Here is a 60,077-nt window from a genome sequence, read left to right on the forward strand (position 1 = left end):
TCGCCACGCTGCCGTGCGCCCCTCCTCTCTACCTCCAAGAGCCCTCCTCTTCCCACACTCGGTTACCTCTTGCAGCTCGGCAGCCTCTGACTTGACCTCGCTGATTTCACCAAATGGACTGGCACGCTTGTGCGTTAAACCCACTGATCCAGGTGGGAGGCATCTGCGTTCAGTCGCAGTGCTTTAATTGCACATATGCTAGCGGTCTCAAAATTAAGCGCAAATGGCGGAGCGCGTGTCCGCTGTTATTTGCAAGCGAGAAAGCAAAGGTCATAGGAAAGGGAACCTACAATGTTGCACTATAGGGCGAGTGTCATCGCGCAGTGCGGTGCAATTGGGGTATGCAAGTGCAAAGGTGGTGGCTGGCCGACGCCGCGCACTATACCCACAGGTATGCTTCGAACGGGCTGTCCAATGTCCGCATCTCATTTGGCGGCCATAGCACAATATTTTAGCGCATAATTGCAAGGGAGAAAATGAGACATGGAATGAAAGGCATCGAGATGTGTAAGTAGGCTTTGTTAAGTTTCCACGCTACACTCGGAGATTATGTAAGCCTGTTCAATAGAGTAGTTATGTGAAGAAACGAAAACTTTTCTTTGGCTATGCGAATCATTGTTTCTATTTAGAATCATTGATAAACAAGAAAACGATACCGTGTACCGTTCGCGCATAACTTCACGGTTACAGTACATTTTTCTGTAGAACGCGTGCTTACCATGTCCGCGATTCTGTGATGGTCACCAACTGCAAAGCGAAACGAAAATTTATATGCATATGCCAAAGGGCATACTGCACTATATCCTGGAACATGCAAGAGCACCAGCAGGGCTCCGAATGGTTTCTGGACTGGCAGACAATTTTGTATCAGTGTATCAGTGTAATGCAGTGGATCCTAACCGAGGGGATTTCATAACTGACCCTGTAAAGATTCACCCAACGAGTAATATGAATACGGAATGGTACAAAGTACGGGAATACGACTCGGTGAATTGGTGGGAGTGTGAGTTCGGGAATTGCGACGATGTAAGACCATCCTTATGTGTTTGAGGAATCTTTATGGGGTCTAAATTAAAAGGCCGTACCAGACAACATAAGTTTTCTCAAGCGCATAACCTCATGACGCCTGTGCGGAAGAACGGTGTGGGTGGGAGACTCTAAACTAAGTTTGCCAACAAAAACATACAAGCTGTTTCTGGATTCCCAACAACGCGGCACCCACTTAATCTTGTAGTACTGCCTGTGATCGTGGAAGTGCACTTTTCTGAGCTAATCAATGCAGTCAAAAGTAACTAGAGCAATAACCAATGCTTGGCCATTGGGCCTAGCAGGATTGGTTATTAGAAATCGCCATAAAAATATAGTTTAAAGAACAAATCCGTAAAGTGAATCAAGTTCTAAGCTAGAAGGAAGCGTGTGCCCCCCGGCACGTGCTTTCCAGTTTTGCGCAATATGATAAAAAGGCTAGTAGCAGACCGTCACCTATTGCCGACAAACTAAAACAAAACAGGTATAAGCGTAGAAGGAATGAGCCCAAAGATGTGCAGCTTCGTTCGTCGGCGAATCATGTAAAGCGAGCGCAAATTGGAGCGTTGGTTGAGGATGTCTTGGAAAGCTGGAATTATCAAGAGCAGCGCCAATGGCCATGCAGTCGTCGCATGTCGACGCTATTCGACAACCAGAAAAAGTATTTCATTAATTTAGCGCCACGTTTTATTGTCCATTCCGCTGTGTGTACAGGACGCTGCTGTTTCTACACAGATGACGCCGCAACTGCTCACTTGTCAGCAGGTGTTTGGTGTCCCGTGACACCAGACTCCAGATCATGGGGATATGGCCCCTCGGTGCCTCATCATGCGCGGCTTAGTCGTGCACAGGAGAAAGTCGCTCAGGACAGTGGAGCCTATGATGAGTGCCAAGGCTCATAAGACCCGTCGGTGGAGGCATCACGTGTTTTTGTTTTGGGTCTCACGTATGCCCCGGACTGACCCATCGGTGAAAATCCAGCGGTTTCCTTTCCCAATCCTCCTCTTGGATTGCTGTTTCTTCTTTCGTCTTTCCTTTTTCTCCTCTCACCTCCTCTCTTACAAAATGTTCTGCATTTCTCAGGCGGTTTAGTTCACCATCTCTTAGTGTGTCCAGTCTTGGGTATAATTAATCGAGTTACAGCACCGATGTACGGCTCGCATATCCCTTGTTATATGAAAAGTCCTGCAGGGTCCCCTAGTTGGACACCGTGTTTGGAGGCTGCCGTTGCTATTTAAACAAAACACAAGGGTATTAGAACCACACCTTTTCCTTCTCTACTTGATCGTCGCTCTCTAAAAAAAGAAGATGGGCCAATGAATGCTTACCAACTCCTTCACTCGACCAAAGCTAATTTCACCGTTTCCATGTAGCACAGTGCGAGCAAGCGGATACCAAGCTAGAACGCTTTCTCCTTTTGTTGATCGCAATTCTTTGACTGACACCATAGGCGTGGGCGATATCGTGATAAAAATGATCAGCGGAGACTTCTTCCTCGTGGCTCGTGACAAACAGCAGTACGGAAAGCCAACCAGTCTTGTTCAATTGGGAGCTATCCCAATCACCGCCATACTCCACTGATCCATGTATAGCGCGCTCAAAGCAATATCTGAGGCTAATCTCACCGATCTGACCAAAATTGTGCGCCTCGAGGGCTGGAAATAACAGAACATGACCATGCACAGCGAATCAACAACCGGCGTGACAAAAAATAAATGTCTACGAAGCTTTTCATGTTGGCATTTTGCATCTAGCCTTCTGTCATGCACCATAGAAGCGGGATGTATTGTATTCCAAACACGCGATCATGTTTCCAATATCATATCTATGACCATCAGGCACAGAGGTGCCCTCACTAGCTCACCGGTGCAGAACGCGCTGTCCTAGGCCACCCCTCCGACCTGTGTGCTGCCCAACTCCTTGAAAGACCTGAACCGTGATGGCGACTGCGCTGTTTATTCACGATCATCTGCAAACTGTAAAAAAAGGAAAAACAAGTCATTCCCGGAAGGTCAAAGACAATATCTCATTAAGAAAGCCTGTATAAGAAAGGTGATCAGTATTGTTCACTTGACCGCGGCAAAAAAGAAACAAAATATTATTTATCACGGTAAAGGAAAGTGAACACAAAGTGTAATTTCTCCCTGGTAATTGGAAGAATTCCCTTTTATTAGTAGTACTAGGGCGTTACATATAATGCATTCAAATCAGTAGAAATAATTCGCAACCTTGATGTACTTACCAAAACTATTATCTACATGTAAGCCTAATGTGTTTTGAATCCAGGAGAGGCATTTAAACTCGGAGCAATCAAACTTGCTCCGGTGATGTGCCATCTGAAAACACCGGGAAGATGGTGTTACCTCATTCGGTTGCGTGACACTCACTGCACAGACAAGTCTGTCACTCAAAATCTGCAAACCGAATGCCCCTCGATGTAGTGTCTATGCGAGTAATTCTAATTCATAGATTCGTTACAATTTCATCCCTTCACATTTATTCCACATTAATAAATATTCCATATTAAAAAAATCTGAAGCTGGCAAAGTTTACCTCTATAAGCTTATCAAGTGAGGCGAGTTTAGCAGTCCGAGTGGAAGAATTAGCGGCCAGTAAATGGGATATAATAGTTAAAAAGATATAATAGATATAACAGTGAGGTTAGGAGGACAAAAGAAGCACATACAGTGATAAAAAGCGGGCATGTCCTGCGCTACCGGGGCTTAGCGAGATACAAAAACTAGGAGTCGGATTTCTGATTAATCATGATATAGCCGGAAACATACAGAATAAAGATACCTCCTGGCGAATGCATGAAGTTAATACATCATAAACTGAGGAAAATATGGCAGTCAGCTTGGAACAATGACTGCAATAACAAACTGCACTTTTTAAAGCCCGTGTTAGGAGAATGGAAATCTTGCAGGTAACAGGAACGTTTCAAAGAAGTGATTCTATGCCATCTTCGCATACGACACAGACACCTCTCGCGCAACTACATTCTGACAAAGCAAGACAAACCCAATATGAATCACGTAGAGATGAACTAACAGTAAACCATATCTTATTTTCATGCGGAAAACGAACCACTGAGAAAAAAGTTCTCACCCTTTTTTTAGCCTGACGTGGTAAACGTTTCCGTCCTAGCGATGTCAGGACGATTGGGATCGTTTTTAGTTGTTATTGACCCGCGTACTTCTATACCGTTTCCAGTGAACACGTTTCACCAAATTTATTTATTTTATTTATTTATTTAGGATTCTTTCAAGACCCGAAGGCATTACAGAAAGGAGTGGGTGAACATAAAATATTTGTGCGATATACAACAAATGTATAACGAATAACAAATGTTAAGTTAGAGCTCAGGGCATGAGGCACCAGCACGTATCAGAATATTCTGCAATGTTCTCGTCCATTGTATATTTTTCTAACTTGTAGTCAAGCCCTCCGTAATCAAATTGCACGCGCAACGCGAATACAGCTGTGCATTCTGGAAGAGACGCGAGCGCCAATGAATATGCTGGAATCTTCTACGAAAAAAAGTGAGAATAGCCAATACTCGATAATGGCAAATCGTTTGTTCAATGATCGACTCACGTGCCCTGCACTATCTTCCTGCCCGAATGCAACTTGTTTTGTAGGTTCCGGTTCGCCCAATAAAGTATTTCATGACTCACGGTTCTTGTTTCTGTGTTCACCGTCGCTACAATGTGACATCTCGCAGAGGCGCTTCCTCGTGACCTCATAAACCAAGCCAGCCGTGAAAATAATGTGCCCTTCTTCATGGACCAGAGAGCAAGACGCAGGATACGATTCCTGCCAGTGTACGGCCGTCTTCTCTAGAAGGCTAGAAAGGTCATAGGCCAGACAGCAGCCACAATTACAGCCTTCTTTTCACCGAAAGCCACATATGCTACAAAAGCGAAGGGCGACGTAGCTTTGGCGGAGATAATATTTTGAAGATCTGGCAAGCTGGCTTGAAACGTACGCAAGAATCGACACGTTTAACAATTGAAAGTGTGACGACCTGCGGCATAACTAACCCTCATTAAAAGACACCACCTGGAAGTAGTTGGAGAAACTTGAGCCCAGCCTGACAACATAGGAACCGTTTCGCAGCGGCTTCCTGCAAACATTTCACTAGTGTCGTGCGCCGGGAGCTGGCCGAAGTTTCGCTGAAAACTCGTGAGCAGCCACCAAGTCAGAGCATCGCGATCTTCACAGCGGAAATGAACCCTATGTTCAGCCGTGTCGACGCCGACATGCCTGAGAAGAAAGTGGCCAAGATTAACATGGATTTACCAACGGAAGCCACAGACATTGATAAGGCGGTGCAAATGCGCAATCGACAATATAGGTGGCTAAGACTTTCACCGTGGTGAAAAATTAAAGCACCTGTCTCCGACGAGGTGCGAAAGACCACCGGAACCGTTGCACGTGGACAGCTGCGTAAAATGTTCTCTTCGACGCAGCCTCAAGTAGTCCTAATTGTGGACTTTGTGTGAAAGGAAATCCCGCAGTCATTTGGACTTCATAAACTGCCATAGCTCAAGTCACGAGTAATGGCCTACGTCACAGTCTTCGGCCGTCGGCGTTGGCCTTCGCGCCGGCACTCGACCACTGCCTGTTCTGCAACCACTGCGAAGTTGGACAGGTCCATTGCCGATGCACATACCGTGAGATGGATGGATGAATGGATGGATACATCGAAGAATACCTTTACTGAGGTAGGTTGGTGCGCGTGATTAGCGTGCAACGGGCCGTTCTCACGTCGGGACAGAAGACATGCCCCTCCACCGCGTCGCGGACTCGATCGACAACCCAGAGCTGTGCGTCAAGGTCCGAGCTGCGCATAGGTCGGTCCCACCCTTCCTAGTGGTACTGGCCACCGGTGCCAGGGGCAACCCCAGACCACGTGAGCAAGGCTAGCTAAACCCTGACAGTAGCGACACGCCTTGTGAAGGTGTGCATCCGCAAATATTTTGCGCAGGAAGGCCGGGCGTGGGTAGGTGCCCGTCTGAAGCCGCCTGTACGTGACTTATAGTGCTTTATTGAGTGCTTTGTGCAGTAGCGGCATGCTTCTCTTGACCAACTTATAGTGCTGGGTGAGATCGTTGTTAGTGACGAGGGAATCGCGCTCGCTCTCTCATCCTGCTGAGAGGGAGTCCCGGCTCGCAAGGTGAGTCGGGTCTCGAGCGGCCTCGTGTGCAGTCTCGTTGAGGTTAGGCAGCGGGCCCCCCAATGATCTCATTTGTGCCGGGAACCAATTGATGTAGTGTGGGGTGAAGTGTTGAGTACCAAGTATTCTGTCGACGGTCGGGGATATGGTCATTGTTCCGAAGGACGAAATTTCGCCATAGCCAAAGTGTAGGTAAAAAGGGGAGATTGCCGTAGCGCCCTGAGGCCGAGCTATTGCCCAGCCGCCAATGCCCCGAGCGGCTGGTCATGCCGCGATTTTTTTTCAGAGATTTAACACACGTGATTTAGGTCTGTTTTGGTTTAGCTTTTGATAGCTATACCTTTGATTCTGGCTTACCTTTGGCTGCTGGAATGTTCAAGCACGTAGTCTATAGTACAGCTCAAGTGCTTTATTATTTAATGCCAAAGCGTGCGTTACATATAGACGTATTAAGGCGCGGATCTCGACCTTCTTACTGGAAAAGCTGCCAAGCTTCTCAGAAAACCTTACCAAGGCTGCATTGGCTCATGCATATCGGAAAACTAAGTCGATCATAGCTCTCCTTATCACATTTCTTTTGTCGTTTTTAAGCCGCTTTACAGAACTTTATTTTTGTATCTATACTCCGTACAGATGACAGGGGCACAGAGAAAAGGCCGTAAAATCGGCTTGACTAGGTCTGTGTCCCTTATTGGTTTCTTTAGCATCACGTAGCAGAGCGTGCATAAATACAAGATGAACAGATGTATTGGAAAAACAATATAAATATAAACAATGTGGTGATAAATGGGACTATTTATACAAAGTAATTTCGCACTGCGGCGATAAATTGACATGAATGCAAAGTTTGTAATTGCCATACAAGTTACGAAAAACAGGAACAGGAAAACAACAAACTGTAGACAACATGAATCACTTTTCATTTACGGGTAACATTCATAGAAATAAAAAACTAAATGAATCACTGTGCAATTACAGCTTAGAATGCGAGTACATCAGAACAAAACATAGGAAAGCACTAAGCATTCACGTGAACGCCAATATGAGTGGCAAGTTTGGGCACCTAATTGAAATGATAATAAGTATGGCGATAAATGAAGAGCGTTAAGTAGAGATGGTAGTTCATGGCGCAGCCTTTGATTCCCGTAGTTGGTTCTCGAGTGTGGAATATGCCAAGTTTCTCTGTGACGCGTACTGAAACTTCTTGTATTTCTCGTTAGCCTTGACAAGTGCTCGAGAAAATTAGTTGCATTACTGAGTTGCGTACAATAGGAAGCAGCTGATTCATTCAGAAAAGTTAATTGTTTACATAGGAAACTCAACAGAAGAAATGCTGCTTTACACGCTTGATAAACACAGACACAGAAAGACGCAGATTGAAAGAAGAATATTTTAGCCAGGACAAGCAACGCGTCAAGTAAACGTGGCACTTGGCAAACGGGCCAGGCACATGCAGCGTGCATATAATATCAGTCAAACATCCTACGCAAAGCGATCTGAAATGCGCATTACACTGCTCGAGCCACTCCAAATGAAATGTTTGTGTAAAGGCACGGGTAAGCGACAGATAAAAAATTGTGTGCTTTAAACCGAAGATCTTGCCAGTGACTTTTGGAAAATAGCGCGTTGGAGGTAATGAATATGCTTTTGCAGAAAAGACTGGTTCAAAAACAAAAAGGCGGGTGGAAAGTAAAGGGCTTCCATGGCGCAGGCCCTTTGCTACACGTGCAGAGTACGCTCACCAAGCATAACAAATGTCTTTCTAAGAATGTTGTCAACCCCAAAACAGCAAAATTATATCTGCAAAGAAAAGACTTTCACATATGCGCGAGGGGACGCATGGAAAAGCGTGGTGGGGTTGGTGTCACCAAAGGCACATGACCTGCGTAGCATCAACGTCTCTCTTGAAACAGTATGTGTGGACGTAATCCCGTAGATGTATGATAAGCTGCCCACCCTTGAAGTCAACTAGAAGCGGACCTCGCTACGCCACCTAACGGGTGGTCAGATCCTTACTTGCTCGGCCAAGAAACGGCTTGAGTGTCAGCTATTACGTAGGTATCTTTTGGAGTGGCTTCGCCGCCAAATCTATGCGGGCACAGCAAAGTGAACGACCCGGCGAAATTGCTCACTGCTTGGCTGCAACTCAGTGGAGACTCCGAGCACTTTGCCGATCGCCGTCGCCGGGACACTGCCTCTGCCTGTAGTACCCACATCAACCTGGGCCGATGTGTGGACCTTGTCTGACCCCATATCCGGTAAAGTAGAAGCCACAACCGATGGCAGTGCGTGGTCGCAGTCCGCCGAAATGCCGAAAACCATCCACCGCCCATGCCAGATCAGTCTCCACGATGATCGACGACACCTTGCCATTCCGACAAAGCTCCGCGGAAAAACAGCGTTGCCTAAGGAATACCTGATGCCGCGATTACCCCGTGGGTTCTGCCTAAACCTGTCGTTACATTGTAGGTCCCTGGAATTGCTAGGAAGTCATTCATTGCATATATTGGCCTCAGGCAACTCACCCTGTAGCACATTTCTGCAGAGTATACAGATAGTGTACACGTGTATAGCGATGGCTCTGTCACACCATATGCCTCCACTGCAGTCTTCACCATTCCACATACGATCATCGCTCGGTGGTTTACCCTAGACCATAGCTCAACATCAACTGCCGCAGAACTTGTTGCTATCCGGAGGCACTTCGATTTCTCTTCGAGCAGCCTCCTTACGCGTGGACGATATTCTGCGATTGCAAGCCAGCTCTTCAAACGATTGAGTGTGTCCTCAGATGGGGCCCGTAATATTATACGGCTATAGAAATTACAGAGAGTCTTGACCACACAACTAGAAATGGCCACAATGTCACGTTTTAGTGGATACCCTCACACTGTGGCCTGATCGGGAACGAACAGGCAGACGCTAAAGCAACAACTGCTTTATATAATGCATGTGAAGTACGCACTCCGTTCTCATGAACAGACACAAACGCCCTACTTCGTCGCGTAAACCGCCACTCTACGTTGGAACACTGGACCTAACGAGATTGACGACGCAAGCGATTACAGAAATGGGACCAAGAAATGAAATTTCGTATGCCTCGCAAGTTCAAAAGAAGCCAAACGAGCATGGTGCACCAGATTTGCCTTAGTGTCGTATTCACCAAGCTTTATAGACATATGATAGGTACCAGTGATACGAGCCCAAACTGTGAATGCTGCTGAAACATTTGAACATATATTTTGCGTGTGTCGCACGTACGCGCAAGAACGACAGCAACTTGTCTCTGCCATTGTAAAGATACATGAGAGACCGCTATCGGACGAGTTCCTTTTAGGTCCTTGGCCTAATGCAACCAGCGCAGCCCTGGTAACAAGAGCCGCTATAGCCTTTCTCCAAGCCACTGGGCTGGTCGGATGGCGTTAGAGATGCCACAATGCTGTGAATTTGTATATACGCATCTCTTTCTTATACCATCATCATTCATCAGCCCTGTCCCTCGCCGTCCCTTTTTCTCAGTGTAGAGTAGCAGGCCAGAGCAAGTTATAGCTTAGGCCGACCTATCTGCCTTTCTGTAAATAAATTTCGCTCTGTCTCGTGACGCTACAGCGGGACAATACAGTACAGCCATGATCCGACGTCGCGAAAGAACTACGGCAATACCACTAACCACAAACTTCGAGGTTCTTTTTTATGGCCCCGCAGTAGCCGCTTTGTTGCGCACAGGAGCCGCCTGCTCCACCATGAGTGAACCCTTAACCGCGCAGAGGGGGGGGGGCGGAGTTATGACTACGCTTCAAGACCCCCAAATCCGAGAAGCTGGAGGTCCCCTGATGAGATGACTGGAATGTGCGTGTAGGTCGAAGGCAAGACCTACGGTGCGGCCCTTCCGTACGTAGCCTGCGCTTACAACACAGCAGTGAAAGAATCAACTGAGCTCACGGCGTTCAACCCAGTTCAGGGCAAAGACCTTAACTGGGGCTCTCATCGGCACGCCGTCACACTTTACCGCCGAAGAAATTATCAATGACGCCAACTTTCTGCAGCGTGCCGAAAAATCGCGACAACTCACCCGTCTATATAAGCATCAAGCACCAGCCGAGGACTGACAGCCCACGCTACAATCTTCGACGACGCTTTGCGGAACACCAGTGGTGCGACTGCGCCTTGGTCCCCTGTGCGCCGACATTGACCAAGTGAAAAGCTTCTTTGATGTTATTACGGACTCTAAACGAAAATTCACCAAACATCGGCACCTAACTTAGATGTAGTGCTGGGCGGCACGCAATCACGCAGTCAAGCATGCAGTCAAGTCAAGCCAAGCTCAGGCCTGTAGGCAACGAACTTTGTAATTTCGCTATTTTTCTTTATTACGTATTTTGTTTTTCGCTCTCGTGTGGTGCTCATAGCAATCGGACGATAAATTTAATATGGGCGCAATAACACATGTACTATGATTCTTCCTTCTGTGTACGTGTTTCGTCGGTTAACAAACTCTAAATTATCGCACAGCTCATGACAGGCTTGCCTTTATCAGAACGTTCATGTTCACCCACGCTGATTTTATCTGCTGTCTATGCTGTAGTGGAACCATGTGTAAACAGATTGCATGCGTGACGAGAATATAGATCCACATTCTGTAAGGTGCTTGAGCACATGCGATAACGCTGGAATTTTCGAGTAAGCATTGAAGAATAACCGACGTGCTTGAGTGGCAGATGAGTTTTCTGACAATCGACGTAAATGCTCGGTGCTATCATTCAGCCCAAGCGAAAGTTGTTTTGTGGGCACAGTTTCGCTGAGAAAAATAATTGGTTTCGTGGCGCCCTGTTCTTTCTACGGTGTTCCTCACCGTCAATGCAAGGTGAAAATACCGACGTTTTACTCGCATCTTAGCGGAACCTTATTCGATAGTAAAAGACAAACCACTTATCAAAGTGGAAGGTATCTATGTTGTCTCGCATTACTTCCGTTGCCGATATTCGCTCTCTGGCAAACGAAACGCGAACAGCGGAGCCCGTGTCGATCCGAATCATAGCTGAATGAAATGTGGGCGCCGTCACTTAGTCTTGCTGCACTGGGCGATGATGCCCGCCTTATAGTGCGATATTTTTGCAGCTGCTTTCTTGAATTTTCGTTTTCTACCTATGAAATAAAGCGAAATGAAATAGAAGAGAATGTGTCGCAGTGAAGGGCCAGCTTCATCAACCGGTGAGGTCAAACCGGACGTGTCCGCTTCCGTAAGCTGATGACTGGCAGACGGTGCACAATAAACTTTTGTGTTCCGCTTCCGAAACCCACGTGCTGTTTGCCTCTCTTTCGGTTCCGATAACAGAATTTGTCAGCATACTGTGACAAGGAAAAAAGTGGGAAAGGAATGAAAGGGAACTGTTGCTAGCAAACACACGCACACGCCCAGATTCTTTCCCAAAAACTTTTCCTCACTAATTGAATTAAAGAAATGATAAATTATTGAAATAGAAAGTGAATGATAAAGAACGACTTGCCGTAGGTGGGGAAGGATCCCACGTCTTTGCAATGCGCGTGCGATTCTCTATAACATACGAGAATTTTCGCTCACGGGGATGCCGGCGCAGGACGCCGACGCCGACACCGGATTCTGTCATATAATGCGGCGCCCTTGACGCTTTCGTGTTAAAATTTATCGTTCCACAAATGAAATAAAATAGACGCAAAATATCTGCGACCTGGGGGAATGAAGATTGCAGGAAGATGCGAAAAAAAACACAAAAAAGCACTGGGCTTACTTCGGCGATAGCGAAGCACGAAAAATTTGATGTAATGAAAAATGTAAATCACCCGGTACCCGACGCAGTGGCAGGCTGAAGAGCAAGCTGGGGATTGTTTGGAACGCGAAGGTTTATCAGATTTCATATTTTCATAGATACGGGCCGGTCATCATAACGGCGACTTTGGGTGCTGCGCGTTTTGCTTGATAACCAATAAGTTTTTACCTAGGTTTGCATAATCTGTGTTTAACACAATTAACAAGCATCAACATAGTGGCAAGCGTGGAGAAACACTGTTATCATTCATTTGCCAAAAGGATATTGCATAAATAAAAGTATATGGTAGAAAAACTCACGCGCTACGAAAACTTTTTCGTATATATAGTTAAAAATTTACTTACGAGAATTATGTTATTACGTGAACAATGTCCAGCTATGCTAGCACTTGATATCACTGTTTAGTGACAGATTTACTTAGAAAGCATTTAATATACCAAATACGGCAATAAATGCCCTTCCGTTTAGCATTTAGAGCACATATTCCTCTTCCAAGTCTACACACTGTCACGAGTGCCGTTTCAGAAAGCTATGAAAAACCAAAAAAGAATAACTGGTATGTGGTAGTAGCAAGAAAGAAATTACTTGAGGCAATGAGCAGAAGGTATGTAGGACAACAGAAGTTAGCAAAGACACAACGCTTCACTTCTGAAGTCAAGCAGTACCAACTAGCCCACCTGTCTGTGTTCATGAAGAAATAAGTTACTGCACTCCATTTTTATCACCTAATGAGCACCTGTGGGCTATAATTGTGACGTCAATGAATTGCGTATGTAGACTGCTGTCCTTCTGAGAAGCTGCGTCTGCTCTTCCCCTGCAATCAGCCTGTTTATTTATTTATTTATTTATTTATTTATTTATTTATTTAAAATACTTTCAGGGCCCAAAGGCACTACAGAAAGGAGTGGGAAAGAAATGGCAAGACGTGCAGCAAACAAAAAACAGAAGTATTACAAGGCGTCTTGTAAAGCGATCTTGAACTGGTGGTCATCGGCAATGCTGGCGATTGTGGAGGGAAGGTGGTTCCATGCGACACTTGTTCTAGGAACAAAAGAGTCATTACACAATTTTGTGCGACAAGAAGGTATCCCCACCTTGAAGCGATGATCGGTCCTTGAAGAAATGTAATGAGGTGGATGAAACAAAACGTCCTTCATCTCGTTGTTATAATAATATATTTTATGAAAAAGGCTGAGGCGAGATGACTTTCGACGCAACGAAAGGTCAGGCAAGTTTAGGGTTTTCTTCATGGATGTGACACTGGAATGACGTGAATAATTCGACAAGATAAAACGTGCGCCGCGATTCTGAATGGCTTCAAGAGTTTGAATGAGTGTAGTCTGAGTAGGATCCCATATGGCGCATGCGTACTCTAATTTAGAACGTACCAAGGTTTTGTAAAGTGTTAACTTCAGGGACGATGGGGCATCAAAAAAGTTTCGACGCAGATAACCAAGCATGCGATTAGCGTTGTTAGTTACATATTCTACATGCGTATTCCACGATAGATTAGAAGAAATGTGAACACCAAGGTATTTATAGCTGTCAACAGATGGTAATAGCATATTATTGAGGCGGTAAGTACGCGGACAATGATTAGTGCTGTGGCGAGAAACCTTCATACTTTTACATTTAGTTGTATTAAGTGTCATGAGCCATTGACTGCACCATTCAAATACCGTATCTAGATCACGTTGCAGATTGAGATAATCGTCATGGTTAGTAATTTTCTGGTAAACCACGCAGTCATCTGCAAACAGTCGGACAGTTGAGGAAGAAAGGCAAGTAGGAAGATCATTAATATAAATTAAGAAGAGCAGAGGGCCCAAAACGGACCCTTGCGGGACACCAGATGTTACGGCACAATTACGTGAAGAGAAGTCGTTAGCCGTCACATACTGACTACGGTTAGAGAGAAATTCCTTAATCCATGCAAGTACATTGGGGTCTATGTTAAGTTGGTTAAGCTTGAAGATAAGTAGATCATGTGAAACGGAGTCAAATGCCCTAGCAAAGTCTGAATATATGCAATCAGTATCAAAGTCAAGATCCGCGTTAATAAACAAGTCGTTAGTAAAACATAACAATTGCGTTTCACACGAAACTGCTTTACGGAATCCATGCTGATAAATGCTGAAGAAGGAATTGGACTCAAGGAATTCAATGAGGTGCGAGTATATTATATGCTCTAGGATTTTTACTGGAATGGATGTTAATGATATGGGGCGGTAATTATTGGGAGAATGTACATCACCAGATTTATGCACTGGGACCACCTTCCCTATCTTCCAATCAGAGGGTAGTGTAGACATCTGTAATGACTGTTGAAAAAGCTTTGACAATATCAGTGCAGAATAAACTTGAGTACACTTCAGCATTTTTTGATGAAATGCAATCTGGACCGGCCGATGAAGACATTTTAAGTTGACAATGAGCCTTTCGACACCAACTGCATCAATAGCGACATAATCCATTGGGAAGATGTTGGTTTTTGGTATGTGCGGTAATACTGTGGGAGTGCTCTTATGAAAATGAGTAGCAAACACATTGTTCAGAACATTGCAGCACTCGCTTTGAATTACTGGGACATCCGATTGGATTAACTGAATGTGTGTCCTTTTAGTACCGTTAATAATGCTCCAAAATTTACGGGGATTAGAACGAAGTAGCAAAGGAAGAGTTTTATTAAAGAATTCCTTCTTGGCTTTTGAGAGCGCAGTACAGAATTCTCTGTTAAATTTTTGATAGCAGGACCAGTGGTCTATTCTGGCTGTGAATTTTGCGCATGGAAATATCCGCTTCTTTTGGTTGCGCATGCGCTTTAACATGTTATTGAACCATGGTGAGCGAGTACATGATGAAACTTTTCTTTTAGGTACAAAACGATCAATAAGAGACAAGAGTTTGTTTTTATAAAGCAACCAGTTGTCCTCAACCGACCGCTGCTCAAAAGACTTTTCACTCTTGCTTACAATAAAAAGAGAGATAAGTTGCTACAATAAATTAACGCCGTCTGAAGCATTAGCCCATTGAAATCGCCTGGTGCTGCCCAGTATAATGTATTTCCAACTGGCAAAGCTACAGCAGGTACAAGTAGCACACTTAAGCGTCCACGATGCAGAACAAGCTTGAAATCAATAGACATCTTAACATTCCTCGATTTGTTATCATTATTCATTCACGTTTGCAGTGGCGGTAACGTCTGTACCGCAACCATTTTCATGAAGCAATGGAAGTTTGTATACCTCCGGCACTTCCACGAGCACTTATACGAGCAACAATTTCTTCCCAGCAAGATGTGTACTTCCCTGTGAGAGGAGCATGAAAGAACAGTAGTGATATCATCCGATAAATGTACTTGTTTTTGTAGTATGTAAGCTTCAGTTTAGTTAGATAATTTGGCGGATAGATAGCACGGGTAATCGGGGCGCCTCTGCGGGCGTTCACAAAATTTGTACATTAGTATCAAGCTAGTGGCGCACTCAAAGGTCCAGTTTCTTTTTTCGGATATGCGGTATCATTTTATACGAAACCGTGAGGTGACAAAAGGTTTATTTGTTAACGTTCTTCTTTTTTTTTGGCACTGAGGGCGCAAGCGCGGCGATTCAACTACACGCTGTCGACAATACACGTCAATTATATTACATTGAAACATCAGGCATGGCTGAAGAAAGCAGCAACGAATACACGCCTCTTGACTTAAGCATGAAGGGCAAAGCAACAAGTACAAGCCATGACAGCACCCAGGACGCTTCATCTACTTTGGGCGCCTACACCACGTAAGCTTTACCACTTGTCATTTTTTTTCTTTGAATAGTGTTACTCTTGGACAGGACCCATATATTAGCCTTTAACATCTGTACATTTGTTCCCACCCGGAACGGGTTTTTTTACAGGCAGCGAGAGCTTCGAAATTGTAGGCTTTCTTAAATCAATACGCGTCGACGCAAGGGCGGTGCGAATATATTGCCATGCTCAGAGCAAAGTTCGCTGCTTAGCGCTGAGTATAGGATTTTTCAGAACATGAAGCGAACGTATATTTACAGAAGAAAATATTTTTCATCGATGTATAATCCTTGCACTGAACACACGTGATGAGTGTGCTATAGCTCGAAGTCCGGGGTAAGATTCCGGATGGCACCACCCTATTTCGATGAAAGCGCACAGTAAAAAGGCTCTTGATTACTTGCATTTAGGTGCTTATTACAGAAACCCCAATGGTCAAAATTAGTGCGCAGTCCGCCTAAATTTGGTGGGCGTTTTGTCAGGTCAGGGCCATTGCACGATAAACCTCGGAATTAATTTTATCGGAACTGTACAATTGGTGAGCCGAACCATACGTGCTTTTTAGACAATTCGTCAAAGTGCAGAAGAATACTGCCATTTGCCAATTAACAAAAAAATGTGAGCAAGTTGGTACTGCCCGCCTAAAGGTTGCATTAATAAAAAGCAAGCCCCATGCAAGAAAAGCCACAACTTCGTTTAAGACGATTGTTCTCTCATTTGAATGTGTTGCTTAAGGAAAACAAGTGCGCAAGCGAACACAGTTTCCCGGCTTCGGGTGGTGTGGCCAATGAAGGTATTTGTTTGTTTCTTTTTTGACAGCTTAAATTTAGACTACTTAGTTCTGAACCGTTTATTTTTTTTCCAAATAGCAAATGGGGTGAGGTAATACTACAGTGATAAAGAAGTGGGAAGTCATGGTATACTACGGTAACATTTACCATTTGTGAACGAAAGCAGTTGCACGTCGCATTTCAGCTATTTTCTTCCTACGCATTGCATCAGTCCTAGGATATTTTTCATGCGTTCTCACAATCTTCATCATTCTGGCACGTGGCGACCACGTTTCGCCGCCGAACAAATGTTATCGCACAGCGCGGGACGCGCCTGCATGTATCCGAAGTTTCTGGAAAGTTATCGATTCTTCTATCCGCTGCTACTGCTACTGTGTTTTTTACCGTCACTACCACGTGACAATTCGAAGAATTCCTATACAGGCTCCAGCGAGTGACATAGAAGCAAACTTAACACATATTAAAACAAACATTTAAGAGCGACATTCTAGTTCATTATTTTATTCGAACTCGTCATTTTGTTCGTAAGTATTCAAATGATTACTTGGCCAAGAGGCAGAAATCTGCTAGTATCTGCCAGAGCAAGACATTTCAGCCCATAATTGCAAATATTACCTCATAGCTGACGGATCTGTGTGTCATGATTGTGATTGGCGTGAAAACGCCACATTCACCACGGCGTTGACGAAGTGCATCACGGGGCACCAATACTAGTTATTCTAATATCAGCACAGGTGTCCATCATAATCACAGAAACCATCTGCATAGTGTTGTTATTATACTTCAACCTGTTTTGTAGATGCAAAGATACATGTGCCATGCTTAAAAATACTTTAGTCCGAAATTATTCTTAGGATTCTTTCAGCGTAGCAAGTGGACCAAGAGTTTTTTATAGCAAACTACATAGTACACCTCGTAAGTACTTTAAGTGTGAAGATGACAGTATTCGCGCAAGTCAAGGCGCCGTTCCGTCAATGATGGATGAGTGATCTGCACCATGCATTGGCCCGACTGTGCTGTTCGTCCTATGCCAGCCAGCATAGTCGGTGTTTGATGAGAATGATAAACTTAACTTGCGAGTCGTGCATTTACAAAACAAGGGTTTGCTTTTTTCGAACATTGCTTCGTTAAACACAATTTCACCTTTTCTTTTGTCATAGCTAGTAACGGTCTGACCAATACTTTATTACTTGCAGTATTTCCGACGAGGCCGTGCGTTACCAGAGGAACACGCTGCACACGCCGACGACCGACGAGACTTACAACGTGGACGGTACGTAGGCGATTATCACTTGCCTTTACAACAAACATGGCAGATAGCCCCTACGGTTACCTTGGCAGCTGTACATTTATTGCGTAGAAAGACGCACATTTCTAGCGTGGCCAAGACGGTTCCCGCATTAACCAGTTTATAACTGTCCTTACTAAAAATTTGTGCTTACCTTAATATATGCAGTTTCATACATAACCTATTCAGTAGACGATTTTAAATGAATTCATTCTTGTATCGGTGGGCTGGTAAACCACAAAATGTTGAGGGCAGAAGCCCCCGAGACTGTACATTGCATGGAATGAATATTTCACTCCTAATAGGAATCATCGCATGAGCACGTCAAACCATGACTGTGGGTTTTACCTGCTAACACCGTGATGTTTTCCTTAAACCGATCACGCTCGTTGGCAAAGCAAGTGCTATGATTCCGATACCGCGTGTGATATGTAATTTGTCCGGCGCTTCAGATGACTTTACGGGAAGGTCGTAACGGTACTGTGACGTTTTAGGCAGAGGTTCGGAATTGCTCACCAAGAGCATGTCCCAAGAAGCAGACATCTCCCGATGCGGCCGAATGCAGAGGTTACAGCGCACAATTTGCGGCACCCCAATGCAGTTTATATTGGAGCTCTTGGTTCTTTCATGCCACGCGTGCCAAGCCATATGCGCAGCATAATCAGCCTTAAATAGTTGTGTGAAAATGCAACACAAGGAGAAACAAAATAATTGGGTAGTTGTTTGCGCTCTGTTGCCATAAATTCTTACCAAATATCCCAACTATGCGCTTCTCAAACGTAAACATTATTCGTATTGAGAGAGTAACAATGAGAGTACCCAATGATTTCCAGTGAGTGTGCCACTGCTTTGAAATTCTAATGCTTTGTTAACTCGAAAATCTACCTCGGCAGAAAAGCCGGCCTTCTAAACTGAACATTCTTTTTTATAACGGCATTAGCTTTCCTTGGATACGTCAAGCATTATTTGTTCTGCCAGTACCTATGCAACCTCTTCCGCAGGCCTGACCAACGTTGGGACTTGTCAACGAGCGTGATTGGTTTAAGGAAAACATCATCACGGTGTTAGCAGGTCAAAGCCACGGTCATGGTTTGACCTGCTCATGCGATGATTTCATTTAGGTGCGAATTATCAATTGCATGGAATGTACAGTTTCACTCGGTGCGACTAATAAAGTAGAGAATACCAGATAATAAAAAATAGGTTCCTTAAAGTACGCCTATGCTATGACACTGTAGTTCATACGAATTCCAAGATGAAATTGAGGTCTTTAGTTCCGCTGGCTTGTAATCCGCGTTGAGTGTTTTCTCCAGCGTACGAAGGCATTGACCCTAAGGCATGTGGCTGTAGTCATGCCATACACATTCTTAGCGAACTCCGCCGCACCCGTCCCTTCAGAGCGTAAATAAAGGTGCATTCAAAAATGCGGCGTGTCCCTGCAGTTTTAATGCTATATGCAGTGGCGTCGATGGTCCTCCTGAGAAGGATTCTGCCGTAATTTTCGCCTTTGAGATCTCTCGCGTTTTCCGTTCAGTTTCGCGCAATTTCTGCGCTGTTATAGGGAAGATGTGGACCTAGCTACAATACTCGCAGCGCTATTCCTACAGCCCACACTTTTAGCGGGCTTTGAGGCTTGCCGTTGCATAGCTTAGTGATAGTGCCTCGTGAATTACCCCATCATTTCTTTTCGAAGCTTATCTGCTGCCTGCAATACGACTCTAACATATGCGCATTGAGGAATCTTTTTTTAAAGTTGTCCTATAGTCCGTTGATGGCCTACACAGGATCATTAGCGAGGACAGCCGTTTTAGTTGTCGTAGTGAGCTGGTGAACCTGCAGTGCTACTGCTGGTGCTTATGAATTTCACCTACACGAGTCAGCAAATGGGGTTCGGATAACCAGTTTCTGAATGGCGAGTAGGTATTTCGATGACGCACGTGTGTCACTTAAGGTCAATAAATTTAGCGTATACGTCAAACAACAGTTTTAAATCCCTCGGTGGAAATGCTCCTCTCACTTTTCTTTATTGTCGTCGTGTGTGTCGAGATATGGCTTCTGCTCGTAATAGATGGACAATGAGCAAGAACTTCATGAAGCATCTAACACGCTTATTAGTGGATAACACAGCAAATATATAGGGTCAAGGGTTTCGCGCACAAGAGAAAGACATGTCGTTTTTCACTTCGAGCACTGTCGTGTTCTGCAAGTGGTTTGAGGTAAAACATAAGCTTCAGAGGAATGCAACACTGGACAATGTTATCGTGCTCGGCTTCCCCATCGCCACATTATTGTTGCATGCAATAAAGACAAAGTTGCAGTAAGACAAAGTACCGCGTACGGATGCACAACAGTGATGTTCCTATGCGACTAAAAGCTTCTTGCCTTGCACCATAAGCATGAAATATCTATTTCTCACGAATCGACCTTGCACTACGGCGAATGAGCACCTTTATCATACTTTTGTGTCATACAGGTGTCATTGACAATGGCAGCGTAAGGTACCAGCCCCTGGGGCCCATCAAGAGCATCAATACCACAAGGCCCAGCACGAGCCGCGCTGGCATGGAGGAAGCATCAGCCGATTCTAAAGACGGCGCCACGTAGGTTCACATTCAGAAAAGTTTCACTAAAAGGCAATTCAGAGATGACAGGGATGGTTACCGAGTAACTATAATGCCTCTACTCGGTAATTTCTCCTTGGGAGGGCTAGCTCTGATGGCTGAAACAGATACAGCAACAGCAGTTTTGAGCGTTCGGATGACGTGACTGCCCTTGACATACTTTATAGTTACAACAGCGCTACCGGACACCACGCGGCAGTATTCCCATTCCATTCCGCAACCACGAAGCTACACAAGCTCGCCCAAATTTCCATCCTGTTAACATTCCGCAATGTGCGGTACTCTAGCAGGTTTTAGCCTGCTTACGCACTCCCCATTATAGAATATGTAAAGATTTTGAAGGAAAGATGTTCACTGGAATCGAGGCTCATGAAGTGAAACAGGGTTTTCCTGTTTTCCTGTAAAATTCAGGCAAAAATTGAGCTGGCACTGACGCACTTGCACGAGAGAAAAGTTCTGATGACCCAAATGCCAAATATGAGCTGCTGTACAGACAACATAGTGTCGGCGTAAATCAAAACCTTTAGCTAAAGATCTACTACCTAAGTACATTGGGAAAGATGAAATCAATGTGCTTGGCAACACACTGTAGGAGTATTGAATCTTGTGGCATTCAAAGAAATGTGGCAATATCGTAACTGAAGCAGCTGCACTTTAGATTCGTCAAATACTTAAGAAAAGATTGAGAAACTCAAGTAACAATACTAAATTTTTATAACCGCCACGATTCAATCAACTGCAGAAAAAACACGTTTAAAGTACTCAAAATTCATGTATTGCACAGAACCCTGAAATTTACTGATTTATGGGTAGGGCATTCACCAGACCTCGGAAAAGTTGTAGCGACTTCTGGCAAATTGGAAATGAATATATAGGAAACTACCCCTTTGGACGCTCCAATACATGCAGCTAATAAAACTGGGATATATATATTTTTTCATGTAGTTAACTTTGTAAATTCTAAGCTTCTATTCTTTTTAAGCTTAGCAATTTCATAATTTTTCCTATTGGCAAGCCTAAATAAGTTATTTGCAGAAATAATTATTTGCTGAAAGTTATATGCCGGAAACCTAAGTAAGTTATTTCCGGAATATAACTGGATTGATCAAATGAAAATTTTTTGTTTATTAGTTCCAATTTCTTCATTAAATAATCCGGTCTCGATGCCGACCAAGCTGGCATGATTAGAAACCGCGTGGAATATAACTCCATATGACTCTAACCAAACCATAACATTGCATGAGCCATGTGAACAAGCACAAGAAGAATAAATACAAGTATACAAGTAAAAGTACATTACCGTAAGAATAGCGACCAATCTTCATCTAGTGCTTAGCGTAGACATTTCAAACGAGCAACAGGCTGTACAAAATACACACACCATATACGCTATCTCTGCTCTAATGCACGTCGTATTTTTCATCGTTAAACATTTGAAAAGATGTCGCACCAGCAATGCCTTAACTCAACGCTGGCAGCGTCCCTTACCGTACCGAGAAAAGAAAAGAAAATATTAACTTTTTAGGCAGCATACTTGATTCATTGTGCATTGAGGCACTGAAGTATTTGACGTATCTGTGTTTGCTACGTATGGGGCGAAATGATTATGTGTGTCGTTCTTGGGATGTGAAGTAGTAGCTTAGCGCACATAAAACCACGGACACAAGGAAGACAGACAAAGACAATGTCGGTCTTCCTTGTGTCCATGGTTTTATTTGCGCTAAGCTACTACTTCAAATATGGACAACCAACTAGTCCAACAGTCAACTCTTCTAGAGTTCTTGGGATGCCTTCAGCAGGAACGGTATGCCGTTCGAATGCGAGTCAAATGTTAAATGATTTCATACAAACACCACAGAAAAACCTAAACCCGGAAGCTTTTCTTGGTATTCGATATGAAGGGCTTGAGTTAACACGAATAATGTCCGACGGGGATTCAGTGTACCTACATGTCAGAAATAAACGAATAGTTCGCCTTTGCACCATTTCCGTTTTTTGAAGCAAGATTATCAAGTGGCTAATTGCAGTAGCTTATACCTGCAGAAAAGCAGGTGTAGTGCCATGTGAGAAAAATATTACGTTTAGATCGGGTAAATTGCTTATCTATCCACCACTACCACGCATTTCTTCTGCGTTTGAATTCAAGAAATACCAAAACAACGCTTCACTTATTACATTATGTATATCCTATGTGAGACACCTGCGGGTATTTCTTACTTTCAACTTTAGCCACACACACCATCAAAGGCAGCAGTGTTCAATTTACGCCAAACTAAATCCATATTCGAGCGCGAGGATTAAACGAATAGAAATGCCGCAAGTTGGCGCTAAGGTTCACAAAGTCGCCTTATCATTAACCCACGATTGTGTGTCCACCTCACAATTGTCAAGGTGTGTTATTCTCCTCTCGTAACAAGAGTCGGCCGTTTAGAGCTCCTTTGTCTGTGTCCTTTTCAGGAAATCTCCTAGCACCGGAAGAACAGCACAGCGAGAGTTGTGCGCTGTATGTGGCAATGCTTCGAGCAAACGTGAAGCCTTACACGGGCACGCCAAGGAACGCACGGATGACACAGCCCACATTTGCAAAGCATGTGATCAATCGTCTGTGAAGGTGTCTAAGTTTGTAGAACATTGCCGCAACCGAACTGGCAAAAACCACAAATGCGAAACCTGTGGTAAACAGTTCCCCCGGGCTTATCATCTAGTTCAACATTACCGCATGCACACAGACGAGAGACCTTACAAATGCAAAGCCAGTGATATATCCTTCCGGCAGTCTAATCACCTAGATGACCATAAGCGGACGCATACAGGCGAGAGACCCCACCAATGCCAAGTGTGCAATAAATCGTTCCGGCAGTCAGGTCATCTAGCTTACCACGAGCGCACTCATACAGGCGAGAGACCCTACCAATGCCACGTGTGCAATAAATCCTTCCGGCAGTCTACTCATCTAGATAACCATGAGCGCACTCATACAGGCGAGAGACCCTACCAATGCCACGTGTGCAATAAATCCTTCCGGCAGTCTACTCATCTAGATAACCACGAGCGCACTCATACAGGCGAGAGACCCTACCAATGCCAAGTGTGCAATAAATCGTTCCGGCAGTCTAGTCATCTAGATCACCATAACCGCCAGCACACAGGCGAGAAACCATATATTTGCAGAACATGCGGTAAATCATACACACGGGCGGCGCATCTCCGTAAACATGAGCATGCTCACGCAGAGGAGAAATGTAAGATATGACAAAATGTGCTAACTACTAAGACATGTAGACTTGCACTGTGGAAACAGCGCTTTCGTTTGCGAAATCTGTGATCGATCCTTTCAGACCTATCAAGTCTTCTTCGTCGCCGCTGAGCAAAGCACGTGGATAAAACACCGTATGAGTGCACGCAGTGCGGATGTAGTTTTGTAGACAAACACGCGATAGGCATGCGTGCCAGAAGGAATGCAGGATGGGAACGATGCCCCCTGGGTCTTCGTAATTGCGTGACAAAATACTGCAGGTCCTGGCCAGCGCTCAGTGTTCCATGAACTATGTTGTTGGTGTACATTGTTTTATCAAACTGACTTCGAGACAAAGCCTAATAGGCTGCAAGATTGTGTTTTGTGTAACTAAAGTGCTGAAATATCCACAAACTTTTTGACCCCCGTTTGGTTAGAGAAACTTCTTGTGCAGTTCTTTGCACAGTGTACCAGCAAAGAAGCTTTAATGAGTCATATTCGTAGCGATATTGCAGGGTAAACAGAAAAGAATCTCATTGGGAAGCACTTGAGAAAGAATGTTACTGAATTCTTGTCAACTTAAAAGTAATTTCTGCCATTATATGAGGTCCGAAAGCCAAGTTGCCTTCGAGAGACAGCACTTGCAGATGCTTTTACGACAATGCATAACAACATTGTACGCGTATGAAAATTATTTGCATGAAATTTCGCTCAATGCAATTGACTGCTCTTTGGCCCGTGTATTCATACTGCCGGTGTTTGTTATATACCATAAAATGAGCTCATGATGGTAGTGAGACTGTATTAGTTATTAGTGAGACTGTATTAGTTACACGTGAGACTGTATTAGTAATCTTAGTTATGTTTTATTGTGGCGGAAGTTCAATGTATACTTTTTTTATCCACATGGACGGTGTAAAATCTTTTAGTCTCATGTTACTTTAGTCTTAATGTGTAATATTAACAATAAAGGATCGAGATGACAAGTTATACCCCTGTCGCACGGGAAGATTTATAGTCATTCGAATCGAATGGCTTTCGATGCATCGAATGCCATTCGGCCTGTTTCGGTACTACACTGTAAGATATAATGGCATTCGTAACTGATAGCAATGATGATATGGAACAAAATTTGTGTAATTCGAAGAAATTTTCACCCTATAATTCGTGTTTAAAAGCTTTTGCGAGTACTTTTAAAACGGACGAAAACATTTTGACGCCAATTATTCACAACTAAAAGCACCTCTATCAAATTATCCAATATTTGCCGGCCTCCGCAACAGACTACTGATGCAAAGAGTAGTACCGCTTGAGCACAGCCCATGGGGAAAATGTCGAGGCAAAAATAATTCCTTTTTCCAAGTAAAAAAAATATCTTCTGACTTTGCTGATGCACGCATTATTCTTTCGCGTTGCGTGTCACTGTTGTCCATTTGGGATGAAGAGTATACATTCGGTTCCAAATCAAATGCGAATGAGTTCCCCTAACTCATTGGATGGAAAATGTCATTTCATTTGAATGACATATTTTCTCGTCTATATAGCGATTAGTGAGATTATCTGTGAATTCCATTCGATTCGAATGTCATTAAATCTTCCCGTGTGACGGGGAATAAGCTTTCATTGCTGTTTACAGGGTTACATGTATATATTTTTCCTATGAACAAGTTTCACCGGGTAACAAAGGTTAGGTTACCGCTCAACGCATGACGTGCCTGTGTCTATCAGAACCTTCCGATCTTCCTCACCATATACACATGTTGTTTTGCTGTTGTTGAATCTTTCGTAATCAAATTGCACGCGCAATCCGAATATACATGTGCGATCTTGAAATGCTTGCATCGCCAAAAATTACGCGACAATTTACAACAAATCATGCATGAATATCCGTCAACCGTTACCGTAAATCACTTAATGAGCGATCGATGTCTACGATCGGAACTATCTTTCTGCTCGGGCGTAACTCGTTTTGTGCTTTCCCGTTCCCCAATTAAAGAGTTAGTTGCGTGACTCATGGTTCTTGCTAGTGTATTATTCACCGTCAATACCACGTGGTATCTCGTAGAGGTACTTGTTCTGACCGGATACACCCAGTAAGCCATAACAACAACGTAAACATTGTTATCGGCCAGTGAGCTCGCCAGAACCTATGACTACCACCTGAGTACGCCCATCTGGCCGAGAAAACTGGGAAGATCATGGCCTAACCAGCAGTCCCAATCACAATTGCTGCGTCGCCAGCAACGATCGCGCTGCAACAGACAATAGAGCCACCGTTCTTCCGGAGATCATCGTCGAAGATAAAAAAAAAGCTGGCTGGAAACCCAAGCATAAATCGCCAAATTTAGCAACAGAAAGTGCAACTAGCTGCGTCATGGCTGTTTTTCAATAAAATGCATCTTCAGGGCGTGATTTGAAAAACGAGACTCCGGCATAAAAGCGTAGGAGCTGTAATAATAATATTATTTGGGGTTTTACGTGCCAAAACCACTTTCTGATTATGAGACACGCCGTAGTGGGGGACTCCGGAAATTTTTGACCACCTGGGGTTCTTTAACGTGCACGTAAATCTAAGCACACGGGTGTTTTCGCATTTCGCCCCCATCGAAATGCGGCCACCGTGGCCGGGATTCGATCCCGCGACCTCGTGCTCAGCAGCCCAACACCATAACCACTGAGCAACCACGGCGGGTAGCAGCTGTATTATAGGGGCTTCCTACAAATGTTCACGATGACCATGTGCAAGGAGCCGGTTAAAGCTACGATATAAACTTGTGCGCAGCAACAAAATGAGCATATCGCGATCTTCACGCAAGATATGAACCGTCTGTTAGGCACGCCCACTCAGACATGTCGGAGAAGGAAGCGTGTTTTCTCGTGTGCCGTTTGAGGCAAGAGATTTATGCCGGACTGATTCGTAAACCGTTCGCAACCACCGCAAAATTTCCAACAGAAGCCACATCGAGAAGACGCCTGAAATAGCCCTTCGACAACATAGCCCGGCCTAGGAAACTCGGCCGCTCCGGTGGCAGAGGCAATTGGTGCCATCCATCGGGAGGGCGGGAAAGCAAATCGGCTTCCCTTGTACGACCTCCTGGATCGGCGCGCGCCCGCGCTCGCCGATCCAGGAGGTCGTACAGGATCTCTCGCAACACCCTCGCCGTCGACTGTCGCCGCGCGCGCTCGGCGGCCTGCTGCCTGCTTAGCCCGCGGCATGACGATTCATGTTTCGTTATCTGCTGTTATCGGGAAGCGTGCGCTGCTGTCCATTGACCGGCGTGAGTAGTTTCTTCAGTTTCGTGGTGCTGGATAGCTGTATGCCTGTGCTCGGCGATGTTTCGTAGCGCCCGCATAGGCATTGGCAAAATTTAAAAAAAAAACAATGTGCCGCGTACAGGCAAAAATAAACGTAAGCGGCGCGCGCGGCAAGGGGGAAAGGGAGCGAAACGGGTCGGCATAATAAAAACAGAGAAAACGCTAGGGAGAGGAGGCGCCATGTGGCTGCTGTTCCTGTTGACATGAGAATGTAAACAATCGGTTGCGCCGACATTTCGCTAGAGAATCGCCCTCCTGTTAGGGCCGTAACTGAAGGGAACCTTGGAGCTTGCGTCGAAAGAGCGTCTACTCGAAAACCGCCAATGGCAGCAATGCGGGGATTCACCTATGCGGCATAGCAGCCTAGCGCTTTCGCTGAAGTGAAAAATGCGGGAACTAGGCTCCGACATGCTCCCACAGCGTATGTTAAGCCGCTTTACTAAACTTTATTTTTGTATCTATACAACGTACCGATGACAGGGGCACAGACAGAAAGCCATAAAATCGGCTTGACTAGGCCTGTGTCCCTTATTAGTTTCTTTGGCATCGCGTAGCAATGCGTGCATAAATACAAGACGAACAGATGGATTGGAAACCCAATATAAATATAATCAGTGGGCGAATAAATGGGACAATTTGCACTAAGTAATTTCGCACTGCTGAGGAAAATTGACATCAATGCAAATTTTGTAATTGTCATACAAGTTACGAAGAACAGGAACAGGAAAACAACAAACTGTAGACAACATGAATCACTTTTCATTTACGGGTAACATTCATAGAAATAAAAAACTAAATAAGTCACTGTGCAATTACAGCTTAGAATGCGTGTACATCAGAACAAAACACAAAGAAAAGCACTAAGCATTCACAAGAATGCCAATATGAGCGGCAAGTTTGGACACCTAATTGAAATGATAAGTATGCTGTTTAATGAAGAGAGTTAAGTAGGGATGGTAGTTCTTGGCGCAGCATTTCATTCCCGCTGTTAATTCTTGAGTGTGGAAGATGCGAAGTTTCTCTGTGACGTGTACTGAAACTTCGTGTATTTAATGTTAGCCTTGACAAGTGCTCGAGAAAATTAGTTGCATTACTCAGTTGCGCACAATAGGAAGCAGTTGGTCCATGCGAAAATGTTTATTCTTTACATAGGGAAATGAACAGAATGAAATGCTGGTTCAAACACTTGATAGACACAGCCAGACGCAAACTACAAGAAGAATGTTTTAATGATGACTAGCAACGCGTCAAGTAAACGTGGCACTTGCGAACCGGGCCAGGCGCATTCAGCGTACACATACAATCAGGCAAACATCGTTTGGAAAACGATCCGAAATATGCATTACACTGCTCGAGCCGCGCCAAACGAAACGGTTGTTTAATGGTACAGGTGAGCCACAGATAACAAATTCTGCACTTTCAACCGAAGGTCTTGCTAGTGTCTTTTAGAAAGCTACGCGTTTGGAAATAATGTATATGCTCTTCCAGAAAAGACCGGTGCAGAAACGAACGGGCGGTGGCACGGTGAACAGCTTCCACGGCTCAACTCTTATGCTACTCGTGCAAAATACGCTCACCCAGAATAACAAACGCCTTTCTAACAATGTTCTTATACCCAAAGCAGCAAAATTATATCTGCATAGAAAACATTTTACCGTTGAGCGAGGCGACACATTGAAAAGCGTGGTGTGGTGGGCGTAACCAGCAGCAACTTACCGGCACATCATCAACTTCTCTATGGAAACGGGATATGTCGCCGTTACCCCGTAGACATATGATGGGCTGTCAACCTTTGAGGTCAAGTGGAAGCGGACATCGCTACGCTACTTGGTGGGTGATCACACTCTTACTTCCTCGGCCGCGAAACGGCTCCATTGTCAACTCTTACGTAGGTATGCTTTTTTATGGTTTCACCTCCTACTGACTGCGTCCGCGACAAAGTGAACGACCCCGTGAAATCGCTCAGTGTTTGGCTGCAACGCTCCAGAGACTCTTATAACTTTGCCGATCACCGTCGCCGGGGCACTGCTTCTCACTGGGACGTCCACAGTACACTGCGCCGATGCGTGGACGGTATCTGAGCCAATATCCGTTAAAGTAGAAACAACAACCGATGGAAGTGCCTGGTCGCAGTTCGCCGAAATGCCGAAGATCATCCAGCGCGGACGCCAGGCCAGTCTGCACGACGACGCAACGACACGCTGCCATTTCAATGAAGCTCCGGAAAATAAACTACGCTGCCTAAAGAATAACTGGCGACGCAACGTAACAGAAAGACAATACACTACAGCCATGATCCGACGCCGCGAAATAACTAAGGCAATACCACGAACCATCAACCTCGACGTGCTTTCCTATTGCCACGAAGTCGCCGCTTTATTGGTCACAGGAGGCGACTACTCCATCATGAGTAAATCCTTTACAGCGCAGTGGGGCAAAGTTAGGATTGCGTGGCAAGACCCTCCAATGCGAGCAGCTGGTGGGCACGTGATAAATTGACTGGAATGTTGCACCTAGGTCGAACGCGAAACCTGCGGTGCCACCCTTGCGTACGTAAACTACGCTAATAACACAGCAGTTAAAGAATCAATAGACATCGCGGAGCTCACGCTAGTTGAGTTGAAAGAATCATAACTGCGGCTGTAAACACCTTGTTACCACACGTCACTGTCAAATAAAGTATCGACGAGGCCAGCTTTCTGCGGCGCACCGAAGAATCGCGATAACTCACTCGTCCATAGGCATCAAGCACCAGCCAAGGATGGAAAGCCGACGCTATAATCTTCGGCGACGCTTTGTGGAACACTAGCGTGGCGACAGCGCTTAGATTTGAACCCCTATAACCAAGGGCGGACAGCCGAAGCTACCCCTATAAGCCGACAAGGAATGAGTGAAAAGCTAATTCGATGTTATTACACGCTCTACAAGAAAATTCACTGAATATGTGCACGTAACTTCTATGTAGTGCCGGCTGGCATGCAATCACAGCGGCGCCGCAACGGTCCATAAGTCAGGCTCATAGTCAAGTCAAGCTCAGGCCCATAGCTGAAGAACTCTGTAATTTCGTTGTTCTTCTTTCTTTAATATATCTTTTGTTTTTAGCTCTCGTGTGCCACTAATAGTAATCGCACGATACCTTTTAGGAGAGGTGCAATGACACATGTGCTGTTTATTCTTCGGTGTACGCGTTTCACCGGTTAACAAATGCTAAGTTATCGCTCGGCGCATAGCGCGCTTCCATTTATCAGAACATTCGGGGTTCACCTCGCTCAGTTTATCTGCTTTCTATGTTGTAGTATAACCTCGTGTAATCGGATTGCATGCGTGACGAGACTAGTGTTCCACATTCTGTAACGAGCTTCAACACATTCGATTGTGGACGAAGTCGGAATAACTGACGACGCAACTTGAATCTTCGAGTAAACGTTTGTGCATAGCCGACGCCCTTAAGGCGCAGATGTGTTTTCCGAGGATCGTGGCATGTGCTCGGTAATAGACAGTTTTAGCAGAGCGCTTGCTTGCGCTCCCCTCCGCACACGTTTGACGCGCACCGGTGGCTGCATAGAATGCATTGATTTCGCTTATCTAACAAGCCCGTCTCCCAGAGACGTCACTGATGCGCTCTAAGCTTGGCGGTAAAACGATTACGAAAGCGACTACACGCTCCCTGACGCACCGCTAAATCCGGTTCCTAGCGGAACGTGGTCAGCGTCCCACGTTCCGCTGGCGCTATGTGTGCTGTGCGCACGCGCGTCAGTGTTCTCGGTAGCGTTTTGCTGAGCGGCTGCGTGCCAATTGTTGTGATAGGCCGGTCTGAGCGGAGCGGATGGTAAACGCTCTGCTAAATCTCTCTATTGTCGTTCAAACAGAGTGGATCTTGTTTTCTGGGTACAGTTTCACACGATAAAGGATTGGTTTCGTGACTCCCGGTTCTTTCTATTGTGCTCCTCACCGACAATTCAAAGTTAAAATACCGACAATTTACTCGCATCTTAGCGGAACCTTAGTCGTTAGTAAAAGACAAACCTATTATCCAAGTGGAAAGTATCCGCATTGTCTCGCATTGCTTCAGTTGCAGATGGACCATCTGTACCAAACGAAACGCGAACAGCGGAGCGCATGTCTGAATCACAACTGAAACAAATGTGGACGCAGTTGGCTAGGCTTGCTTCACTGGGCGACGATTCTCACCTTAAACCGCGGTATTTTCGTATCTGCTTTCTTTCTTTTTGTTCCCTCACTCCCTCACAAAGCGGATGTTCATCGCAATATATATTTTTGTTGATTCGGGCAGGTCATCGTTAAGGCAACTTTGGGTGCGGTGCATTTTTCCTTGACAACCAATAATTTTTTTTTTACCTAGGTATGCATAAACTGCGTATTACACGTTTAGCAAACATCAACATTGTGGCGACTATGTAGAAACACTGTTATCATTCATTTTTCGAGTAAGATATTACATAAATAAAAGTATTTGCTACACAGTGTCACGCAGTACGAAAAGTGCTGCGTAAATTTAATTATAAATTTAACTCGCAAGAAATACGTAATTACATGAACAATATCCAGCTCATCTAGCACTTGATAATATTATTTATTTACAGACCTATTTAGAAATTATTGAATATACTGAACACGGAAATAAATTCCCTTCCGCTTAGCATTATGAGAACATATTGCTCTACGAAGGCTACACACTGTCAGGTGTGCCGTTTCCGAAAGGTATGAAAAACAAAATATATAACCGTAATCCGTTAGTAGTAAGAAACAAATTACTTGGGGCAACACGCAGAAAGGCCCGTAGGACAACAGAAGTAAACAAAGACACAACGCTTCACTTCTGATGTCCTACGTGCCTTCTTGCGCTTACCCAGAAGTTATGCCGTAAAAACTAGCAAACCTGTCGGTTTTCTTGAAGAAATCAATTACTTGACTGCATTTGTATCACCTAATCAGCACCTCTGCGCTATATATGTGATGTGACCGAATTGAGTATGTAGACTGCTGTCCATCCGATAGGCGGCATGTGCTCTTTCGCTCCAATCACCCTGTTGGCGAGACATTTCAGTATTGCTTACGGAATAAAAAGAGACGTAATTTACTTCAATAAATTATTGTTAGAAATTATTGCTTCAACTCATTCTTTGCTTCGGTGTTCTCTGCACGTGGAAACAGCAGCAAAATGAATACGAATTTTGGCAAAATGGGTGGTGAACCAATGGAAGACATTTTGATTGATCAGAGGGGAATTGAACTGGTACTAAAGCGGCTGGACGTTGGTAAGGCTTGCGGTCCTGATGGCTTACCTGTTGCCTTACTATCCTCGTGTGCTCACTCTGTCTCTAAATATCTTCGCGTTATTTTTGATAAATCATTACGAGAAAGTGCCTTACCTGATGATTGGAAATCTGCAAATGTTGTCCCTGTGCACAAGTCTGGACCCCGTAACAGTGTATTCAATTATCGACCCATATCTTTGACATGTATTGTTTGCAAAGTGTTTGAACATATCCTTTTTACTAGCATTATAAACCACTTATACAGATACTCCCTTCTAAGTCCTCAGCAACACGGATTTCGTACAGGTTTTTCCTGCGTTACCCAGCTAACAGAACTAACACATAATATAGCAAGTGCATTAGATAACGGCTGCTCTGTTGATTCAGTTTTTCTCGATTTTGAGAAAGCTTTTGATGTTGTTCCCCACGATTTATTAGTAGAGAAGTTATCATGGTATAATTTAAACACATCAGTTATTGCTTGGATTAAGGAATATTTAAACTCAAGGCACCAGAAAGTAGTTTTAAACAGGGAACACTCGGATGACATTGAGGTAACATCAGGAGTGCCACAGGGATCCGTCCTGGGCCCTCTCCTATTTTTAATCTACATGAATGACATATGTGTTGATATTTCATCTTCTATACGTTTATTCGCAGATGATTGTGTGTTGTATAGAGTTATTCATAATGAAAATGATTGTCTTGCCTTACAAGAGGACCTGAACAAGGTTACAGATTGGAGCGAAAATTGGGGCATGCGCATAAATTTGCAGAAAACTGTTCACCTGTCTTTTACAAGAAAACGTATTCCTCATCAATATAAATACAAAATAAGCACTCAACAGCTGTCATCTGTATCCGAGTTCAAATATCTTGGTGTTTTTTTTACCTCCAATCTGTCATGGCACCGACATATTGAATACGCTTCAGCCAAGGCGTGTAGGGTACTAGGTTTCTTGCGACGAAATGCAAAACATTTTCGTACGGAAACTAAGCAACTCCTGTATCACACGAATGTTAGATCTGTCCTCGATTATGCTTGCACTGTATGGGACCCTTGGCTAAAGGGTGACATACAAAAGTTAGAACGAGTGCAAAATTTAGCGGCTCGTTTTGTGTTCCGTAATTACTCTAGGCATTTCAGCGTATCACGTGCGAAAGAGAATCTTGGCTGGGAACTATTAGAGGAACGAAGAAAATCACTCAGGTTAAAGTTCTTTCATAACATATTTCATTCTAGAACTGGTATTGAACGCGACAAGTACATACTTAGGCCTGATTATGTATCTTTACGTCTAGATCATGTGAATAAGGTAAGAGAAATAAAATGCAAAACCGAAATGCTAAGAATGTCTTTTTTCCCCAGGACGATTTCGAACTGGAACAGGTTACCGCAGGAATCTGTAAAAATTCTGTCTAACGATGCACTTTTTTCTTCCTTGCCATAACGTTCTTTTGATGAATGAAGTTGTGCTCTAAGGACCAATGCTGTCTGAAGATGTATCTTTCTTTTTCTTCATTAAGATATATTCTGTTATTGACTGAAGTTGTGTTTCTCGGGATGTATATGTTGTGCTGTAAATTATTTAGCATTTATTATGAAATGACTTGTACTGTTTGTTGTATATACTATATGACCCCCCCCCCTTACTGTAATGCCACACTGGCGCTGTGAGTTCTGTAATAAATAAATAAATAAATAAATAAATAAATAAATAAATAAATAAATAAATAAATAAATAAATAAATAAACCGTTAACGTGGTAATAACACCTGGTGATGCTCAGTAAAATGTATTTTCATCTGGCACAGTTACAGCAAATACAAATTGCACACTGAAGCTTACACGAAGTAGAACAAGCTTGAAATTGATGGACGTCTTAACTTTCCTCGATTTGTTTTCAATATTCATTCGCGCTTGCAGCGGAGGAAGCTTTTGTACCACAACCATTTTCATGAAGCAATGGAAGTTTGTCTACCTCCTGCGCTTCCACGAGCAAGCATTTCTGCCCAGCAAAATGTGCACTTTACTTTTAGAGGAGCATGAAGATAGTGATATCATTCGATAAACAAACATTTTTTTCGTAGAAATTTAGGTTTAGATAGTTAGATGGTTTTGAGGATAGATAACTCAAATAATCGGGGCGCCTCGGCTGGCGTTCAAAAATTTGTACATTAGTGTCAAGCTAGTGGCGGCCTCAAACGTCTAGTTTTTTCCGGATATGCGGTATCATATTATACGAAACCGGGAAGTGACAACAGTTTTATTGGTTTCCGTTCTTTCTCGGCATTGAATGCGCATGCGCGGTATTTCAACAACACGCAGTCGAGAATACACGCCAGTTATAGGACATCGAAGCATCAGGCATGGCTGAAGAAAGCAGCAACGAATACACGCCTCTTGACTTAAGCATGAAGGGCAAAGCAACAAGTACAAGCCGTGACGGCACCCAGGACGCTTCATCTACTTTGGGCGCCTACAACACGTGAGCTTTACCACTTGTCAATTTTTTTCGCTGAAAACTGTTACCCTTAGACACGACCCATTTATTATCCTTTAACATGTGTACATTTGTTCCCACGAGAAACGCGTCTTGTTCACGGACAGCTTGAGCTTTGAGTCGGAGGCTTTTTTAGATCAAGACGCGTCGATGCTAGGCTGGTGTGAAAATATTGCCATGTTCAGCGCAATGTCACCGTTTAGCGCTCAGGATAAGATTTTTTCGAACATGAAGCGAACGTATACATACAGAAGGAAATATTTTTCTTTGATGTTTAATTCTTGCATTGCACACACGCGATGGGGTGCTATAGCTCGATGTCCGGGGTACGATTCTGGATGGCACCGCCCGATTTGAATGAAAGAGCAATGTGAAATGGTCTTGCTTGCTTGCATTTAGGTGCTTGTTACAGAAACCCCTATGGTAAAAATTATTGCCCAGTTCCCCTGAATTCGGTACGCGTTTTATCAGGTCGTGGCTCTTGCAAGAAAAGCCTCGGAAATAGTTTGAACCACAGTATACATTTCGTGCGCCGAACGATAAGTGTTTTCTAACCAACTCGTCAAAGTGCGCAACGATACTGCTATTTGCCAATTACCAAAAAAATGTGACCTAGTGGATGCTGCCCGCTTAAAGCTTTACCTAATTAAAAAGAGACACGTGCATGAAAAACCACAACTTGGTTTAAAACGATTGTTCTTCTGTTTGAATGTGTTGCTTAAGGAAAACAAGTGCGGAAGCAAACACTCTATTCCGGGTTGGAGTTGCGCGGCCAAAACTGTATTTTTTTTGACAGCCTGAATATACGTTACTTAGTTCAAGATAGTCTTTTTTGGAATAGCGAACTCGCGTGAGGTAGTACCAGAGTGTTAAAGAAGTGGGAAGTCATGGTATTCTACGGCACCCTTTACGATTCTTGAAAGAATGCTGTTGCACTTCGCATTTCAGCTATTTTCTTGCTAAGCATTACATCAGCCTTAGGATATTTTTCAAGCGTTCTTAGAATAATCTTTACCATTCGAAGAATTCTTATATATGATCCAGCGAGTGACATAGAAGAAAACGTAACATCGCTTGAAAACAAACATTTAAAAACGGCATTCAGAGTTCCTTATTTCATTAGAACTCCTCATTTTGTTGGTAAGTATTCAAATTATTACTCGGCTAAGAGGCAGAAATCTGCTTGTATTCCCCTGAGCAAGACATTTGAGCGAAAAATTTCCAATATTACCTGAAATTTGAAATATTCCTCATAGCTGACGGATCTGTGAGTCATGATTCGAATTGGCTTGAAAACGCGACATTTACCACGGCGTTGATGAAGCGCATCCGGGAGGCACCAATACTAATCATTCAAATATAATCGCAGGTTTCCATCATAATTGCAGAAACCATCTGCACAGTGTCATTGTTATAATTCATCCTGTTTTATAGATGCAAAAAACCATGTGCCCTGCTTTAAAAGACTTTATTCTGAAATTATATTTAGGATTCTGTCACTGTTGCAAGTGGAGCGAGAATATTATGTAGCAAACTGCATAGGACGAAGTTATAAGTACTTCACCAGGGAAACTGACAGTATTCGTGCAAGTCAAGGTGCCGTTTCGTCTACGGTGGATGAGTGCTTTCCAGCATGTATTGCCCCGAGTGTGGTGTTCGTCCTATGCCAGCCAGCATAGTCGGCATTTCATGAGAACCGCAGCCATCGCGAGTAGCGTGTTTAGAAAACGCGACTTTCCTTTCTCCGAAATTTGCTTTAATAAAGCATAATTTAGCCTTTTTCTTTGTCGCACCTAGTATCTGTTTTACCAATACTTAATTAATTGCAGGATTTCCGACGAGGGCTTGCGTTACCAGAGGAACACGCAGCACACGCCGATGACCGACGAGATTTCCAGCGTCGACGGTACGTAGGCGATTGTCACTCGCGTTTTGCACGAACATGGCAGATAGCCCCGTATGGTTACCGTGGTAGCGGTACATTTATTGCGTATATAGATGCACTTTACCCCAGCGCCCAGACGGTTTCCGCACGAACCAGTTCATAAATGCCCTTATTGTAATGGGTGTACTAAACAGTCCCGATGGCAACGTCTATTCGCAACCGAGAAGGCAGGTGACGCAGAGGAAGAACAGCTGGTTGCCCGAAGGGCTCACACTCGTGCTAAGCACTGGCGATCCGGCTGGCCCCCTGGTTGCACAGCAGGCATGAAAGAGGCGATCTGGCTGGCCTTGTTCTTGTGCTCTTCTTTCTCATTACAATTACCCCCGGTGGAAAAGGGGAGCCATCCTGGCGACTTCCGACGTGTAGACGAGCGGGTCATAGAATTGTTTCAGGCTGCGAACGTGAACAACATCCCGTTCACGGCGGCACTTGTCGGATGTCGATGTAAGCGGCTCTATGACATAGTTGACTGGAGAGGTGCGTTTGATGAAATGGTATGGTCCATCATACTGCGAGAGAAGTTTCGTTGAAAGTCCAGGCGTGGTAAAGGCACGGGCAACAAGACAAGTGTGCCGGGAGTGAAGTTCGGATTTGTAGCGTCACCATCACAATTGGCTTTTTGTCGTTGTTGGTCAACGGATGTGAACTTTCGGGCTAATTGACGGCAATCCTCGGCGTATCGGGCGACGGCTGAAACGGGAGTACACTCTGACATGTCTGGTGTATAGGGCAAAATGGTATCGATAGTATGCGAAGGATCGCGACCGCAGAGAAGAAAGTATGGAGAAACTCCTGTAGTACATTGTGTTGCCGTATTGTATGCACACATGACAAATGGGAGGGTGATGTCCCAGTTTGTATGCTCCAATGAAACGTGTATGTCGAGCATATCACGAAGGGTGCGATCGATACGCTCTGTAAGCCCGTTAGTTTGAGGATGGTACGCCGTGGTGGCCCAGTGAACTACGCGGCATTTAGCAAGCAGAGCTTCAACCACCTGCGACAGAAACACACGGCCTCTATCACTCAGCAGCTCCCGAGGTGGGCCATGATGGAGAATAAAACGATGGAGCAGAAAGGATACAACGTCACTGGCGGTCGCGGCAGCTAGAGCAGCGGTTTCGGCATAGCGTGTAAGATGATCGACTGCGACAATAATCTATCGTTTTCCAGCGGGTGTTAGCGGTAGCGGCCCGTACAGGTCAATTCCTACACGGTAGAAGGCAAGAGCAGTGCACGGAAGCGGATGTAATAAACCATGGGCCGGATGAGGCGGAGATTTGCGGCGTTAGCATTGCGGGCACGAGCTGACAAACTTTTGGACAAAAGTAAACATTCCTCGCCAGTCTTGACATTGCCGCAGGCGCTCATACGTCTTCAAAGCACCTGCGTGTGCACACTGTAGGCCAGTATGGAAAGACGCGCACATGTCGGAACGCAATGTCCTAGCGATAACCAGGAGCTACTTGCGAGCATTGGGCTAGTAGTTGCGTCGATACAAGAGGTTTTATCGGACAGCAAAATGGACAGCCTGGTGACGCAGGGAGCGGGAGATGGGAGATGCAGGCGAGCAAGAACGGAGATCCATAGGAGAGACCACCCAAGGATCCTTGCGCTGTTCTGGTGCGAAGGTGTTGATGTGAACCGAGGATACCACTTTAATGGTGGAGAGGGAGGCCGGGTCAGCTGGCAGCGGAGAGCGGGACAGAGCGTCAGCGTCACTGTGCTTGCAACCTGAGCGGTATATTACGTGTATGTCATATTCTTGAATCCGCAGCGCCCAGCGGTCAAGGCGTGCAGACGGGTCCTTTAAAGAGGATAGCCAACAAACAGCGTGATGGCCAGTAACCACATTGAAAGGCCTGCCGTATAAATAAGGGCGAAACTTCCCGAGTGGCCAAACTAAGGCCAGGCATTCTTTTTCTGTGACACTGTAATTGGGTTCCGCTTCGGTCAGCGCACGACTGGCGTAAGCAACGACCTAGTCGGAGCAGCCAGACTTGCGCTGCGCAAGGACAGCGCCAAGGCCAGTACCACTGGCATTGGTATGCACTTCAGTTGGGGTGGTGGGGTCGTAGTGTCGCAGTATAGGCGGAGACGTCAGGAGTCGACATAAGGTCACGAACGCGGTGTCCCATGGAGGAGACCAGGAGGATAGGTCGTTGGCTCCACTTAAAAGAGTTGTGTGAGAGGTGATATCGTCGAGGCAAAATTGCGAACAAAGCGTCAGAGGCCGATGAAGGCGTGAATTTCTTTGAGTGTCTTAGGTTTCGGAAATAGTGCCACAGCGTGAAGTTTTGATGGGTCGGGGAAAATGCCGTCCTGTGATACGACGTGACCTTGAATCATGAGCTTGCGCGCGGCGAAATGGTACTTTTTCAGGTTCAGTTGCAGGCCTGCGTTGGTCAAGGATGTCAACACTTGCTTATGGCAAAGACGAGTGCTGAAATCAGGGGCGAACATAAGGATTTCCTCGAGGTAGCACAAACGCGCGCTCTATTTTAGGCCGCGCAAGATATTGTCCATCATTCATTCAGACGTAGCAGGCGCATTGCATAGGCTAAATGGCATCACATTAAATTCATATAAACCATCTGGCGTAATGAATGCAGTTTTGGGTGATCAACTGCTGGCATCGGGACCTGCAAGTAGCCCGAGCGCAAACCCAACGAAGAGAAGAATTTAGCACCTTGCAAGCTGTCCAGAATGTCGTCAATGCGCGGTAGAGGTTAGATGTCTTTTCGCGTTATCTTATTAAGGCGGCGATAATCGACGCAGAACCGAATTGAACCATCTTTTTTTGTGACGGTAACCACCGGTGATGCCCAAGGGCTGTTGGAAGGTCTAATGAAACCCCACTGAAGCATATCGTCCACGTGCTCAGTGATCACCTGACGCTCCTTGGCGGATAATCTGTACGGGCGCTGTCGCAATGGCGCGTTGGAGCCAGTGCCGATGTGGTGGCTGACGGTTGACGTGTGACCCTGAATAGGCTGAGTGACATCAAAAGAAGAGCGAAACTGGGCAAGCAGGTGAAGAAGCGGGGAGCGCTGCTCGGAAGTAAGGTCATCGGCAGTGAAAGGTGCGAATAAGTCAGACGATGGCGGAGCAGCAGGGGAAAGTGTACAGAAGCCAGTGAGCTCTGCATACGAAGCATCCGACACGTCGGTTATAAACATGTCATCAAGAGGCTGAACATGGCCAAGAGCTTTGCCGCAAAGAGCCATCAGGGCTGTAGGAAGCGTATTGCAGACAACGATGACACTGAAACTGGCTGAAATGTGAAGCGTGGCTAAAGGGAGCGGAACGTCTTTGCGGGTTATGAAGAGAGTTCCGATGAGTAAAAAGGACAGCGCCTTCAGAGACAGCGCCACAAAAGACGGGAACAACGGCAGACGAGTACGGTGGTATGGCGGTGTCATCTCGAAGAACTAGCTTAGCGGGAAGAGAAGTGGCACCGGTGAGGGGCACGTCACACAGAGGCGATAATTTGACTTCAGCACGTGCGCAATTGATGACGGCGTTATTTCGGGAAAGAAAGTCCCACCCAAGTATCACGTCGTGAGGACAGGACTGCAGAACCACAAACTCCACAATATAGAGAACGCCCTGAATAACAACTCTAGCTCTGCATACTGTTGAAGACTGAACTGGCTGGGCGCTTGCTGTGCGAAGAGAAAACGCAGAAAGTGACGTCGTAACTTTTCGTAAAGCGCGAGAGAGGCTTTCGTTTAGGACAGACAGAGCTGTTCCAGTATCAGTTAGCACAACGGTAGGGACGCCGTCAACAGCAAGGTCGACAACGTTCGAAGGCGACAATGGAGGTCTTGTACAGATCGATGGCAACGCAGTTCCTGGCTCCTGAACTGCGGCTCTTAGTTTTCCTCTTGCGTGGGTGAAAGGCGCGGAAGCATGGGGGACAACGAGTGGCGACGCGGCGAAGGTGAACGACGTGTAAGGGCGCTCGGCTGGTGGCCTGTGCGACTGCCGACTAAAAAGTGTCGTGGCGTAGGGAGGCGACTGCACAAACTCATGAAAGTGCAGCATGCGGCGGTGGCACAGTCGTGTAACATGGCTGGGAATACCGCAGGCATAACATATGGGTCTGTTGTCTTGCGTGCGCCAAGGATTAGTAAGGGCAGGAGCGGGTCGATGAACGGGATGAACGGGTTTTAGCGGCCGAGGATTTAGCGCAACGAGTGGTTGACGAGGAGGCTGCGCGACGACGGATGCCTAAGTAAGTGGCGCGGCGACAGGTTATTGCTGATGCTTCATTGGTAGAGCCTCAGCAACTTGATTTTCAATAACACGGTGGAGCGTAGGAGCGAGCTGTGTAGGAGGCTGTTGCGGGACGGTTGCTCTTGGGGTAGCTCAGCGAAGGGTAGCAGAAAAAGCTGACGTGCAACTTCCTCCCACACGAAAGCTTGGATTTGTGTGAGCAAGGGGGAGCGATCAGAGAAGGCTGTCATGGAAGAGAGGGCCTCGTCAGCCACTGAAGGGTGCCTGGTCAAAGCGCGTTGCCTTCTCAACTCGTCGTAGCTTTGGCACAAGCTTATGAGCTCTGCTACGGTGCGCGGACTCTTGGCCATCAACATTTGAAAAATGTCATCGGCGATGCCCTTAAAAATGTGCTTTAATTTCTCATTTTCTGGCATAGAAGCATCCACACGTTTGCACAGGTCGAGAACCTCTTCCATATACCAGGTGAATGTTTCACCGTATTGTTGAGCTCGCTCTCGTAACCGCTGCTCGGCGCGCAACTTGTGGACAGGCAGGGCGACCGAAAACTGCAGCGAAACTAGTCTTGAATGCGGACCAGGACTGAAAGTCGACTTCGTGATTTTTAAACCGCAGGTGAGCCACACTCCCGCAAGGTAGAATATGACGGCATTTAACTTGGCGGTATCATCCCATCGATTGTGCAAGCTCACCCGTTCGTAGACAGACAACCAGTCATTGGCGCCCTGTTCACCCGTACCACTGAAAACCACTGGATGGAGTTGCGGGACAGTGCCAGAGCAGGCAACGCGGGGTGGCGGCGACGTCAGCTGAGGATAGTCGGGGATGACGGGAGGCAGAGTCCTAGACCTGAGTTCCAGGGTGTAGATGTTCTTGAATACTCCGCAACTCCACCAATTGTAATGGGTGTATTGAACAGTCCCAGTAATGGGTGTATTGAACCGAGAGGGCAGGTGACGCAGAGCAAGAACAGCTGGTTGCCTGAACGGCTCACACTCGTGCTAAGCACTGCTGATCCGGCTGGCGCACGGGTTGCACAGCCGGAATGGATGAGACGATCTGGCTGGCCTTCTTCTTGTGCTCTTTTTTCTCATTACGTTACTAAGAAACTTGTGCTTATCATAATATATGCAAATTCATACACACCCTAAGAAGTAGAACATGTTGAATGAATTTGTTCTGCCGAGACTGTACATTCCATGCAGAGATTAATTCGCTCGTAAATGGAATCATCGCATGACCATTGGCCTAAAATTTTATTTGCCAAGCAGAATCCAGGTGGGCTCGACGTGCTCACACCATCAACGTTTCCCTTAAACCGATCACGCTTGTTGACAAAGCAAGTGCTTAGATGCGAATGCCGTGTGTGATATGTAATTAGTGCGGCGCTTCAGATGTCTTCATTGGAGGGTTTTAATGGTCCTGTTACTTTTTAGGTAGAGTGCAAGATTTGCTCGCCGATAGCATGTTACGAGCAGCAGACATATACTGCTGGGGCCGAATGCAGAAGTTACAGCGTACAACTTGGAGCTCTTGGTTCTTTCATACCAAGCATGCCAAGCGACATGCGCAGCATAAACAGCCCTAAATAGTTGTATGAAAAAACAACGCAAGGAGAAACGAAATCTTTGGGTAGTTGTTTGCGCTCTGATGCCATAAATTCTTACCAAAAATCCCAACTCTGGGCTTCTGAAACGTAAACATTATTCGTACTGAATAAGTAATAGTCGCAGTACTCAAAGATTTCCAATGAGTGTGCCACTAAGTCAGAATTGTAACGCTTTGTTAACGAGAAAAGCTACGCCATGCTGAAACACCGGCCGTCCAAACTGAACATTGTTTTCGGTAACGGGATTATCTTTCCTTGGATACGTCAAGCATTATTCGTTCTGACAGTGTCTGAGCAACCTCCCTCGCAGGACTGACGAACGTTGCGACATTAACTTATAAATTTGAGAATGCCAGAGAATAAGAAATGAGTTCCCTAACTCACGCCAATGCTTTGACAATGTAGTTCAGTGAATTCGTCGACGAAACTCAAGTCGTTAGTTCATCTGGTTTGTAATCCACGTTGAGTGTTTGCTGTAGCGTGCGAAGGCATAGACAAAAAGGCATGCGGCTGTAGTAATGCTGTAAACATTTTGTCAACTCCCCCCCCCCCCTTACCCACCTTCATATCGTAAATAAAGGTGCCTTCAAAAATACGGCGTGTGCCAGCAGTTTCAATGCTAATTGCCATAACGTCCATAGTCATCCTAAGGAGGTCTCTGGTGTTTTCCTTTCACTTTCACGCAATTTCTGCGCCGTTATAGGGAAGATGTCCACCGTGCTACAGTACTTGCAGCGCTATCCATACAGTCCACACTTTTACCGTGCTTTGGGGATTTCGGTTGCATAGTTTAGTGATATTACCCCCTGTATTACCACTTCCGCATTTCTTTCCAAGCTAATGTGCTGTCTGCAATACGACTCTTACATATGCGCATTGAGCAATCTTTTTGAAAGTTGTCCTATAGCCTATTGATGGCCTAAACAGGAACATTGTCGAGGACCGCCGTTTTAGTGCTCGTAATGAGCTGGTAAACCTGCAGTGCTTACAGCCGGTGGTTATGAACTTCAGCTACACGAGTCAGAAAATGGGGTTCGGATAACAAGTCTCTGAAAGGCGAGTAGGAATTTTGATGATGCACGTGTCATAGAGGGTCAATAAATTTGGGGCATACGTCAAAAAAAAGTAAATCGCTCGGTAGAAATGCATGCACTCAGTTTTATCATTGTCGTCGTCGGCGTCCGGCTCTCTGCTGCTCATAATAGATGAACAATAAGCAAGAACTTTGTGAGGCATCTAATGTGCTTATTACTAGATAACACAGCAAATATATTGGGCTAAGAGTTTCACACACAAGAGACCCACACGTCATTTTTCACTTCGCGCACTGTCATGTAGATATTCTACCCGCGGTTTGAGACAAAACGTGAAAATCTTCACAAAAATCTAACACTACACAATCTTTATCAAACTCGGCTCCCCCATCGCCAGGAAGATCTTGCATGCATTCAGGACATAGTTGTAGAAAGGAAAGCAGTGCGTATGGAAGCACAGCAGTAAAGTTTCCCTGCCACTAAAAGCTTCTTGCCTTGCCCTGTAATTATAAAACATCCATTTCCTACGCATTGCCCTTGCACTAGGGCGACTGAACACCTTTACTATATGTTTATGCCACGCAGCTGCCGCTAAAAATGGCAGCAGAAGTTGCCAACCCCTGGGGTCCATCAAGAGGATCGATAACGCAAAGCCCAGCTCAAGCCCCGCTGGCATGGAGGAAGCATCCGCCAACTCTGAAGACGGCACCACGTAAGTTCACATTTAGAAAAGTTCCACTAAAAGGCAACTTACAGAGGCGAGGAATGGTTACCCGGTATAACAATGATGCCTCTACTCGTTGGGAGGGCACGCTCTGATGGCTCAAACAGATACTGCATCAGCACTTTTGAGCGTTCGGCCGAAGCGGCTGGCCTTACCATACTTCATGGTCCAAACAGTGCTACTGGACACCGCACAGCAGTGTCGGCATCCCATGCCGCAACCAGGACGCTACACAAGCTCGCCCGATTTTACAGCCCCTTAACACACCGAAATGTGTGATGCTCTAGCAAGAACGTAGCCAGCTTACTGACTCCCCATTATGTAATATTTAAAGATTGTGAAGGGAAGAGGCTCATCAGAGTTGAGGCTCATGAAATGAAAGGGTTTTCCTGTAACATTCCGGCAAAAATTAAGCTGGCACTAACAAACTTGCACGAGGGATAAAAGTTCCCATGACCGAAATGCCAAATATCAGCTGCTGTGCAGGCAATACAGTGTCGGAGTAAAAGAATATCTTTAGCTCAGGATCTACTACCTAAGTACACAGGAAAAATGATATGAATGTGTCTGGCAACACAATGTACGAGTATTGAATCTTGTGGCATTCAAAGAAATGGGACAATATCGTAACTGAAGCAGCTGCATTTTAGATTAGTCAAATACCTTAAAAAACTGAGAAACTCAAGTAACAATATTAAATCTTAAGAACCGCCACGATTTAATCAACTGCACTAGATAACACATTTCCAGTGCTCAAAATTCATGTATTACACAGCGCTGTGAAATTTTCAGTTTTAAGGGTAGATCATTCACCAGATCTCGGAAAATTGTATCGATTTCTAGGAAATTGCGAATGAATATAGAGGAAGCCTCCACTTGCGATACTCCAAGACATGCACCTAATAGAACTGCGATATATATATATTTTCATGTAGTTGACGTTGTGAATTCTCTGCTTCTATTCTTCTTAAGCTTAGCAATTTCATAATTTTTCCTACTTGCAAAATTATATAAAAGGGATTTGCCGGAATTTAACTGGCTCTGTCAAACGAAATTTGATTGTATGATAGTTCTTATTTCTTCGGTAAGTAATGCGGTCTCGATGCCGACCAAGCTGGCATAATTAGAAACCACGTAGAAGGTAACACCATACGGCTCGAACCAAACCATAACATTGCATGAGCCATGTGGACAACCGCAACAAGATTAAATACAATTATACAAGTAAAAAGCCCATTACCAGTAGATTAGCGACCAATGTTCATCTAGTGCTTAGCCTAGAGATTTCAAACGAGCAACAGGCTGTACGGAAGATATAGTACACTGTACGTGCTGTGTCTGCTCTACAGCCTTTTGTATTTTTCGTCACTAAACGTTAGAAAAGATGTCGTATCCGCAAAGCCCAAACTCACCGCTTGCAACGTTAGTTACCTCACCGAGAAAAACAAGATACACATCTTCGGCCGCATATTTCAGCCATTGCACATGAAAACACAAGAGTATTTGTCGTATCTGTTGTTGTTGCGTATGGTGGAGTAGACTAGGTGTGTGTTGTTCGTTCGATGCCTTCGGCAGGAAAGGTGTGCCATTCGAATTCGAGTCAAACGTTAAATGACTTCATACAAACACTGCAGCAAAACTTGAACCCGCACGTTTTTCTTCGTATTCGATATGTAGGGCTTGAGCTAAGACGTATGATGTCCGACGGGGAGTCAGTCCACCTACACGTGTCAGAAGGTAACGTATAGTTCGCCTTTGCGCCATTTCTATTTCTTAAAGCGCGAGCATGAAGTGTATAATTGCACTGGATAATACCCGCAGAAAAGCGGATTTACTGCCGTCCGAGAAAATTTCCATGTTTTGATCGGCCTAATTGCTTACCTAACCACCACTACCATACGTTTCTTCTCCGTTCGAGTACCAAGAAATACCAAAACCATGGTTTACTTAATACATTATGTATAGCCTATGTGAGACAGGTATGGGTCTTTCCTATTTTCAAGCTTAGCCACACAGAACATCAAAGCCAGCAGTGTTGAATTTATGCCAAGCTAGATCCCGAATCGAGCGCCAAGATTAAACGCATTAAGTTAGCGCCAAGGTTCAGAATGTCGCCTTATCATTAACACACGATTGTATGCCAACCTCACAATTGTCAAGAAGAGTTTTTCGCCTTTCATAACAAGAGTCAGCAGTCTTGAGCTTTTCTCCGTGTCTTTGCAGGAATGCTTGTGGAACCAGAGGAAGGGAACAGCGAGATTTGTGCGGTGTCTGTGGAAATCTTTCGAGCAGACGGGATGCCTTATACGGGTCCACCAAGGAACACGTGGATGAGAGTGCCAACATTTGCAAAGCATGTGGTCTTGCGTATGTGAAGAAATCTAATTTTGTAGAACATTGTGGCAACAGTACTGAAAAAGCGCACAAATGCGAGACCTGTGGTAAAGAGTTCCGCCGGGCAGATTACTTAATTCAGCATTACCGCACGCACACAAACGAGAGACCCTACAAATGCAATATATGTGATAAGTCGTTCAAACACTCTAGTCACTTAGATATCCATATGGGCACGCATACAGAGGAGAGACCCTACAAATGCCAAATGTGTTATAGGTCGTTCCAGCAGGCTAGTGATCGGGATGACCATGAGCGAAACCATACAGAGCAGAGCCGCCACAAATGCCAAATATGCAATAAGTTGTTCCGGCGGGCTAGTCATCTGGAAAACCATAAGCGCACGCACACCGGTGAGAAACCCTACATTTGCAAAACTTGTGGTAACTCATTCGCGCAGGTGGCGCATCTCCGTAGACATGAGAGCGCTCACGCAGAGGGGAAATCTTGTGTGTGCCAAAAATGTTCTAAATCATTCAAAAACCAATATGATCTGAAAATACATGTAGACTCGCAATGTGGAAACAATCCTTTCGTTTGCGAAATCTGCGATCGATCCTTTGTTAACAATTCAAATCTCCGTCGTCACCAGCAAGCATGGCACGCGGATAAAACACCGTATGAGTGTAAGCAGTGCGGATGTCGATTCGCAGACCAAGAAACGCGCGATAGGCATGTGTGCCCAAAGGAATGCAAGATTTGAACGATTGCGTGTTGTCTTTCGAAATTGCACGACAAGACATCGTCGCCAGGAGTACTTATGGTGGCTTCAATGTCGAAAAATACGGGAGGTCCTGGCCAGCCGTCGCTGTTCCATGAACTGTGTTGTTGGGGAACGTTGCTTTATCAAACTGACTTCAAGACAAACCCTAATGGGCTCCAAGATTGTGTTTTGTGTAACTAGAGTGCTGAAATGTCCACAAGAGATCGTTGACCCCCCATTTGGTTAGAGAAACCCCTTGTGCACTCCTTTTCACAGTGCACTAGCAAACAAGATTCATTGAAGGATATTCGTAGTGGTTTTGCGGCCTAAGAAGAATGGAATATCTCTCATTAGGAAGCATATGAGAAAAGGTCTTGCATTATAATCAACTAAAATGCAATGTCCGTCCTTATATGATGTCCAAAGCCCAAGTTACCTTCGAGAGACAACACTCTCAGATACTTTTACGACAAGGCGTAACTATATCGTACGCGCATGAAAATAATTTGCTTGAAATTTTGTTCAATGCATTGAGTGTTCTTTGGCGCGTGTATTCATACCGCAGATGTTTGTTCTATACCTTAATAATAGCTGATGATTATAGTGAGACTGTATTAGATTCAAATATATTGGAACTTCTCTATATGATATGGTCTCCTACGAGGAAAATTTTTAATGTTTTATTGTGGCGGAACGTCTGAAGCATTATGTATAGCTTTTTATCCACTTCGGAAATCGTGTCTTCAGTCGGAGTGCTTTCTAGTTGCAGCTATAAAACCTTTTAGCCCGATGTGACAAAAGTTTCTGTGCAATGATGACAAAGGTTTGACATGACAAGCAAGTTTTCATATATGTTTACACGCTTCCTCCAATACAGTGTTCCTGTGAACGCGTTTCACTGGCTAAAAAAATGTTAGGTTACCGCTCAGCGCATGACGCGCCTGCATGTATCAGAACCTTGTCAATATTTCTCACCAATCATACATTTTTTCTATGCTGTAGTCGAACCTTTCGTAATCAAAGTGCATGCGCAATACGAAGACAGCTGTGCGTCCTTCAAGGCTTGCACGCACCAACGATTACGTAACACTCTTCAACGAATCATGCAGGAATTTCCGTCAATCGTTTGCCATCAATCGCTTAATGGACAAGTGCCGTCTACGCTCGCAACTATCTTTCTGCCCGAGTGTAACTCTTGTTGTGCCTTCCCGTTCCCCTATTAAAGAGTTAGGGGCCTGACTCAAGGTTCTTGCTAGTGTATTGCTCACTGTCACTAACACGTGGCATCTCGTAGAGGTACTTGTTGTGACCGGATACACCAAGCAATCCATGAAAACAACGTAAACATTGTCATCGGTCAGCGACCTCGCCACATCCTATGACCCCCACCTGAGTATACGCTCGTCTGGCCGAGAATATTGGGAAGAGATGGCCCAACCAGCAGTGCCAATGACAATCGTTGCGTCGCCAGCAACAATCGCGCTGCAACATACAATGAAGCCACTATTCTGCCGCAGATCATCGTGTAAGATACGGAAAGTTGGCTGGAAACCGAAGCCTAAATCGCCAAATCTAACAGTTGAAAGTGCGACTAGCTGCATCATCGCTATTTTTCATTAAAATACATCGTCAGAACATGGTTTGAAAAACAATACTCCGGTATAAGAGCGTTGGAGCTGTATTGGAGGGGCTTCCTACGAACTTTCACGATCGCCAAGTGCAAGGGGCAGGTCAAAACTATGATACAAACTTGTGAGCAGCAACCGAATGAGCATATCGCAATTTTCACAGATGATATGAACCGTCTGTTAGGCATGCCCGCCCAGCCATGTCGGAGAAGAAAGTGTGTTTCCTCATGCGCGGTTTGAGATAAGAGATTTACGCCGGACTGATTCGTAAACCAATAACCGATGAAGACCATCGCGAAATTTCTATCAGAAGCTACATCGACAAGATGCTGGAAATGCGCACTCGGCAACATAGCCCCGCCTAGGGAACTCGGCTGCTTCCGTGGCAGAGGTAATTGGCACCATCCATCGGGAGGGCGAGAAAGCAAATCGGCTTCCCTTGTACTACCTCCTGGATCGGCGCGCGTACGAAATGGAAGGACCTCTTGTATCGGCGTGCGCTCGCCGATCCAGGAAGTCCTTCCATTTCTCCCCTCCTCTCAACCCTACTCTCCTTGCCCTCTCTCGCAACACCCTCACCTTCGACTGTCTCCGCACATGCCCGGCGGCCCGCCGCCCGCTTAGCTCGTTGCATGACCGTTCATGTTGTGTTATCTGCTGTTATCGGGAAGCGTGCGCTACTGCCCGTTTACCGGCATGGGTATCTTTGCGAGTTTCGTGGTGCTCGATAACTGCGTGCTTCTGCTCCGAAATGTTTCACCCGTCTCACCACTTGTGCGGCTCGTACATCATGCAGTGGTGCACGAATACCTCGAAAATAAGCCCTGTAAGGTTGTTCCTTGTGCCTAAAGACAATAGCTGAGTGCCCAGACCCAAAAACATCAAAATTCACAGGTAAACGAACACAGCCCTGTCCATGTGCTACACTTACTTCTTACCGGTAGAGAAAGCTGACAAGCTTGTCTTGACAAGCTTGTGACAAGGGTTTGACAAGAGTTTGTTTGCCATTCCGCCCTTTGTGCTTTTTCTGTGTATTCTGTTCGTGTTTGTTCTATTCGTGTTTGGGTATTATCACTAATCGCCGATGGGAAAACCACGCGAACAACCTTCATGTGTAGGCATGATACACTTTCTTTTTCTTCTGGAAAGCATGAGCATTGCTAGTGTCCTAAATGGATATTTTTGCAGTTCGTGTTTATTATACAAAGGAGTGCCCACAAGGTACGACTTAGTGCTTTAAGTGACGTAATTTTACTGCTAAGTATTGCATTCGGGGTGAAAGAAAAGTCGTGTGGTTGGCCTATTTTGCCTGGTCTTTGTTTGAGGAATAGGCCTTTCTGCGAATGTTTTCTATGTGCTGCTGCAAAAGTCGATTACCTTCTGTTCCCCCTTGCCACCGTTACTCAAGTTGTGACCAAGTGCAAAATAATGTAAGAATGTGTATTGGAGTTTTTAGGACAATGTAATTTTTGTTCTGCAGTGTCTTTTTCATTTTGTCCAGTAGTAATAAACAAATCACGCATCTCATATACTTTCGTGCAGATTTATAAGTAAGCTGTTCTTTTTCTTTTGTTTCTTCGGTATGATTGTCAATCAATCTTAGCATTTTATTCAAGAGGTATTTTGCGTACCATTGTTTTTGCTATTACCAGTTAGTTTCCCTTTCCTTAGTTGTCATGAACATATCATACACGTCGTCCTGTTTTGTGCAATATTTTAGTGCATATATTGGAAGCTCGTCTATATTTTGTTCTTGAGGGCGGTGTATAAAAAATTTGTTTTTTTTATGTGTGTGTGCGCGCATGAAACGGGCTTCGCGCTTTTTATCGTGTTTTCATTTCACCGTCTGCGAACATTTGCGTTTAGTTCTCGTGTATATATGATGCACCTTTCATTTTGTTCAATTTTAGGACGTGTCACCACCACGTTATAAGAAAAATGGTTGTTTTCCGAAACGTAGTCAACAAAGCGAGACCAAAGATCTGTTGTGTTGGAAGTGGAATTGTTTCGTGTCCCGGCACATGCTCCCATAATTATGGGCAAGACTGCGGACGTGCCAACGCATAGCCCACGGCGCACCAGGCGCCAGCTCGCAAGCAATGCCTGGGCGTGGCGTAGCGCGCGCATTGGCAAAATAAGAAAACCAGAACGTGCCGCGTACAGGCAAAAATAAGAGTAAGCGACGCGCGCGGCAAGGGGCAAAGGGAGTGAAGCGGGTCCGCGTAATAAAAACAAAGAAAAAATCTGCTAAGGAGAGGAGGCGCCAGGTGGCAGCAGTTCCTGTTGCCATGACAACGTAAAAAATCGTGTGCGCCGCCATTTTGCTAGAGCATCGCCCTCCTGTTAGGGCCGTACCTCAAAGGCACCTTGGAGCTTGCGTTGAAAGAGTGTCCGCTCGGAAACCTCCAATGACAGCCATGCAGGGATTCACTAAAGGGACATGGCACCCTAGCGCTTTCGCTGAAGTGAAAAATTCGGGCACTGGGCTCCGACAAGCTCCCACAGCCCATCGGAGGTCAGCTGATAAAGGCAACTTGCAATGCTACCGCATGTCACCGCAGAAGATCTCGACGTCGCCAACTTACTGCGGCGTGCCGTAGAAGCAGGACAGCCTGCTTGTCTATCCATCAAGTACTAGCCAAGGACGGACAGCCGAAGCTACAATCTTCGACGAAGGTATGAGGAGCAGCGGCCCAGGGTTCGGGTTTCAGCTTGGACCCCAATACACCGACGCTGACTGAACGAAAAGCTATGAAGCGCTCGCATGAATGAGAACATTCTCGGTCATCCTCACTGATTGTATCTGTCGCCTATGATGTAGTGGTATCTTTTGTAATGAGATTGCATGCTTGACGCGAATAAAGTTCTACATTCTGGAAAGCACAAAAGCACATGCGACTACACTTGATTCTTTGACTGATCCTTTATAAATTGCCGACGCGCTTCAGGCGCAAATCAGCTTTACGACGATCGACACGTGTGCTAGGCGCTTACATATTGCATAAGTGGGACTTCTTTTGTGGAAACATGTTTTCCCAATAAAGAGTTCGCTCCCTCTCTCAGGTTTATTGCCACTGTGTTCCTTTCTCCCTAGAAAGTGACAACATCGAGATATAAGGATTATTATGCCATAAATGTATGTGATTTATTCAGAGCTTCCAGGCTATGACGCCTTGCCAGATACCCTGGATTGGCTCATTCTTGGGAATTCACATGCTCAGCCGCCATCTTTGGCATGCATCTTTGGCAGCCGCCGTCATTGGCATGCTCAACCGCCGTCTTTCGCCTGTCATTTCTAGCTCGTGCCCGGCACCTGCTGACAACTTCGAGGTCGGCCGACTCACGCTTGGCCTGCCACCGCTCGGCCTGCCACCGCTTGCGTTGCTGCTCCGTCTTTCTCGCTTGGCACTGGGCCTCTCGATCGAGAGACGGACATCCATAGCGCACACAGAGCGCGGAACAAGTGCCAGGGAGTATGAACCCAGCGCGCCTCCACCTACCCTCATCTTCCGCGGCGCTCCGCCTCCATCCAGCTCGCCGCGCGCCCCTCCTCTCTACCTCCAAGAGCCCTCCTCTTCCCACACTCGGTTACCTCTTGCAGCTTGGCAGCCTCTGACTTGACCTCACTGATTTCACCAAGTGGACTTGCACGCTTGTGCGTTAAACCCTCTGATCCAGGTGGGAGGCATCTGAGTTCAGTCGCAGTGCTTTAATTGCACATGGGCTAGCGGTCTCAAATTAAGCGCAAATGGCGGAGCGCGTGTCCGCTGTTATTTGTAAGCGAGAAGGCAAAGGTCATAGGAAAGGGAAGCGACAAGGTTGCACTATAGGGCGAGTGTCATCGCGCAGTGCAGTGCAACTGGGGTGCGCAAGTGCAAAGGTGGTGGCTGGCCGACACCGTGCACTATACCCACAGTTATGCTTCGAACGTGCTGTCCAATGTCCGCATCTCATTTGGCAGCCATAGCACAATATTTTAGCGCATTATTGCAAGGGAGAAAACGAGACAAGGAGTGAAAGCCATCGAGATGTGTAAGTAGGCTTTGTTAAGTTTCGACGCTACACTCAGAGATTAGGTAAGCCTGTTCAATAGAGTAGTAAGTGAAGAAACGAAAACTTTTCTTTGGATATGCGAATCATTGTTTCCATTTAGAAGCATTGGTAAACAAAAAAAAAGCGATTCCGAGTACCATTCGCGCATAAATTCACGGTTAAAGTACACTTTTCTGTAGAACGTGTGCTTACCATGTCCGCGATTCTGTGATGGTCACCAACTGCAAAGCGAAACGAAAATTTCTATGCATATGCCACCGGGCATACTGCACTATATCCTGGATCATGCAAGAGCACCAGCAGGGCACCGAATGGTTTGTGGACCGACAGACAATATTGTATCAGTGTTTCAGTATAACATATACGAGGTAATGCAGTGGATCCTAACCAAAGGGATTTCATAACTGGCCCCGTAAAGATTCACCCGACGAGTAATATGAATACGGAATAGAACAAAGTGCGCGAATACAACTCGGAGAGTTGGTGGGAGTTTGAGTTCGGTAATTGCCACGATGGAAGGCCATCCTTAGGTGTTTGAGGAATCTTTATGGGTTCTAAATTAAAAGACGGTTCCAGACAACTTAAGTCTCCCCAAACGCATAACCTGATGACGCCTGTGAGGAAGAACCGTGTAGGTGGGAGACTTTAAACTAAGTTTGCCAACAAAAACATACCTGTTTCTCTATTCCCAACAACGCGGCGCCCACTTAATCTTGTGGTACTGCCTGTGATCGTGGAAGTGCGATTTTCTGAGCTACTCAACGCAGTCAAAAGTAACTAGAGCAATCACCAATGCTTGACCATTGGGCTCAACAGGATTGGCTATTAGAAATCACCATAAAAATATGGTTTAAAGAACAAATCCATAAAGTGAATAAAGTTCTAAGCAAAATGGAAGCGTGTACCCCCTGCACGTGCTTTCCAGTTTTGCGCAATATGATAAAAAGGCTAGTAGCAGACCGTCACCTATTGACGACCAACTAAAACGAAACAGGTATAAGCATAGAAGGAATGAGCCCAAAGATGTGCAGTTTCGTTCGTCGGCGAATCATGTAAAGCGAGCGCAAATTGGAGCGTTGGTTGAGGATGTCTTGGAAAGCTGGAATTATCAAGAGCAGCGCCAATGGCCTTGCAGTCGTCGCATGTCGACGCTATTCGACAACCAGAAAAAGTATTTCAGTAATTTAGCGCCACGTTTTATTGTCCATTCCGCTGTGTGTACAGGACGCTGCTGTTTCTACACAGATGACGCCGCAACTGCTCACTTGTCAGCAGGTGTTTGGTGTCCCGTGACACCAGACTCCAGATCATGGGGATATGGCCCCTCGGTGCCTCATCATGCGCGGCTTAGTCGTGCACAGGAGAAAGTCGCTCAGGACAGTGGAGCCTATGATGAGTGCCAAGGCTTATAAGACCCGTCGGTGGAGGCATCACGTGTTTTTGTTTTGGGTCTCACGTATGCCCCGGACTGACCCATCGGTGAAAATCCAGCGGTTGCCTTTCCCAATCCTCCTCTTGGATTGCTGTTTCTTCTTTCGTCTTTCCTTTTTCTCCTCTCACCTCCTCTCTTACAAAATGTTCTGCATTTCTCAGGCGGTTTAGTTCACCATCTTTTAGTGTGTCCAGTCTTGGGTATAATTAATCGAGTTACAGCGCCGATGTACGGCTCGCATATCCCTTGTTATATGAAAAGTCCTGCAGGGTCCCATAGTTGGACACCGTGTTTGGAGGCTGCCGTTGCTATTTAAACAAAACACAAGGGTATTAGAACCACACCTTTTCCTTCTCTACTTGATCGTCGCTCTCTAAAAAAAGAAGATGGGCCAATGTATGCTTACCAACTCCTTCACTCGACCAAAGCTAATTTCACCGTTTCCATGTAGCACAGTGCGAGCAAGCTGATACCAAGCTAGAACGCTTTCTCCTTTTGTTGATCGCAATTCTTTGACTGACACCATAGGCGTGGGCGATATCGTGATAAAAATGATCAGCGGAGACTTCTTCCTCGTGGCTCGTGACAAACAGCAGTACGAAAAGCCAACCAGTCTTGTTCAATTGGGAGCTATCCCAATCACCGCCATACTCCACTGATCCATGTATAGCGCGCTCAAAGCAATATCTGAGGCTAATCTCACCGATCTGACCAAAATTGTGTGCCTCGAGGGCTGGAAATAACAGAACATGACCATGCACAGCGAATCAACAACCGGCGTGACAAAAAATAAATGTCTACGAAGTTTTTCATGTTGGCATTTTGCATCTAGCCTTCTGTCATGCACCATAGAAGCGGGATGTATTGTATTCCAAACACGCGATCATGTTTCCAATATCATATCTATGACCATGAGGCACAGAGGTGCCCTCACTAGCTCACCGGTGCAGAACGCGCTGTCCTAGGCCACCCCTCCGACCTGTGTGCTGCCCAACTCCTTGAAAGACCTGAACCGTGATGGCGACTGCGCTGTTTATTCACGATCATCTGCAAACTGTAAAAAAAGGAAAAACAAGTCATTCCCGGAAGGTCAAAGACAATATCTCATTAAGAAAGCCTGTATAAGAAAGGTGATCAGTATTGTTCACTTGACCGCGGCAAAAAAGAAACAAAATATTATTTATCACGGTAAAGGAAAGTGAACACAAAGTGTAATTTCTCCCTGGTAATTGGAAGAATTCCCTTTTATTAGTAGTACTAGGGCGTTACATATAACGCATTCAAATCAGTAGAAATAATTCGCAACCTTGATGTACTTACCAAAACTATTACCTACATGTAAGGCTAATGTGTTTTGAATCCAGGAGAGGCATTTAAACTCGGAGCAATCAAACTTGCTCCGGTGATGTGCCATCTGAAAACACCGGGAAGATGGTGTTACCTCATTCGGTGGCGTGACACTCACTGTACAGACAAGTCTGTCACTCAAAATCTGCAAACCGAATGCCCCTCGATGTAGTGTCTATGCGAGTAATTCTAATTCATAGATTCGTTACAATTTCATCCCTTCACATTTATTCCACATTAATAAATATTCCATATTAAAAAAATCTGAAGCTGGCAAAGTTTACCTCTATAAGCTTATCAAGTGAGGCGAGTTTAGCAGTCCGAGTGGAAGAATTAGCGGCCAGTAAATGGGATATAATAGTTAAAAAGATATAATAGATATAACAGTGAGGTTAGGAGGACAAAAGAAGCACATACAGTGATAAAAAGCGGGCATGTCCTGCGCTACCGGGGCTTAGCGAGACACAAAAACTAGGAGTCGGATTTCTGATTAATCAGGATATAGCCGGAAACATACAGAATAAAGATACCTCCTGGCGAATGCATGCAGTTAATACATCATAAACTGAGGAAAATATGGCAGTCAGCTTGGAACAATGACTGCAATAACAAACTGCACTTTTTAAAGCCCGTGTTAGGAGAATGGAAATCTTGCAGGAAACAGGAACGTTTCAAAGAAGTGATTCTATGCCATCTTCGCATACGACACAGACACCTCTCACGCAACTACATTCTGACAAAGCAAGACAAACCCAATATGAATCACGTAGAGATGAACTAAAAGTAAACCATATCTTATTTTCATGCGGAAAACGAACCACTGAGAAAAAAGTTCTCACCCTTTTTTTAGCCTGACGTGGCAAACGTTTCCGTCCTACCGATATCAGGACGATTGGGATCGTTTTTAGTTCAGTTATTGACCCGCGTACTTCTATACCGTTTCCAGTGAACACGTTTCACCAAATTTATTTATTTTATTTATTTATTTAGGATACTTTCAAGACCCGAAGGCTTTACAGAAAGGAGTGGGTGAACATAAAATATTTGTGCGATATACAACAAATGTATAACGAATAACAAATGTTAAGTTAGAGCTCAGGGCATGAGGCACCAGCACGTATCAGAATATTCTGCAATGTTCTCGTCCATTGTATATTTTTTCTAACTTGTAGTCACGCCCTCCGTAATCAAATTGCACGCGCAACGCGAATACAGCTGTGCATTCTGGAAGCGACGCGAGCGCCAATGAATATGCTGGAATCTTCTACGAAAAAAAGTGAGAATAGCCAATACTCGTTAATGGCAAATCGTTTGTTCAATGATCGACTCACGTGCCCTGCACTATCTTCCTGCCCGAATGTAACTTGTTTTGTAGGTTCCGGTTCGCCCAATAAAGTATTTCATGACTCACGGTTCTTGTTTCTGTGTTCACCGTCGCTACAATGTGACATCTCGCAGAAGCGCTTCCTCGTGACCTCATAAACCAAGCCAGCCGTGAAAATAATGTGCCCTTCTTCATGGACCAGAGAGCAAGACGCAGGATACGATTCCTGCCAGTGTACGGACGTCTTCTCTAGAAGGCTAGAAAGGTCATAGGCCAGACAGCAGCCACAATTACAGTCTTCTTTTCACCGAAAGCCACATATGCTACAAAAGCGAAGGGCGACGTAGCTTTGGCGGAGATAATCTTTTGAAGATCTGGCAAGCTGGCTTGAAACGTACGCAAGAATCGACACGTTTAACAATTGAAAGTGTGACGACCTGCGGCATAACTAACCCTCATTAAAAGACACCACCTGGAAGTAGTTGGAGAAACTTGAGTCCAGCCTGACAACATAGGAACCGTTTCGCAGCGGCTTCCTGCAAACATTTCACTAGTGTCGTGCGCCGGGAGCTGGCCGAAGTTCCGCTGAAAACTCGTGAGCAGCCACCAAGTCAGAGCATCGCGATCTTCACAGCGGAAATGAACCCTATGTTCAGCCGTGTCGACGCCGACATGCCTGAGAAGAAAGTGGCCAAGATTAACATGGATTTACCAACGGAAGCCACAGACATTGATAAGGCGGTGCAAATGCGCAATCGGCAATATAGGTGCTAAGACTTTCACCGTGGTGAAAAATTAAAGCACCTGTCTCCGACGAGGTGCGAAAGACCGCCGGAACCGTTGCACGCGGACAGCTGCGTAAAATGTTCTCTTCGACGCAGCCTCAAGTAGTCTTAATTGTGGACTTCGTGTGAAAGGAAATTCCGCAGTCATTTGGACTTCATAAACTGGCACAGCTCAAGTCACGAGTAATGGCCTACGTCACAGTCTTCGGCCGTCGGCGTCGGCCTTCGCGCCGGCACTCGACCACTGCCCGTTCGGCGACCACTGCGAAGTTGGACAGGTCCATTGCCGATGTACATACCGTGAGATGGATGGATTAATGGATGGATACATCGCAGAATACCTTTACTGAGGTACGTTGGTGCGCGCGATTAGCGTGCAGCGGGCCGCTCTCACGTCGGGACAGAAGACGTGCCCCTCCACCGCGTCGCGGACTCGATCGACAACCCAGAGCTGTGCGTCAAGGTCCGAGCTGCGCATAGCTCGGTCCCACCCTTCCTAGTGGTACTGGCCGCCGGTGCCAGGGGCAACCCCAGACCATGTGAGCAAGGCTAGCTATACCCTGACAGTAGCGACACGCATTGTGAAGGTGCGCATCCGCAAATATTTTGCGCAGGAAGGCCGGGCGTGGGTAGGTGCCCGTCTGAAGCCGCCTGTACGTGACTTATTGTGCTTTATTGAGTGCTTTGTGCAGTAGCGGCATGGTTCTCTTGACTAACTTATAGTGCTGGGTGAGATCGTTGTTAGTGACGAGGGGATCGCGCTCGCTCTCTCATCCTGCTGAGAGGGAGTCCCGGCTCGCACGGTGAGTCGGGTCTCATGCGGCCTCGTGTGCAGTCTCGTTGAGGTTAGGGAGCGGGCCCCCCAATGGACCCATTTGTGCCGGGAACCAATTGATGTAGTGTGGGGTGAAGTGTTGAGTACCAAGTATTCTGTCGACGGTCGGGGATATGGTCATTGTTCCGAAGGACGAAATTTTCCCATAGAGAATGTGTAGGTAAAAAGGGGAGATTGCCGTAGCGCCCTGGGGCCGAGCTATTGCACAGCCGCCAATGCCCCGAGCGGCTGGTCATGCAGCGATGTTTTTTTTTCAGAGATTTAATACACGCGATTTAGGTCTGTTTTGGTTTAGCTTTTGATAGCAATACCTTTGATTCTGGCTTACCTTTGGCTGCTGGAATGTTCAAGTACGTAGTCTATAGTACAGCTCAAGTGCTTTAATATTTAATGCCTAAGCGTGCGTTACATATAGACGTATTAAGGCGCGGATCTCGACCTTCTTACTGGAAAAGCAGCCAAGCTTCTCAGAAAACCTTACCAAGGCTGCATTGGCTCATGCATATCGGAACACTAAGTCGATCATAGCTCTCCTTATCACACTTCTTTTGTCGTTTTTAAGCCGCTTTACAGAACTTTATTTTTGTATCTATACACCGTACAGATGACAGGGGCACAGACAAAAAGCCATAAAATTGGCTTGACTAGGTCTGTGTCCCTTATTGGTTTCTTTGGCATCACGTAGCAAGGCGTGCATAAATACAAAATGAACAGATGTATTGGAAAAACAATATAAATATAAACAATGTGGGGATAAATGGGACTATTTATACAAAGTAATTTCGCACTGCGGCGATAAATTGACATGAATGCAAAGTTTGTAATTGCCATACAAGTTACGAAAAACAGGAACAGGAAAACAACAAACTGTAGACAACATGAATCACTTTTCATTTACGGGTAACATTCATAGAAATAAAAAACTAAATAAGTCACTGTGCAATTACAGCTTAGAATGCGAGTACATCAGAACAAAACACATAGGAAAGCACTAAGCATTCACGTGAATGCCAATATGAGTGGCAAGTTTGGGCACCTAATTGAAATGATAATAAGAATGGCGATTAATGAAGAGCGTTAAGTAGAGATGGTAGTTCATGGCGCAGCCTTTGATTCCCGTAGTTAGTTCTCGAGTGTGGAATATGCCAAGTTTCTCTGGGACGCGTACTGAAACTTCTTGTATTTAACGTTAGC

At 45.3% G+C, this 60,077-nt stretch overlaps 2 protein-coding genes across 3 annotated transcripts; both read left to right on the top strand.

The window, feature by feature from the left end:
- Positions 1-15,527: 15,527 nt before the first annotated feature.
- On the top strand, positions 15,528-25,743 carry LOC139049978 (zinc finger protein 664-like). The gene is made up of 4 exons (XM_070525925.1): positions 15,528-15,791; positions 17,786-17,862; positions 20,351-20,477; positions 22,956-25,743. The coding sequence occupies exons 1-4, from the start codon at positions 15,673-15,675 to the stop codon at positions 23,749-23,751; spliced, it is 1,119 nt and encodes a 372-aa protein (XP_070382026.1). The 5' UTR covers positions 15,528-15,672; the 3' UTR covers positions 23,752-25,743.
- LOC139049977 (zinc finger protein 436-like) lies at positions 23,005-51,998 on the top strand. 2 transcript variants are annotated; one of them, XM_070525924.1, is made up of 5 exons: positions 23,005-23,109; positions 34,657-34,816; positions 36,661-36,737; positions 44,244-44,370; positions 46,060-46,097. In XM_070525924.1, the coding sequence occupies exons 2-5, from the start codon at positions 34,698-34,700 to the stop codon at positions 46,064-46,066; spliced, it is 330 nt and encodes a 109-aa protein (XP_070382025.1). In that variant the 5' UTR covers positions 23,005-23,109; positions 34,657-34,697; the 3' UTR covers positions 46,067-46,097. The 2 variants fall into 2 exon arrangements, with proteins under 2 accessions (XP_070382025.1, XP_070382024.1); XM_070525923.1 differs by lacking the exons at positions 23,005-23,109; positions 46,060-46,097 and adding an exon at positions 46,606-51,998.
- The last annotated feature ends 8,079 nt before the right edge of the window (positions 51,999-60,077 follow it).

Source organism: Dermacentor albipictus, chromosome 9 (assembly GCF_038994185.2).
Source record: "Dermacentor albipictus isolate Rhodes 1998 colony chromosome 9, USDA_Dalb.pri_finalv2, whole genome shotgun sequence".
In the NCBI taxonomy this organism is placed as follows: Eukaryota; Metazoa; Arthropoda; class Arachnida; order Ixodida; family Ixodidae; genus Dermacentor; species Dermacentor albipictus.

Coding starts and splice junctions, on each gene's coding strand:
- LOC139049977 (XM_070525923.1), top strand. CDS start 34,698: ATGGCTGAAGAAAGCAGCAACGAATACACGCCTCTTGACTTAAGCATG. Junction 34,817..36,660: donor ACTTTGGGCGCCTACAACAC/GTGAGCTTTACC, acceptor AATTAATTGCAG/GATTTCCGACGAGGGCTTGC. Junction 44,371..46,605: donor AACTCTGAAGACGGCACCAC/GTAAGTTCACAT, acceptor GTGTCTTTGCAG/GAATGCTTGTGGAACCAGAG.
- LOC139049978 (XM_070525925.1), top strand. CDS start 15,673: ATGGCTGAAGAAAGCAGCAACGAATACACGCCTCTTGACTTAAGCATG. Junction 15,792..17,785: donor ACTTTGGGCGCCTACACCAC/GTAAGCTTTACC, acceptor TATTACTTGCAG/TATTTCCGACGAGGCCGTGC. Junction 17,863..20,350: donor CGAGACTTACAACGTGGACG/GTACGTAGGCGA, acceptor TGTGTCATACAG/GTGTCATTGACAATGGCAGC.